The sequence below is a fragment of the Crinia signifera genome, chromosome 7 (genome assembly GCF_055691185.1).
Source record: "Crinia signifera chromosome 7, ASM5569118v1, whole genome shotgun sequence".
In the NCBI taxonomy this organism is placed as follows: domain Eukaryota; kingdom Metazoa; phylum Chordata; class Amphibia; order Anura; family Myobatrachidae; genus Crinia; species Crinia signifera.
The window spans coordinates 65,064,662-65,125,609 of NC_139223.1; the positions used below are offsets into that span (position 1 = coordinate 65,064,662).

Sequence of the window (60,948 nt, forward strand, 5' to 3'; positions counted from 1 at the left end):
GCGGAATATGTATGCGCTATATAAGAAACTGTTAATAATAATATCATCCAGTGTGTATGCACAATATTGTTCGTTCAGGACACTGGAAAGTTCAGTGAACAATATTGCTTAACAATTTAACTTGAACACATCATCTAGTGTGTATGAGCCTTATGACATATTTGTCAATATTGCTATTAGTGTTTCTGAATATATATATTGTTAAACGTTTTGTATGTCATCGCTAAATACCCGAATTTACTTACAAATGTAGTTAACATTTTTATTTAACTCTCAGCTATTGATGAGGAAGTTGACTCTGCCCCACACAAACATTTTGTTATTAATTTATGTACCTTGTCTAAAGTGACTATAGCCAGGCTATGGTTGGCCAGGGAAGCTTAAAGTCTACCATCACGGATATCCTTGGTTAACGACACCATGGGTCATGAGAAATTTGTTTATCTTACTAGGAACAGAGATATTTTTTTTTTATTCTGTCTGGTTGAAGTGGCTAGACTCTATGGGGGGAATTTAATAGAATGAGAGATTAAGAAAGTGAGAGATTTGGTGAGAAATCTCCAGGTTTTTTTTAACCCCTTCATGACAGAGCCAGTTTGTGCCTTCATGACAGAGCCCTTTTTTTCAAATCTGACATGTCTCACTTAAGTGGGGATAACTTTTTTTTGCTTTTACTTATCCCAGTGATTTTGAGATTGTTTTCTCGTGACACATTGTACTTCAAGTTAGTGGTAAATTTTGGTCGATACAGTCTGTGTTTTTTTGTGAAAAATACCAAAATATCGTGAAAAAATGGAAAATTTAGCAATATGCAAAATGTCACATTTTCTGCTTGTGAGACAAATAATCATACCACTCAAAATAGTTAATAACTAACAAAGACCATATGTCTACTTTATGTTGCAATCATTATTTCAACTTCCTTTTAATTTTTTTGGACACTAGGAGGCTTCAGATATGACTAGCAAATTCTCAAATTTTCAAGAAAATTTCAAACACTGATTTTTTTAGGGATCAGTTCAGTTCTGATGTGACTTTGAGGGACTTGTATGTGAGACACCCCCATAAATGATGCCATTTCAAAAACTGCACCCCTCACAGTATTCAAAACAGCATTTTGGAAGTTTGTTAACCCTTTAGGTGTTTCACAGGAATTAAAACAAAGTGTAGGTGAAATTTCAAAATTTCTTTTTTTTTGCAGAGTTTCAATTTTAATACATTTTTCTAATGAATACAGTAGATTTTACTAGAGAAATGTGACTAAAAATTGATTCCCCCAATTCTTTTGTTTTCAAAAATATCCTATATGTGGCCCTAGTGTGCACGTTGACCAAACCACAGGCTTCATAATAGAAGGAGCACCTACTTGATTTTGGAGCCTCCTTTTTATGAGATTTTTTTTTAGGCACCATGTAGGTTTCTAGGCACCATAAGTGCTAAAAGTTAGGAACCTCCCCCACAAGTCACCCCATTTTGCAATCTACACCCCTCAGGGAATTCATCTAGGGGTATAGTGTACATTTCAAACCCCCAGGGGTTTCACCAATTTTGGTACAACTGGGATGTGAAAATGGAAAATTACATTTTTTTACACAAACATGCAGTTCTGGCTCAAAATTTTTCATTTTCACAAGGAATGAAGGAGACAAAGCACCCCAAAATCTGTGCCCCAATTTCTCCCGAGTACGGCAATGCCTCACATGTGACCAAAAAATACCAGTTGGGCGCATGGCAGGACTCAGAAGGGAAGGAGTGATTTCTGGATTTTGCAGCACAGATTTTGGTGGAATAAATGGTGGGTGCTATGTTGCACCAATACAGTGGAACCCCCCCACAAGTCACCCCATTTTGCAAAGTACACCCCTCAGGGAATTCATCTAGGGGTATAGTGTACATTTAAAACCCCCAGGGGTTTCACCAATTTTGGTACAACTGGGCAGTGAAAATGAAAAATTACATTTTTTTACACAAAAATGCAGTTCTGGCTCAAAATTTTTCATTTTCACAAGGAATGAAGGAGACAAAGCACCCCAAAATCTGTGCCCCAATTTCTCCCGAGTACGGCAATGCCTCACATGTGACCAAAAAATACCAGTTGGGCGCATGGCAGGACTCAGAAGGGAAGGAGTGATTTTTGGATTTGGCAGCACAGATTTTGGTGGAATGAATGGTGGGTGCCATGTTGCATTTGCAAGACTCCCAAAGCACCAATACAGTGGAACCCCCCCACAAGTCACCCCATTTTGCAAAGTACACCCCTCAGGGAATTCATCTAGGGGTATAGTGTACATTTCAAACCCCCAGGGGTTTCACCAATTTTGATACAACTGGGCAGTGAAAATGAAAAATTACATTTTTTTACACAAAAATGCAATTCTGGCTCAAAATTTTTCATTTTCACAAGGAATGAAGGAGACAAAGCACCCCAAAATCTGTGCCCCAATTTCTCCCGAGTACGGCAATGCCTCACATGTGACCAAAAAATACCAGTTGGGCGCATGGCAGGACTCAGAAGGGAAGGAGTGATTTTTGGATTTGGCAGCACAGATTTTGGTGGAATGAATGGTGGGTGCCATGTTGCATTAGCAAGACTCCCAAAGCACCAATACAGTGGAACCCCCCCACAAGTCACCCCATTTTGCAAAGTACACCCCTCAGGGAATTCATCTAGGGGTATAGTGTACATTTCAAACCCCCAGGGGTTTCACCAATTTTGGTACAACTGGGCAGTGAAAATGAAAAATTACATTTTTTTACACAAAAATGCAGTTCTGGCTCAAAATTTTTCATTTTCACAAGGAATGAAGGAGACAAAGCACCCCAAAATCTGTGCCCCAATTTCTCCCGAGTACGGCAATGCCTCACATGTGACCAAAAAATACCAGTTGGGCGCATGGCAGGACTCAGAAGGGAAGGAGTGATTTTTGGATTTGGCAGCACAGATTTTGGTGGAATGAATGGTGGGTGCCATGTTGCATTAGCAAGACTCCCAAAGCACCAATACAGTGGAACCCCCCCCACAAGTCACCCCATTTTGCAAAGTACACCCCTCAGGGAATTCATCTAGGGGTATAGTGTACATTTCAAACCCCCAGGGGTTTCACCAATTTTGATACAACTGGGCAGTGAAAATGAAAAATTACATTTTTTTACACAAAAATGCAGTTCTGGCTCAAAATTTTTCATTTTCACAAGGAATGAAGGAGACAAAGCACCCCAAAATCTGTGCCCCAATTTCTCCCGAGTACGGCAATGCCTCACATGTGACCAAAAAATACCAGTTGGGCGCATGGCAGGACTCAGAAGGGAAGGAGTGATTTTTGGATTTGGCAGCACAGATTTTGGTGGAATGAATGGTGGGTGCCATGTTGCATTAGCAAGACTCCCAAAGCACCAATACAGTGGAACCCCCCCACAAGTCACCCCATTTTGCAAAGTACACCCCTCAGGGAATTCATCTAGGGGTATAGTGTACATTTCAAACCCCCAGGGGTTTCACCAATTTTGATACAACTGGGCAGTGAAAATGAAAAATTACATTTTTTTACACAAAAATGCAGTTCTGGCTCAAAATTTTTCATTTTCACAAGGAATGAAGGAGACAAAGCACCCCAAAATCTGTGCCCCAATTTCTCCCGAGTACGGCAATGCCTCACATGTGACCAAAAAATACCAGTTGGGCGCATGGCAGGACTCAGAAGGGAAGGAGTGATTTTTGGATTTGGCAGCACAGATTTTGGTGGAATGAATGGTGGGTGCCATGTTGCATTAGCAAGACTCCCAAAGCACCAATACAGTGGAACCCCCCCACAAGTCACCCCATTTTGCAAAGTACACCCCTCAGGGAATTCATCTAGGGGTATAGTGTACATTTCAAACCCCCAGGGGTTTCACCAATTTTGGTACAACTGGGCAGTGAAAATGAAAAATTACATTTTTTTACACAAAAATGCAGTTCTGGCTCAAAATTTTTCATTTTCACAAGGAATGAAGGAGACAAAGCACCCCAAAATCTGTGCCCCAATTTCTCCCGAGTACGGCAATGCCTCACATGTGACCAAAAAATACCAGTTGGGCGCATGGCAGGACTCAGAAGGGAAGGAGTGATTTTTGGATTTTGCAGCACAGATTTTGGTGGAATAAATGGTGGGTGCTATGTTGCACCAATACAGTGGAACCCCCCCACAAGTCACCCCATTTTGCAAAGTACACCCCTCAGGGAATTCATCTAGGGGTATAGTGTACATTTCAAACCCCCAGGGGTTTCACCAATTTTGGTACAACTGGGCTGTGAAAATGAAAAAATACATTTTTTTACACAAAAATGTACTTCTGGCTCAAAATTTTTCATTTTCACAAGGAATGAAGGAGACAAAGCACCCCAAAATCTGTGCCCCCATTTCTCCAGAGTACGGCAATGCCTCACATGTGACCAAAAAATACCAGTTGGGTGCATGGCAGGACTCAGAAGGGAAGGAGTGATTTTTGGATTTTGGAGCACAGATTTTGGTGGAATGAATGGTGGGTGCTATGTTGCATTACCAATACAGTGGAACCCCCCCACAAGTGACCCCATTTTGCAAACTACACTCCTCAGGGAATTCATCTAGGGGTATAGTGTACATTTCAAACCCCCAGGGGTTTCACCAATTTTGGTACAACTGGGCTGTGAAAATGAAAAAATACATTTTTTTACACAAAAATGTACTTCTGGCTCAAAATTTTTCATTTTCACAAGGAATGAAGGAGACAAAGCACCCCAAAATCTGTGCCCCCATTTCTCCAGAGTACGGCAATGCCTCACATGTGACCAAAAAATACCAGTTGGGTGCATGACAGGACTCAGAAGGGAAGGAGTGATTTTTGGATTTTGCAGCTCAGATTCTGGTGGAATGAATGGTGGGTGCTATGTGGCATTAGCAAGACCCCCGAAGCACGGTGAAATGATGAACCTAATAATCCATAGATGTGTGGTATATTTTGAAACACTCCTTTATACATAGGCCGGGTTTGTCGGGGCAAGTTTCACAGTGGAAAATAGTTTCCTTTCTTATTCCCTTTTTATAGCAAACTTTGCACCTTTTTTGTGTCCTGCCCTTTCTTGCAGTGGAGGGGATTTCGTTGGGAAAATGCTGCCCTGGTACAATACGGGGGCCAGTACTAGAAGTACTGGGGCCCTCTGCCTGCTGGTTCCCAAATATTAGGCCCTTTATGACTTCCTCTTGAAAGTGCATAAATGTCCCCCTCTGGCCGGTAGAACGGAATAGCACGTAAGCGTTATACAGTGCCATCTGGATGATATACACGGCCAGCTTCTTGTACCAGATTTTTGTTTTCCGCAGGGCACTGTACGGCTTCAGTACCTGATCTGAAAGATCCACTCCGCCCATGTACTTATTGTAATCTAGGATACAATTTGGTTTTGAGGTGTGGGTACTGGTACCTCGTACAGGGATGGAGGTGGTACTGTCTCCATGAATTGTTGTCAGTATAAGGACATCCCTCTTGTCCTTATATTTGACCAACAACATATTTTCGGTGCATATTCCCCTGCTTTCACCCCTTCTCATTACTTGGGCAATGTGCGTTTTTGGGAGGCCTCTTTGGTTCTTACGCACAGTACCGCAAGCTGCTGTACCTCTTGAACCAAGGGCCTTAAACAGGGGGATGCTGGTGTAAAAGTTATCCACATAGAGGTGATAACCCTTATCCAGGAAGGGGTGCATTAAATCCCAGACAATTTTTCCACTAACACCTACGAGGGAGGGGGGGCATTCTGGCGGTTCAATTCTTGAATCCTTCCCTTCATATACCCTAAACTTGTGGGTGTACCCTGTGGTGCTTTCACACAGCTTATACATTTTTATGCCATACCTTGCCCTCTTACTGGGAAGGTACTGGCGGAATTTAACCCTTCCTTTAAAATGTATAAGGGACTCGTCGATGCTAATACATTTATCAGGGATGTATAGCTCTGCAAATTTGGCACTGAAATGATCAATGACCGGCCTGACTTTGAATAGCCTGTCAAAGGTGGGATCATCTCTGGGTGGGCACTGTGCATTATCGGTGTAATGTATAAATTTATGGATTGCCTCAAAACGAGTCCGAGTCATGGCCATACGGTAAAATGGGGTGCTGTACAGAACATCTGTACTCCAATATTGCCTAATTTGTGGCTTTTTTACTATGCCCATATGAAACACCAGACCCCAAAACGTCATCATCTCTACTGCATCTACAGGGGTCCACCTAGCAAATGATGACGTGGGGTTTTGAGCAATAAACTGCTGGGCATATAAATTAGTTTGGTCCACCATTAAATTTATAAAATCATCAGAGAAAAATAATTTGAAAAAGTCAATTTCTCTGAGACCTGTGGAATCAAATTGGATTCCTGGCATGGCCAAAATCTCAGGAACCTGGGGCTCAAAATTGTCTGGTGGTGGGGTCCATACGAGATCAATTATTGGGGGGGGGTCTCAGCTGCTCTACGGGGGCGTCTTTGAGGGGGTCCCTCATCACCAGAGGAGGAAGAGGAGCTTAAGACGAATCCTTCAAATTCCCCGCTTGCCTCACTGGCTGTGTCAGAATCAGAAGCAAGCATGGCATATGCCTCCTCCACTGAATACATTCTTCTGGATGACTGGGATGACATTTGGGATGACATTTGGGATGACATTTTTATTTTTGTGTTACTGGTAGTGAAATGTTTCAACACGTGTATAGTGTAGGGGGGGGGGTACAAACTTTATTTCAACCCGGGGGGTATGTAGTGTGTTGTGTGTATGTAGTGCAGAACAAAAAAAATACTTTATACAAAAAAAAAAATTGAAGGGGTTAAAAAAAAAAAAATTGAAGGGGTTAAAAAAAAAAAAATTGAAGGGGTTAAAAAAACAAAAAAAAAGGTCCTGCGCCAAAAATTGAGCACAGATGTTGGTCAGTAACGTCTGTCACTGAACAGTGCTCAAAGGCAACAGGAATTTGATCAAAAAAAAAAAAAAAATAGATCAACCCTGTGCCGAAAAAGCTGATCAGTGATGTACGTCACTGATCAGCGCACAGTGGCCACAGGACACCCACAAAATCACAGTGTGTGTAAAAAAAAAATTAAAAAAAGACCACACAGCACCCACAAAAAAAAAAAAAAAAGGTGATCAGTGATGCGACACTGATTACCAGTGAGGGGCAGCAGGTGCACAACCTTTGGTGCAACTGGCAGCAACTGACAGGTATATATAAAAAAAAAAACCTCTGCGCCCCCAAAAAGTTGCTGATCACCTCAGATATAGTGATCAGCACAAAAGGCGGGGGTAGCAGACACAAAATATACACTCTCTATCACTCTCTGTCACTATCTCTCTCTATCTCTCACTATCTATCACTATCTATCACTATCTATCACACTGCAGCAGCAGCACTGACAGTTATATGTATAAAAAAAAACCTGCACCCCCAAAAAGGGGGGGTAGCAGACACAAAATATACACTCTCTATCACTCTCTGTCACTATCTCTCTCTATCTCTCTATCTCTCACTATCTATCACTATCTATCACTATGACACTGCAGCAGCAGCACTGACAGTTATATATATAAAAAAAAAACCTGCACCCCCAAAAAGGGGGGGTAGCAGACACAAATCTCTCTATCTCTCACTATCTATCACTATCTCTCACTATCTATCACTATCTATCACTATGACACTGCAGCAGCAGCGACAGTTATTTATATATAAAAAACCCCTGCACCCCCAAAAAGGGGGGGTAGCAGACACAAAATATAGCTCTCTCTGTCACTATCTCTCTATCTCTCTCTATCTCTCTCTCTATCTCTCTATCACACTGCAGCAGCAGCAGGAAGTCTCAGGAAGTCAGATCCAGGAAGCGTCCAGCACGCTACAAGCAGTGATCAAGTGATCAGGTAAGGTATTTGCAAGGATCAGGTAAGTATTAGCAAGGATCAGGTCAGTATCACGGCAGATAGGCACGGTGACCGCTCTGCACGCTACTCCAGACCGGAATGGCGTCTGCAGCGCAGTCACCGTTAGTTTAAATGTCGCGCCTTGGCTGTGATTGGTCCGTGGGTCCCACGGACCAATCACAGCCTTGGGGGCAGGTGGGGTGAGGGTGGGGTGAGGTGTCATCGTCACCGATGACCCCCTCATGCCCCCTGACGCCCGGCGGTGATTGACACCTGTGTTACCAAGCGTCTGATTCGCTGGTAACACAGGAAAACGCTGTGAATGGCTGTTCACACTGAACAGCCAATCACAGCGATCGCCGACGGGGGGGCGACATCGCAGCCCCCCCTGGGCATGCAGGGACATGTCTGCTGTCAGGGACAGCAGACATCGTCCCTCTGTCACTGCGTCTCGAGACGCAGTGACAGTTTAAAGTCATGACGTATATATACGTCATGTGTCGGGAAGTACTTCCCGGCCATGACGTATATATACGTCAAATGTCGTGAAGGGGTTAAAAAGCGGCAATCATTTACACTGCAAAACCTGTTTGCTTTTACAGTGTAAATGATTGTCACTTTTTAAAAAAACCTGGAGCTTTCTCATCAAATCTCTCGCTTTCTGAATCTCTCATCCTATTAAATTTCACCCTATATATTCTACAAAAGCTACTTCTAAGATATAACATCATACATTATATTCCCTGTGATATGAGATTTCTCCTGTGGATCCCACCAGCCATTAAGACATATTACCTGCTTTATGTGTACCGTACCCAATCATTATACTGTAATTGTTTCACCATACTTTCATCATTTTCACCAATGATCTCCAATGAGACTTTTCTATAATATAGAACTACCACTCTTCCCCTCTGATTTGAAGTGAGACCACACATGTATTTTATATTGTATATTCTACATTGTCATTTTAATTTTTTTATTGACAGTATTGATCGTTAAATCAGATACGGTATCGCTTATGTTCAGATACTAATCATATACGCTTATGACTGTGATGCCTTTCTGTTGAATACTTTGTCCATTTTGTTCTGTGTTTTTTTTCTTGTAACTGAAAAGTAATAAAAAAAAATCTTGATTTAAAAAAAAAGGATTTCCTAGCAGGGCGTCCACTAAGAAAATAGCTTAGTGTGCTATTCTGCGTAGGAAAATCGCATTGCATCACGTACCATCTATAGTGCTGTGCGATGTGTAGCCACGCCACCCCGAAGCGTGGCGAGTGGCGTCGGAACGCGTCCTCCGACCTTTTCATACCCCCACTATCCACGTCGCGTAACTTTACATGTATTCCACGTCTGCTCGCCACGCTTCGGGCTCGGTGGCTCGCTGCGCTTGCCACACTATCTAAAATCAACTCCACGCCGACATGGATAGTGGGGGTATGAAAAGGTCGGAGGACGCGTTCCGCCGCCGCTTGCCACGATTCGAGGTGGCGTGGATACTGGGGTTGATGCTAAACAATGGCGTAGGTGCAGGTGCTTACAATTGTAAGCACACATCACATACTATGCACACATCACATCACATAGCATCACATCTCATTGTAAGCACCCATCACATCTCATTGTAAGCACTCATCACATCTCATGGCATGGGTGCTTGTACAATCAAATATCGCATCGCATTGTACACATCGCACGGTAAAAATGTACCATGCGATGCGATGAGATGCGATTTCACATTACGTTTGCGTTCGTAAGAAATCTGGGCGCCCTGCTAGGAAACAAGTACCAAAAAAAGTTTTGTTTAAATTCTGATGACGCAGAATGATGTCAAACTATACTTTTAGCAAAATTATTTGTTGCAAAATGTTCTATTCTATACCGGCAATTTTCATTTTTGCAGCAATGATTCTGTAATGCCTCATTTGTCAATGTGTTTCAATGTTGATCCCCACAGTCTTGTTATTCCTTTCCATAAGAATAGCAAAGCCATTTGTCAGTCAGATAATGCTGAGTTATTACCACCATTATCCACATAGATGTTATCAAATGGCACAAACAGAAAAGCAAGCTTCCCGATATATCTGGTGTTCATGACAGCAATTAATGACAATAATAGCTCTGTAATTCTTCCTAAACGCAATATATGGTCTCATTGTTCTCTAAATAGCTCCAAATTATTACTAGTCTATAGCGCACGCAGTTTTCATTAAACCATGGTGATGCATTTAAGTTGTTTAATGGACTGAAAAGGGCTATTATCATTATCATTTCTTAATTTGTTTTTCAACAAATGCTTTGCTGGTGTACACTATTAATGCTGAGAACACACTTGGGGAAAATTTCTTCAAGAGATGTTATTGATGTCTATGGTCAGTGCGAATAATTGATTCACTTTAACTGGTATAATACTAGTGCGTGGACAGCGATCGTTCAGCTCTCCAAGTCATGATGTATTGAGGGCAGAGCTGAATATATTACCAACAATGAATGGCCCTTATTCTGATTGACGCGTACTTTACCGCATACTTTCGGATCGCGTCTTTACGGCGTCTGCGCATGCGTGGCGAACACAACGCGCATGTGCCACGCATTGACTCCGTACCTGTTCGGCCAAATCCCGTACAAAACTGTTCACCGCAATCAGTCGGGAAATATGGGCGTATTATGGGCGTCATGCGGAATGACACATGGGCGTAGTTTCAAAGTGGGCAAAACGGGGCGGAAACATGGGCGGACACGGGGGAGTACACTTATGTTGGGGGGCGTACATTCGGATAGCACTCCGAATGCACGCGAACAAAAAGGGAAGAAATGTGCGGTGTCCAAAAGGCCACTATTGCTTTGCGGACACCACTCGTTCCTGCGGGAGGCGAACGGACCGCCTAATGACTACAAGCATTAACACCTGAACCCAATAGAATCGACTCCTTTACTCATTAATCACTAATAGGACGCTTGTCAGTGCTTTAATTGAAACCATTGCTGCTTCAATTGCTGTAAGGGTTAATGTGTGCAATGCATGTGTTAGGCATGCTTGTAAGGATATATTGGCATCTAATTGATTCCAATTCCAAATAAGCAGTTTTTTATGAGGATAGGTAATTGAATAAGTGGGTCATGTGATGTATTGCAGAAGATACATAATAGTGGGTTGTTTGGCGTAAATACTCCGCTTACGGGCGGTAGCACCGCTTGGCTCCCGTTCGGATGCGGTATTCCCGAGCATACTCTGTAATACTCTGTAATACCGTGCAGAATCTGAGTGTTTCTCCCGCACACGCATGGTTTGTATGTCGTCCGTAAACACGCCCTGTTCTTAAAGAGTGAGTCCGTCCGAATGCGGAGGACACGTGGGCGTTTCTACGGACGATGGCCGCACGCGGCAGAACACCGTGGCGTGCGGACCGCTCCGTAAGAATGCGGGAATATCCGCACCGATCAGAATAAGGGCCAATATTCTGAGGACCACTTTTTTTTTTTTTAAATAGTTTTTATTCAGGTTTTTTTCAAAGAAATTAGACATACATACAATTAACAAACAAACAAATATGATAGACCGTTTTGGGCGTAGTAATTGTGTATATATACCAATAAAGTCACTTAAAGTCAGTTTGAATCAAATATGTGTCACATATGAATCAAATCAAGTATTGCAGATCGTGCACAGTTTGTATCATTTCCATATTATATCTGTCTGCTTATTTTGATAAATTAGGCCCTGTTCCTGTCTTTAAATTAAATCCTTCTTTTCAATGTTGATATCCTGACAGGTATAATGCCTCATTATATATAAAATCTTCTCGGTCTACATACAAATCATATCATATATTACTCCCCGTACACCCACAATCAACATATAGTATAAACGACTCAGACAAACAAACAACAAGACAGGACATGACATTTGGAAAGATGGGGAGGGAAAGTAAGAGAAGTAAAAGAGTTAGAAAGTCAAGGAGTTGAAGATGGGAGTAAGGTAAGGGGTGGGGAATGAAGCGGAGGGATAAAAGGAAGGAAAGAAAGAAAATTGGGAGGGTGCCTAGTTTCAGTATTCACACCATAGCTTCCAACAATCCCAGTCAACAATTGTATCTAGTCTTCATCACGCAATCCCAGGGGTACATACTTTCCTGACATCTAGTGTAAAATTTATCTTATAGATGTTATTACATTTTCGAAAACAGATGATATATGATTTTTAGTGGTTACATCCAACATTTCAATGAATAAAGACCATTTTTTATAAAACTTTTTTGCTCCAGTGGTTATTTCAAGTCTTGCATATTTTCTTTCAAAGTATAATATTTGAAGCATTTTTTGTTGGACCTCTCTTAGCCTAGGGGCTGATTTCTTTGTCCAGTGAATTAGTATGCATTTCCTGGCAACAGTGATTATCGTTATCAACAGGGAAGTTTTGCCTTTGTCGAAGTCCTCAAGTTGCCAGCCTGTATAATTGAGTCCCATCAATGCTGCTGTATTATTTGGGAATTTGGTACTAAAAATCTCATTACAGTAGTTAATAACCTTGTTCCAGAACTGTTTTAACTTATAGCAGTCCCACATACAGTGTGAGAAGCCTGCAGAACTTGTCCCACATTTTAAACACTGACTTGATTCTCCTGGTATCATGTAGCTCCTCCTAAGAGGGGTAATGTAGGCCCTGTGAGTTGTCCTCAGACAGACTTCCTGCAGGTATGTGGAGTTTAAGTATGAAAGTGATTGAGCATACATGTTGGTGATATCCTCTATTGTAGAAAGTGACGGTATGTCCTTATTCCATTTGTCTTTTAACAATGTCCATTGTTGGTCAGCTGAGGCTGTGTATTTTATGAGCATAGTGTAAAGGAGTTTTAATTTAAATGGTCTCAAAATCAAATATTGCAATAAGTCATCTATGTTTAAAACTTTTGCCAACACCTGGGGTTGAGCGAGACCTGGTTTAAGTGTTTCAGAGGTCTGTACATAGTGTCTAACTTGAAGATACATGTACCAATTTGAGCTCGGCAATGCGTATTTCTATTGTAGTTCACTGAAAGTCATAAGTAGAGACAGGATTATATGCAACAAAAAAAGCTTGAAATATGCATGCAAATATGCATGAAAAATACTTAAAATATGCATGAAAAGTGTTAAAATATGCTACATTAAATAGTAAAAAAAGTAATTTTTAACTTATTTATTTAAAAATCAGCATACAATTAGTTGCAAATAAACCTCAAAAATAGGCCCACAGCATCTGCAGATGTCAGTATGCTGGCTACTGCAGCATCCAAATCTCATCTTGCACCAACTACACGGACCCTCATCTCCAGCGCCGATGGATCAAATGTCAGCATAGCGTGTGAGGGCGGCGCAGTGGAAGGCTTCCTCCCTGCGCTGCATACTCACTGTGACACAGCATTTTCTCCGCGCCGCGTGATGTCACAATCCTTCTGCCCGCCTCCTCTGCTGCAGAAGTCTGTCTCTTGTTGTAAGGTCCCAGGCCAGGGGCAAGCAAAGGTTCTGGAGTTTCGTAATGGCTTCTGCCCTGACTGACTTTTATCAACATGGATTGGCAGCCTAGAGCAGTGTCAGACATAGCGTACGTTCAAGGTTCCCCACTCTGCGCACATATTGCCCCAGCCTGCACACTCTACCACTACCTGGCCAGCTGCAGCAGTGCAAAGCAGTGCTGTGACTCGCGGGTGGGAAGAGGGCTGGGCCTAAAATATGCACCATCACTAGATTTTAGGTAAAATATGCAATAACCAGTGAGAATGGGCAAAATATGCAAATGCATATGCAAATATGCAAATGCATATAATCCTGTCTCTAGTCATAAGTATTCCTCCGGGGTCAAAAACCCTAGTTGAGGAATCTAGACCCTTGTCTCTCCAATTCAGATAGGCCAAATTGCCGACCGATGGAGGAAAGTCTGGGTTACCCCATAGCGGCTTAAATTGAGATCTGCATGGATTCCTGCCTAAGATTTTATTTATCTTCACCCAGCTGTTAAACGTATCTTTGAACAAAATATGTTCCCGGATATGTTGCGGAACATTAGACCTTTTTGTTTGTATTAGGGCCCCTGGTGAATACGGATAAAATATCTCCCTTTCTAACTTTTCATCAGTGTATGTTGATTTCCCTAATACCCAGTCTATGACATATCTAAAAAAGATGGTATGTGAGTATGTTCCAATATCTGGATATCCCAGGCCTCCATCTCTCTTAAGGGTTTTTAATTTATTCTTTGCGATTCTGGGTCTTTTGTTTTGCCATATGAATTTTGAGAATACACATTCTAGTTTTGTAATGTCTGCTTTATTTAAGGCTATCGGTAACATTTGCATCGGGTAGAGGATTTTAGGGTAGATTATTGATCTTATCACTGCTATCCTTCCAAGAAGTGAAATGGGGAGATTTTTCCATGAATCCAGTTTTGTAATGATTTGGGTGATTACTGATGAAAAATTTAATGTATAAATACTCTTGAAGTCCGTGCTAATCTGAATGCCCAAATACTTAAAATGTGTGGGGGTAATAACGAATGGTAATTGTAGCGTCTGTATCACTGCAGGATCAGTATTTCCCAGCAAGAGCATCTCTGATTTAGATAGGTTCACTTTATAACCAGATCTAACACCAAATGAGCCAATCAAATGTAACAGAGCAGGGAGGGATTGGGTTGGGTTGGAAATAAATAATAATGCATCGTCCGCGAACAAGGCTATTTTTAACTCTTCATCCTTTATTTTAATACCTTGAATCATTGGGGAATTTCTGATCGCAACTGCCAAGGGCTCAATCGCTATTGCGAAGAGGAGTGGGGACAGAGGGCAACCCTGCCTTGTCCCCCTCCTCAGTTCGAAGGGTAAGGATAACAGGCCATTACATGCTATTGAGGACATAGGGGATCTATACAATGTTTTGATTATCTCAATAAACTGGTGCGGGAATCCAAAATTCTCCAAAGTCTGGAAGAGATGAGGCCAAAGGACCATATCAAAGGCTTTTTCCGTGTCTAGCGTTAACAACAAATTTGTTGCCACGCCAGACGCGGAATCCTTATTTGTCTGTTGGATGACTGCCAAAACTCTGCGGACATTGACCGCCGAGTGGCGTCCAGATTGATCCTGATTGATCTTTGTGAATTATTTGAGGAAGTAGTGGCTTCAGCCTTTCGGCCAATATTTTTGTAAAAATCTTAAAATCTACATTTAGTAGAGATATTGGTCTGTATGACCCAGGTAATTTCAAATCTCTCCCAGACTTCGGCAAGATCTTAATAATCGCATCTGAAAAATGATCTGGCAATTTACCCTCCTTTATTATCATGTTGTAACTTGCTGCCAGGGGTTCTGCTATCTGATTGGCCATTAACTTATAAAATTCATTAGTGAACCCGTCTGGTCCCGGGGCCTTGGCAAGTTTAAGCCTACTTATTGCCAATAGTACTTCCGGCACAGTAATTGGGGTAATTAAAGTTGACGCCATATCTATCGGAACCCTTGGCAATTGGATCGAACTCCAGTAGCTATCAGCCCGAGGAGTTTGTGTATCATCAGCCTGTTTATTTAAAGAGATCGTTGGTGGTGTATATAATTTTTCATAATATTTCTTCAAAATCGCTGCTATCTGAGTATTTGAGGTAGTTAAATTTCCATCCTCTCTCAATAACGGCTGAACCACTACATGTTGTCTTGATCCCTGTAATAAATTTGTAAGTAACTTCCCCACCTTGTTCCCAAAAGTATAAAATTTTGAGTGAACGTTAAATAGATACTTGTCCCCTTGTGATTGAAGAAATTCATTATACTGTGTTTTGGCTGCCTGGTATACTATTTTATTGGCTTGTGTCGAGTTTAATCTATAATTTTGAAATGACTCCGTCAGAGTGGTTTGTAGTTTTTTATATATCTCTGTCTGGTTTTTCTTAAGTCTGGATGTATATGCAATAGTTTCCCCTCTCAATACTGCTTTGCCCGCCTGCCAGAAGATATTGGGGTTTTCTGTCTGGTAAGAAGCATTATTAACACAATAATCCTTCCAGTTATTCATAATAAGTTCCTGTACCCCCTGTGATTGAGTCAAATGCGAAGGAAACCTCCACATTGGTCTAGTGCCAGAGTGATCCTGCAGTAATACAGATATGGTAATTAATCCATGGTCCGATAAGATTGGGGGGGCTATTGTGGCTGATTCAATCATAGGAAGCAGCGGCTCTGCAACTAGTATATAATCTATTCTGGACCATACATTATATGTAAGTGAGAGACACGTATATTCTCTTTCGTCTGGATGCAGTATCCTCCAAGAGTCTATTAAATTCAAAGAATTTGCTAAATAGGGAACTCCCACCTTTGGAAGCGGTTTGAGTTTTTTGGGTGGCGGTGATCTATCCATATATGTGGAAGACAATAAATTAAGGTCGCCACAGATAATCAGTGACGTCGGGTCATATTGATATAGTTTCGTTAACAGCTGGGTGAAGAATGATCTCTTATATTGTGTAGGGGCATACACATTGCAGATGCTCAAATCCTTACCTCTTAACCTACAAGACACAATAACATACCTGCCCTCAGGATCCGCATCCACCGAGGTAACTTGTATATCGACTTGTGATTTAGCCAGGGTGACTACCCCGCATGATTTTGAGGTATGGGATGCAGAGCCCAAAACTTTCCACTGAAGGAAGTTTAATTTTTTGACTTCGGCCGGCATTAGATGCGTTTCCTGGAGGCAGATAAGCTCAACACCCTGTTTATTCAAATACATCATAAGTTTTCTCCTCTTTGCAGGCGTATGGATACCCCTTATGTTCAGAGAACCTATGGTGACAGATATAGCATTACAAAATGTTTATGCATAGAGACTCGGGCACACTCCAGAAGAATAAGAAGAAAGAGGGATAACACATAAGGAAAAATTACAATACAAGGGGTAGACTGACCACATACACACAAATAACATATAAAGTTAGAAATGCAGTTTAACGTTTTGTCAGGCGTGACTCTAGTCACTGCAGCCAAATTTACTTCTATAATGAACTTCCGATATTCTTCAGATGAAGGCATCACCTGTATGCCTACCATCTGCACTTTATATAAACGTGTAACTTGAACTACGGCAATCCTCCGAGTGCCTATGCTTCCCCTGATATAATTACCTTTAGTGTTCACACCTTAAGGTAGACTTTTAACTATGATAATAGATATGTCGGCTTAACTAAATTAGCAAACGATAAAATAATTACAACTAACAATGTCACAAGACCCCTTTTCTTAGTATGTATAAGTAGTATTTTTCGCTATCTATTTGAGTCATAGACAGCTTCAGTCCATCTCCACTGTAGAGTTGGATGTATTGGGGTTCAGAGTCAGGTGTGACAGTTCTGTTCGAGAACGGTATATGATATATGCTTTAATGCATAATACTAATAGTATACTTCATCCCTGGGGGATATCCAGGGGCGGGCTGGGCCGGGGGGCAGGATGCCACATGCCCCCCGGGCCGGTATGTCGTGGCTGGGTCTGGGCCGGCTGTGTGCACTCACACTGCCGTAGTCGTCGTCGGGTCCTGCTGCCGCACACAGGCCTCCATGGTGATGGCCCCTCCAAAAATGGCCGCCGCCTAGGAGGAGACAGACACTAGAGGTACTGCTGTACCTCTAGTGTCTGTCAGAGGATGACAGCGCCAGGGGCGGATTGGCCATTATTTCTACCGGGAAGATTCCCGGGAGGCTGATCATAGTGAGGCCGCCGCCGTCGAAATACAGTCCCCTCCCCTGTTATATACAGTTTCATTCAGCAGCAGCCCCGCTCAGCCTCCTCCCGCCCGCTGCTGTCTTACTCTTCCGGCGCTGCCCCGCCTCCTCCTCCGGGGATGTCAGCAGCGGCTGTTGTCAGCATCTACATGTGCAGAGGTGGTCAGCGGATCCTCCAGGCACCGGGGCTGTGCGTGCGACATCAACCCACAGCGGTAAGAGGCGGACTGGGCTGGGAGGCACCCGGGTCGCAGTCACATAAGTGGCAAACAGTAATAAGAGACAGAGCACCGGCCGCTCTGTCTGTGCTGCAAAACAGTTGGAGCCTCCAGCATGTAGTTCCGCCTCCCTGAGCTTATCCCTCACAGATGAATATGTAAAGGCATGCATGCTGCTGACTGGCCACACCGCTGCGGAAAAGAAGGCTGCTGTGAGGATGAAGCTCGGGGAGGCTGAGCTACAAGCTGCAGCCTCCGATTGTATTGCAGCACTGACAGAGCGGCCGGCGCTGTATCTCTTATTACGGTTTGCAACTTGGCTGCTCTGAGTCCTAAAGCCTGCGGAGGCTTTTTCCCCTTCGCTCCATTGGCTGCCGCGGAGAGAGTAGCTGCTCTCTGCTGACTAGCTCCCCCCCGCTTGCGCTGCATCCCGCTGACTCCAAGCAGCAAGGACGCTATTTGCAAGTCCCGCTACCAGATGGGATTAAATTCAGCGCTCCTGGGCCCCCGTCACTGCCTCACTTCCCCTTCTCATCAGAAGACACAGACCTGACAGCACAGAGGTATTCATCAGAGGAGGGGGAGGGATTGCATACCACTGATCTGTGTATGCTGTATTAAAGTATGTTTACAATGTGCCACTGGACTGGTCCGTATAATATATGTGTGTGTCCTATACAATGTGTGGGGGTGACAGTTTGCCCCTGGTCCCTACATAATGTGCGTGTGTCTCAATGTACCCCTAACCCCGATACAATATGTGTGTCAGTGTGCCCCTGGTACCTATACAATGTGTATGTGTGTGCCCATGGTCCCTATACAATGTGTGTGGGAGTCAGTCTGCCCCTGGTCCCGATAGAATGTGTATGTGTGTGTCAGTGTGCCCATGGTCAATATACAATGTAGTCCCTGGGAAATATATCTGTGTGTGTCGGTGTGTTGTAGTGCGGGAGCAGGTAGCAGCCACCCCACACTGCAGCATAGTATGCCCCAGCCTCTTTCTCTGATGCTGTTTCTCTTCCTTTCCCTCTTTTTCTTCTTAGGGCTATTTCACACTCTCCGGCTCCTGCCGGACGGCAAAATCCCGCACGGCCAAGAAGCCGTGCCGCACTCTAGAGTTTAGAATGGTGGGGATTGCCACAGCCCGGCAGCCGTCCCTTCCAGTGGTGGGATCCGGCTGCAACCGGGCGGCCAGGCCATGGCCGTCCCGTGTGAATGGACACAACTGTGTCCATTATTAACTGGTGTGCGGCACGGCTTTTCGCCATGCGGGATTTCGCCGTCCAGCAGGAGCCGGAGTGTGTGAAATAGCCCTTACACTCTCTACCTCTTTTTCTCTCCCTGACACTCTCTCTATCTGACTGACACTCTCCCAGACACCCTCCCTGTATCTACCTGACACTCTCACTCTTGTTTCTCTCCATTTTTCTCTTGCCCCCTCTCATCCCTTTCTCTCTCATTCCCTCTTTTTCCATGAATTCTCTTTCCTTCCTTCCTGACCACTTTGCCAAATATTTCTCACCCTCTCTCACCCTTCTCTCCCCCTGTTTCTCCCACTCCCCTCATTTTCTTTTTCTCTCTCTTGCTCCCCTAATGGAAATTGTAAAGACAACGTGGCAGGGGCCCTCTTCTCAATTCTGATATGGGGCCCACAGAGTTCTACTTATGCCCCTGCACTTATATGTGACTGCAGTTAAAGCTGTCCATAGTAAAGGTGTGTTTGCTGGTGGTGGGAGGACAGACAAGTTGTTGTGAGAAGGGCTGCCCAGGTCTGTCACCTAGGAGGCGAACAGCGCTATATGCAGCAGCAGAAACTCAGCCTCCTGAGTCACTCCTTACTGCTGCTGCCTTTTGCCCTTGCGCTGGTAGAAAAGCTGGGCCACTTGATTGCATTTGCCCCCCAGGCTAAAAGTTGCCAGCCAGCCCCTGGGGATATCTGTTATATCTTCTGTAGCATAGTTGGTTTTTTCTCTCTGCAGAAAGGCTTCTGCATCAACTGCTGTGAGAAAGTCACGATAATCAGATCCAGTTATTGAAAAAATACGCAGTTTTGCTGGATACAGCATATAGAATTTTCTCTTGTGTTTGACAAGTGTGGAGCATACATTGGTGAATGAACGTCTGGATTTGGATAACTCCATTGAAAAATCCTGATGTATGCGTAATATATGCCCTTCCCACTTAATGGGATTAATCTTCCTGGACGCAGCCCAGATGGCTTGCCTGTGCAGGTAATTCAACACTTTAAAGATCACTATCCTGGGCTTCTCTTTGTTAGTAGGCTGATAATTCCCCAGTCTGTGGACTCTCTCCACAACTAAGTCAGCGCACGCTGGTTCGATGTGTAGCAGAGCTGGTAATGTTATGCGCACAAAGTGTTCCAGCTGCGGCCCCTTTAAATGCTCAGGTAATCCAGCAATTCTAAGATTTTTGCGTCTGGATCTATTTTCAATATTATCTATGCTGTCCATAAGATGCTTGTTCTCACTTTGTAGTGACTTAAGATCTTTCTGTAAGCCATCTATTTGGTCAGAATGGTTCCCAATTCTGCTCTCTGTCTCAGTCACTCTGATATTCAGCGAGTGTATCTGTGTTGTAATATCTGCCACCGCCTTCTGTAAAAGTGGAGCCATCGTCGTATTGATGGCTTCCACTAAACTTTCATATGTCAGAGACATACCTGGGCGCCCTTTTACTGGGTCTGAAGCATATTCTGGCTCCGTTATCGGCTTCTTCGCCGCTGGGGTGCCTTGGGCGTTGTCTTGTCCCGGCGCCATATTGTGTTCACCGCGCCGCTTCTCTTGCCTCTGTTGCTGCGGAGGCTGTGAGGGTGATTTTGCGGCTTGGGCAGGAGTCACCGGCTTCTCCATGTCGGGAACAGTGTGCCGCGGAGATCTGGAGCGGTTCCTGCGTGCGGCCGACAGTTTGCAGGTATCAGGGTTAGCAATGGGACACGGAGCGCTGTGGAGAGGCTGCTCACTCCACGGTGCCGGAAGCGGAAGTCATTCTGAGGACCACTTAGAACGTAGCTTTTAAATTAATCCAGGGTCAATGTTGGGATTGCCAATATAACTTTTAAGTAAAGCACAATAATCTGCAGTATATTCCTGCAGTATAATTGCCACATGAAATATGATATGTTCACATTAATCTCTATTATTTAAGCTTTAAAAATATTGTATTCTGTGTTGTGTGATTGGTTAGATTCCGGGGCATTTTTTCAATCCTGGGATTGGCCTCCCTAATAAAAAAAAAGCCAGGAGCGGCAGAGCATGCGGGAATCACTGGCGCTGAGGCCGAAATTGAAGAGCAGGCAGTACTAAAGAGCAATGGTGCGGGGGTGCGGCCGGTGGACTGTGCAGTGTGACGTGCAGCATGAACTCTGACCTCATCACACTGCGCAGAGCCGCACAGCATTTGAGCGAGTGCGCAGTCTAATCCCAGCAATTTCGGAGTCAAATCCCGGGTTCCCGGCAATCCAGATCCCGGGATTGGCCACCCTACTCATTTCTCTCAAACTTTAAGCCATAGGTGCCCTAAAATCGCAGCAGTCAAGTTCTTCAGGTATATTTCCATGATTTTGGAATAGCTGTATTGTAAAGAACAATTTTTAGTTGAAAATAATCAAACAATTGAGATGTGTGGTTCATTTTTTCTGAAAACAAAACATCCCCAAACTTGGGTATTCTTCTGAGTTTTTCGAAGTCTGGACTTGGATGTTGCTACACTTAGATCCCAGAACGAGTCAAAACTCCATGTTCCTGTAGTTGGATCTGGCTTGTTTGGATTACATATATAATGTAAGCATATGTATGAGCATCCTGATAAACCCTATGGAATAAGCGTGTATGGGAAAAATATACCTTTATATGTATGGTGATGTTTGGTTTAATGTAAGCATATTGTAAGCAGACGTTACATTATAACACAACGGTGATCCCATAAAAACAACTTTTCATTGAAAAAAAAAATAAGAACTGACTATATTCTATGTTCTACAACGATTGGTCCAGGTGGTGAGAGCGCTTTTTGAGAAGAATACCATACCTTGTTTTTATATATATATATATATATATATATATATATATATATATATATATATATATATATATATATGTATATATATATATGTCCTAAAGGGTTTGGCAACACTTTTTTGATATTTGATAGCTGCTCTAGGCGCGGTCTAAATTGTCATTTCATTGTGGTACATATATCATACCTCCCAACTGTCCAGATTGCAGTAGACTGTCCTGCTGTTCCTCCCACAGGTGTCAGGTTCTCACGGACAGGGGGGGCAGTTGGGGGGAGCCAGAGATCACTGAAGGGATGCTGTGTGCAAGCACACGGCATCTCTTCAGTGCAAGTAGGGAGAGAGGGACTGCAGGGAGGTAGCCGGAGGCTGAGCACACCCCTGAAAATAACAGGAAAGAGGGTTGTGGTGCTAGACCATGCCCTATGCTCGAGCCATGCCCACCCATTGGCACCACCCCCTTTTGGGCAGAACCTTTGAATGTTTATGTAATTAGATGTTAGTCTAATGAAAGTGAATGAAAGTGCAACTGGAATCTAAATAGCATTTCACAAATGTTAAGAAAGCATTGCCTCTAAATATGAGTGGAAAATTTAGTGCTAAAAATTTAAAATAGCTTACATCCAGTGGAAAAGTGGAAACGGGTTGATATTCAAGGGAGAATATCAGGAAAGAAACTCCCGGGTGGGGCACTGCCTTCTATAATATAAACGTATCAGTCTAAAATATCAACTTTATTAATACTAAAATTGATCCTGTTATTGGATCAAGAGACGAACATGAGACGAGGACATACAGATAACATGAATAGAAAAAATTGAGAAAAGATCGTGAAAATATGATATCTGGGTCTGAAAATGGGCTAAATGCCTCTGTTCAATATGGCTGTAATATCAGCGTATTCCTGTAAAGGATTATTTCAGACTAAGCTGGAAAAGACCATGGCCTTTCTTTGCAAGTGATGATCCTGTTACTGGTTTATGTTCATTGTTAGCTTGGTTTGTGGGGGCACAAACAAACCAAGCATTTCAGCCACAAAAATGATAGTTCTGGTTAATGAAGTGCTTGCTTTGTTAAACTGTGAATGTCCTTTTTAATACACAATGGATGGGTGGCTGAGAATTCCCACGGACCTGTCCATTGTGTAGCACTTTTTTCTTTGCCAGGGAATTGTTTATGTTCTCGCTGCAGCTTTTGGCCAATATTGGTGAACAATATTGTGAGCTGCAAGATAGTCAAAACTGACTGGAATGGTGGATATGAATGTTATTGTTGTAGTAATACTTTAGGATAATAATAGGCACAGACTAAAACACTGAGTGTCTGAATTAGAGACAGAACTGAGCGATTATCGGCAGACTTAGAATGTACTGCACTCGCAATGTGCATGCATCAAGGTGCTGCTACCTACCCCCACACAATAAGAATGTTTCTGCTAAATAATTGACAGCAAGTGACTATTTGAGGGTGTTAACATGGGGTTAGCGGGAAAGTGATTGTAAACAAACAGGAGGCGTGTCATGGTTATTTTGAGGAGTGTATATAAAGTCAGCTGTGAGCTCTAGCCTATACAAATATGGTATTTGCATTGTTACTGCAGTGGCCAGTCTGCATAGCCATAGACCTACTTGAGCAGTACACTGTGTATGCATATGTAATACCCCACAAGGTGACCTGGGGACATCCTAGTCACCAACCCAGACAGGGTCAAATAAACAGACACCATGAGGTTCATTACAGATCCTGCACCCCTTTAAGGAGCCTGCAGGCTGGAGCAGAGGCCAGAGACCTTGCGAGAGTCAGGCAGACCGGAGGCACCTTGGAGGGTGGGTGTGGCAACGCAAAAGGGCCCATAATAGTGCGATCTGAAGAAAGAACACCAGGGCAAGCAGGCTAACTGTGATGACAAACAAGCGGAGACACCCAGCTTGAGCTGGCAATGGGACAGAAGGTACTCCGTACACCCATCCAACCTCCCTGTCTATACAGACAATAGTACCCGAGGGGGACACAGGTTTCCTTTATCCCAAACCCATTTCAGAGGGCAGTAGGGGTGGGCTGGGGACCATTAACCTTGTGGAACATCCGCAGTGGGACACCTTAACCCTCCGCTTCACATGGACCTATTCAGTGGACTCACTTTATCGCTAATCACATGCAAAGTCAGCATGGGAACCATCTATCAAATTACCCCAATCACCTCCCATGGGATATCAAACACCCCACTGGGTCACGGTCAAGAGATTTGGACAGCTTCAAGCAGCTTCAGGCTACTAACATTAAGTAACAGCGCTATATTGTGGGAAAAGATTTAAAATATACCAACTCCCTTCTACCTATTAGTAAAACCGCAGCCCTCCTCAGTCACTGGTCTCTCTCAAGTGACAATTCTCTACATACCCTCGTGACTATAACTCAAGAGCTCCCCAATTGGACAGTTGTCTTTCTCTACTAAAGACAAGGGGGCCCAGGTAACAGTACACTACCTAAGTAAATGTATAAATCCTGTGCACAGGTCAGGTTCTGTTATTGTCCTGTGGGACAATAACACAATTTGAGTACTTGCAGGTTACATTATTTGAAGTTATTGATCTCAGTGGTGCTGTTGGGTTGCGTCGGCGTTGGTGATGCTGTTGAAGGCTGAAAATCCTGTAAATCCTTCATTAGCACGCCTCTCACTACCTTATGACACCACTGAATTCAGAGGAAGCGTGGACTATTATGCATAGGCCCTAAGGGAGTAAAACATTAGATGAACATCTAGCAAACCGATATTTAATGTGTTAACTATTATGCTTATAGACCGAGCTTGGTGATAATGCTGTGTCGCTTCTGTTACAGAACCCTGGAAATCAATTTGGGGCTGTGAACCCAGGTCGAACCAGTGGCCTCACCAATACTCAAGTTCTTTGTAAAATCCTACTGCCATTCATACTGTATGTTAGTACGATCTTGCATCACAGTGTTATTGAAACCAGATAAGTGAATTGCACTAAAGTAATATTTTTTACTTGAAATTCATATCAAAGTGTTACGTTACTACTGCACCCTACCTCAACTAATAAAATCAAGCAGTTGAATATTGTTGTCAGTCTTCCATGTCGAAGAGAGCTCCTCCTAACTACCCAGAATAAAGGATAGAAATAGTGAATTTGAAAAGTAGCGCTCACAGGTAGCTATGTGGCGAGGTAAATTAAACCTTATATAACGTAATATCAAACCCAAATTGAAAATGGAAAATTGGTGATCAAATCACAATCCTGTGTACTCCAAAGCTTCTTTCTCTCCTCTATTGAATAAGCAGGGGAGACACAATAGAATACAACTTAGTGCAGGTCAATAAAGTTTTAAAAAATGTAATACATATATTTGCACTTACAATAAAGTGACTTTTTAAAAGGCTTTCGACAAAGTGCTCCATATGGCAAACAGTGTAAAGGATATTCTGCAGATGTACTCACTAGAGCTAAAGAAAGGATTGATTTAGTTGAGAGACCTGCACTGTTACGGGTTAAGTTCAAATCTACTGATAATACAGAAAAATTTAAATGGGCCTTCATTAGTAGATACAGTTCAATTCATAAAGATGTTGAAAGGGTTTTCTGTAGTAATTGGCATTTGTTACCGAATGATCCAATTGTTGGATCCCATTTGCCCACCAAACCTCAGTTTATATACAGAAAAGCCCCATTGCTGAAGGACCATTTGGTTCACAGTTCCACTGATGGTGAACTACAGGAGACTATTCGAACCATTGGTTTCCATTGGTGTGGGTCCTGTTTAATCTGCAGAACAGTCAAAGTCAAAGAGAGAAAATTTGACCAATTTATCGTGAATGGGCAGGTTTTTCCAATTAAACAGTTTATAACCTGCCATTCTCGGAATGTAGTCAATGGTCTGCAATGCAGTTGCGGGTTTTCTTATGTCGGAAAAACTTCCAGGCAATTGAAGACTCGCACTGCAGAGCATATTTATAATATCCGGAAACAATTAAGAACTCACACAGTTTCCGAACATTTCCATGTGGCACATGATGCAAATGTTTACCAACTTCTGTGGGATTGAGCAAATTCTCCCAAAAAGTCGTACCAATGACGTAGCGAAACGCCTTTCAAAGGCTGAGATGCGCTGGATATATTGCCTAGGGACACTAGTCCCTAGGGCAGTGGTTCCCAAACTGTGTGCCTAGGCACCCTGGGGTGCCTCAGGACACTTAAAGGGGTGCTTTGGGTTGGTGGACCAGGATCAATTCATATTAGTTATGTGCAATGTAACATATGTGGACAAACAGGAGCAACTCCTTCCCCTCATCACATAAATGTGACATATACACACAATGTTCTTACTTTTATATATTTTCCTGAATTTCTCAATAAGAAACATTTGACCTAGGGGTGCCTTGAAAACATTTTGATGCTCTAGGGTGCCGTGATTCAAAAAAGTTTGGGAATCCCTGCCCTAGGGGATTAAACAGCGAATTCAAACTTTAACCCTTTCTTACATAATACTTTATATCTGGCTTTCTTTGTATTCTTAGTGCACGGTGGTCTTTTATTATATCATCATTTTATATTTTGTTATTAATATTTGTTTCTTATCTTTTTAGAGAACTTATACCAATGGAATCAGTTTATTGTACACGGCTGCCGATTTCCCTGTGAAGTATTTTTTGAATACATTAATCCTATGGTTTGGTATAATTCACCGCTGTTATATACAAACATTAGCGGTATCCATGGTAACCAGTGAGGACGCATAATTGCAGAGTTAACCATCTAAAGATGCATTTCTGGATTAGTTTGTATGTGTGGCGATGCGCCTCAGTCATGTTTTTTCTGCCGGAAACTCCGGAGAGAGATACATTTCCGGAAAATGTAGTATGTGCGGTGACGCGTTTCCGCCATGTTCTTTTCATAGGGAAGTCGGAAGCTGTATGCTGATTAGCAGCGCCCAGTATCAGCTGTACTAAATGAATACTGGTATAAATACACCAGTTTATGGACATTAGATCAAGCTTCTGATGAAGGAAAATAGTTTCCGAAACGCGTTAAGCGTGCTATCTACTTTGGACTCGTGCATCCTGAAAGGCTGACTTGGAGAGTGTGGACCCCCGGCTGTGGCTTCTTATTCCAGATTGAGGAACCCAGAAAGGAGGACTTTGATGACACCATCTGCCTGTTGTTTGCCATATGGAGCACTTTGTCTAAAGCCTTTTAAAAAGTCACTTTATTGTAAGTGCAAATATATGTATTACATTTTTTTAAACCTTATTGACCTGCACTATGTTGTATTCTATTGTGTCGCCCCTGCTTATTCAATAGTGGAGAGAAATAAGCTTTGGAGTACACAGGATTGTGATTTGATCACCAAATTGCCATTTTCAATTTGGGTTTGATATTACCTTATATAAGGTTTAATTTACCTTGCCACATAGCTACCTGTGATCACTACTTTTCAAATTCACTATTTCTATCCATTCATAATTCTCAGTAGTACTTGGTGTTTCTACTATGTGGATTTATGTGTAGCTGCACTTGGGTTAAATTGTGCACCGCTGTAGTCAATACTTTTTGCATCCTGGTACCCAGAATAAAGGACCAGAGCGACTGCGGCTGAAGCACATCCTACGTAGAGGTAACTGGAATATATCCCCTACATAACGCTACATATACGCAATTGGGAATGATGCTGTGTCGATGCTGTAATTTTTCTTTTTTGGGTGGCAGCATCGCTTCCTGATATCAGCAACCGAGTTGTGGAGAAAACAGCAGGTTTGGCAAAACTAAAATGAAAACACAAAGTTATAAATACATAGCTAGTAAAATATGGTAGCCTTTACATCTCTGCCTATGTACATTGAAACATTGTTCTCAGAATGCTGTTTGGGGACCATCTTTAATGGCACGAGGCATTCTCAAGTAATCTACAGAATATGCAGACATAGACAACAGGCCATGTGTTTACAAATTTCCTGTGTACAGTAGGTAATTGCTTTTTCTGCTCACAGGATAGCAGGGATGTGCATTTTAATGAAACGCCAGCTCCCCTCTGCTTTCCTTAATGTGAATATAGTACCGCCAATTTAACAATGTGGAAAGATTTTTTATAGGACATCACAAGGACATAACTTGCACTATCCTGATACATTTATTAAGACATTGGCCCTTATTCTGATCGGTGCGGAAATTCCCGCATGCGGACGGACCGCCGATGTTGATCGTCTGCGCATGTGCAGAGGTCACTCTGCGCATGTGCAGGCGATTTCGCCGCACGGATTCTTTATACGCCGCACAGGGGGCGTAGAGGGGCGTGAGGGGCTACTTAGCCTCATTACCCTATGCATACGCCCCGCGTTTCATGGGCGTTCCCATGCAAACGCGGGGCGTATGCATGGTAATGAGGCCGTGACGCGTGGGTACGGGGCGGGCATCTGACATCGCCGGATGTCAGCTGCCCGCCCCCATACATGATTTCACACGGACAAGTGTCCGTGTGGTCTTGTGTTGCTGGACCTGGTGGAGCGTGCGTCCCTGCATTCGATGTTCGACGACCATCGAATGCAGGGGCTGCTCCCAAGACGGAGGAGGCGTATCCCCGTCCAATTTCATGCGGATCGCCACATATCCGCATACGGACGGCAGGTGGCGATCCGTATGGAAGGCGGGGATTCGCCTGCACGGTTGCGGCCGCATATTCTGATCGGGCCGCACCGATCAGAATAAGGGCCTTTATGTACGGTAGTCTTATTCTGTGTTGTCCTTTGAACACAGCGCTCAAAACTAAAGATGAGGGGATTCGGTTTCCAGGAAATACAGGCTGCCCTAACTCAAGTTTTTCCACAAGACTTGTGTTCCAAAACAAGGCATGACGTCATCCGCCCATCATCAGATCTTGGGTGTTTCATGCGTGTTTCGGATTGCATATAAAAGTCTTACCCAGCACCAGTTCTCACTATAGACCATTCAGAGAGGGGGTCTGGTGACTAGGCTGCAGTATGTGCTATAGGGCAACTTTTCTAGGGACATAATTGGCAATAGAAGCCACAGGGAAGATTACGGATGGGCTGGCAGGACTGTCAATATAGAACTACATTCCCCCATATACTGAACTACATGACTACACTACATTCTCCCCAGGCATTGTGTGTGCACTCAGCCACCATTCCCTGCTGTAAGTAAGTATGCAGGGCAGGGCGCAACAGGCTAGTGTGCGGCCTGGAAGGGGGGGGGGGGGTGAGGTTTAGGCACTAGTTGGGGGACTGAAGGTGCCCACACACTAGTGAGATTTGGGCAATTATCATCCAATTTTGTCTGATCGGGCCGAGACATCGGGTGAAAAGTGTCAAATCTGCTCCGCACTGGAACCGCATCATCCATTCCAGCCTGCTAAATGTAGATAAGGGCTGTGGGTGGGATTATTAATTAGACAGTGTCTAGATAGAAAGACAGTCAATAGGTCGACACATGAACAGGTCAATATGAGTTTTTCACTTTTTGTGTGTCAATATCGACACCTGCAAACATGTAGTTTAGTATATGGGGAATGTAGTGCAGTAATATAGTTCAGTATATGGGGAATGTAGTATAGTGATTTATTTCAGCATGGGGGGATGTAGTGCAGTGATGTAGTTCAGTATATGGGGGAATGCAGTGTAGTCATGTAGTTCAGTATATGGGGGAATGTAGTTCTGTAATATAGTTCAGTGTATGGGGAATGTAGTATAGTGATTTAGTTCAGCATGGGGGGATGTAGTGCAGTGATGTAGTTCAGTATATGGGGGAATGTAGTGTCGTCATGTAGTTCAGTATATGGGGAATGTAGTGCAGTAATATATTTCAGTATATGGGGAATGTAGTAAAGAGATTTAGTTCAGCATATGGGGAGAATGTAGTGTAGTCATGTAGTTCAGTATATGGGGGAATTTAGTGCAGTAATATAGTTCAGTGTATGGGGGCATGTAGTGTAGTCATGTAGTTCAGTATATGGGGGAATGTAGTGCAGAAATTTAGTTCAGTGTATGGGGAATGTAGTATAGTGATTAAGGGCCTTATTCTGGTTGGAGCGGCCGGGCCGTAAGCGTACGTCCCGGGATTTTTTATGATCTGCGCATGCTTACATTCGCTAATGCGCAGGCGCGAACACTCCACAACGCTTACGGCCGGGTCTCTACGTGCGAAAAAACCTATACGCGAGTGTACGGGCATTGGGGGCGGCATAGGGGCGTGATGAGGGGAGCGGCCGAAATAATGAGGGAAAATGGGCGTAAATATGGGTGTACACGGGGGTGTGCACCAAAAATGAGCGGTGCTACTACCGCACGATCGACTAAAGCACCGTTCATTTCGGACACAAAACAGGCGGCCGCCAACCGCCACCTCAGACCACCCCTACAGATACCGCATGCCAGCGTGCGCCTGGGTTTGCTAATTTACGCTGATTACTACTCAAACACATACACCTGAATGTAATAACCAATGCTGCAGTCTATTAAGTCCAAACCATGATTTCACTACCTGCAAGCCACACACAGCACTCTAACACATTGGAAGGTTATCTTTCTATACTTCTCTACATTTAAAGGTTTGTTTAATTTAAGGTAAGAATCTTTGTAAGACCTGCTTATATATGCTAAGGTAGGTATTTGTTAAACAGTTCGACACATTCACTACGTGCTTTCATAGACTTTACACAGTAGCACACTCAATCTACACAAGTCGACATGTGTCAACGTGTTCACTCTAATACAAACATAGGTTTTGTATTTATGATACAATAACATAAACCACATCTAACACCTACAAAGGATGTTTCAGCAATGTTTTAAGCCCATGCCCACTATTTTGCACATTAATTAATTCAATCAATTAATTAATTTTCATAATTATAGTTGAAAGGCAAGATTTGCAGGTCCATATATATGAAGGGTATGTCAGCGTACACGGACGTACGCTCACTCTCACGAGCGGTGACATATGCTGACTTTTCTATTGAAAACAATAGGGACCCGTCCGTGCAAGCTGGCGTACGCTCAGATAGCCGCAAGAAGTCGGTGGGAAGACGGCCGAGAGACGTCCGTAAATGGTGGTGTACACTCAATTGTACGCCAGTTGTCGGAGTGTAAGGGCTGGCCCGTCCGTGTACGTTGGCGTACGCTCAATTGTACGCCACTCCCCTTTGCCGATGTTTCTGGCCGTACGAATGCGGCAGAGTTGTGGGTGGACCTAACCCCAACGGCCGCGTACGGAGAGCGTACGTTAATTGCGAACGTACGCACGTTTGGCCGCTACGATCAGAATAACCTCCTTAGTTCAGCATCAGGGGAGTAGTGCAGTGATTTAGTTCAGCATATGGGGGGAATGTATTGCAGTCATGTAGTTCAGTGTATGGGGGCATGTAGTGTAGTCATGTAGTTTAGTATATGGGGGCATGTAGTATAGTCATGTAGTTCAGTATATGGGGGAATGTAGTGTTGTGATATAGTTCAGTATATGGGGGAATGAATGTAGTGTAGTGATGTAGTTCAGCATATGGGGGATGTAGTGTAGTCATGTAGTTCAGTATGTGGGGGAATGTAGTGTACTCATGTAGTTCAGCATATGGGGGATGTAGTGTAGTGATGTAGGTTAGCATATGGGGAATGTAGTGTAGTCATGTAGTTCAGTATATGGGGGAATGTGGTGTAGCCATGTTGTTCAGCATATGGGGGATGTAATGTAGTCATGTAGTTCAGCATATGGGGGATGTAGTTCAGTAATTTATTGCAGCACATTACAATTTTCAATTTTGGATAGACTTAACTATATCACAACTAGATGGTTTCTTCTATTACATGTTCACACCAAGAAATGGTTTGGCAACTTCAGATAGTAAAATCAATTATTGAAATCTTCAATCTAATGCAAAATGTAAAGACAAACTTCCTGGTAAATGTACAGAACCGTCTATAAGGTAACATGAACATTTGGCATTTGTTTGCTGGTCACAATTGCATTTTTCTAATTGATTTTTTTTGTGCTTTGCATTACTTTGAACATGACTGCCATTCTCCTGGGGCCAATTACCGGCAGGTGTACAAGGGCCCTTCAAATTTGTATCTATCAGTATTGTGACCTTAATCTCAGAACTAATGTCAAACACACAACAAAAATAACGGCGCTCAGAGCATCTATATAGAAACTGGGTGGGGGCACTCTTGTGTCACAGGCTGTGATATTGATGTTATTCCTTCTGTCTAAAACATTACATTTTTATTATAAACATTATTAAAAATTGATTTACAACCATATTGTGTGTTCCTTGTCTCTCTAAGCCAGGGCTGGGCAACACCGGCCCTCCAGATGTTTTTGAACTACACATCCCAGCATGCCTTGCATCAGTTTCAGCATGGCCACATAGCAAAACTAATGCAAAGCATCCTGGGATGTGTAGTTCACTAACATCTGGAGGGCCGGTGTTGCCGAGCCCTGCTCTAAGCGCTATGCAAAAATATGCTAATTGATGTGTATCAGGCTTTTGCTGCCTGAGAGCTGCGGAAAGAAATAAGGTTTTTATATGGACCTAGGGCCTTATTCAGATCTCATCGGTACTGTGTGCATTCGCACGCAGTACCGATGTTGCACGTCTGCGCATGCGCAGGCGGGTATCTGCGCATGTGCAGGTGTATGGTGTGTGCGGGGGGGAGATGGGCGGGGGGCGCCGGGCTGCCCCATTACCATATGAGAACGCCCAGCGTTCCATGGGCGTTCCCATGAGAAAGCTGGGCGTTCTCATGGTTATGAGGCAGTGACGCGGGTGTGGGGGGCGGGTAGCTGACATCACCGGATGTCAGCTGCCCGCCCATATCCACGCCAGCGTGCACGCATATGTAAGTGACTGAAAAGTCACTTTTATAGGCGTGCACGCTAAACATCCTTCGATGGTTGGTGACCATCGAAAGATGTGGGCGGTTAACCGAGCCATGCGAATGGATGTTTATGCAAAACATCCATTCGCAGCTGTTCGGGCGAAGCCGCACTTTGACAGGGCGGCGGTCGTTTGCCGGGCCGGGTTTGGTGGACAACCTGAATAACCCCCCTAGTGTGATCCTCATATATCCCAAAGTTTCTACCAATGTGCAGATACCGGTTTTTGGGAGTTTTAATCATAGGTCACATATAAAACATAACAAGGATGGTGCTTTCCGTGACAGGTAGTATTTTAATTTTAGTTTGGCATTTTACTTCCCTATATAATAAAACCAGGGAGAGTGACACATATACTAGAAATATACCAACATATTCTCATTAGTTATGGGAAAATCCCCAGCGTGCCAAAGTCAGGAAGTACTACAACCCCGGCTTACGTTCTACACCTCTGGGAACCAGAAGAAACCTGTACCAATCCGGAAATCAGACACCCAGCAGGGTATAAAATGTGCTACAGTGTCAGTCACTCTGTAGCCTTGAAAAAGAGAGCAGTAGCTGTCGAAACGCATTGGAACTACAAAGTGGCTAATTCCTTTTATGCTTGTACAGGGACCTCAGGCATATGAGGTCACCCTCCAGGTATTTTATTGTATTTTTAATTATTTTTGCTTAGTTTTATAAAATCATCCTATTGCTATTAAATCGTTTGGTACTGAGACGGTTCCAATTTTTTCTTCATGCACAGCCCTTCTACATATGAGAGTCTATTGGAACCAATCTAAGTGCACCATTTGCAAAAGATACCATTATAGGAGACACCACACATTCCGTACTGTAAGGATAGTACGCATCCAGATTACTTTTCCTGCTGGTGACCCTTTAGAAAAAGAAACCTTTAGAAAAAGAAACCATTAAGTCCATCGGCTTTGCCAGTTTCGTCGTATACTCAGAAATCTTGTTTTGTGGAAAGGTATCGGTTGAGGTGTTACTCTGCAAAATTATGTAGAATGGTTTGTCATCGATCTCCCCCTTTGTTTATATATCCTTTATCTCCAATGTGGCGATCCAACTGTTAAATTTTGCAGGGTATCCGCGCCACTTAACTAATGCGTATTTCCTGCTTCTAACCGTCTTATTTTTAAAAATCTTTTCCACTTTGTAAACCCTATTATAGTTTTTGGTATGCTTTGTAACTCCTCTGGGTAAAAACTACCGGTTATAGTCTCGCCGTAGAGGTCCTTAAACCCTTTAGTGTTTAGGCTGCGTATTACAAATATTTCCTCAGAAAATTTGTGTTTGTATCCTTTCTGAAATATGTCCTTATATTTGGAAATATGGACGTGGTCACGAATGCTAAACAAACGGGTGTTTTCTTACTTTTAAAGTAATCGCCGTAAGTCACCTTGAAAACTCTCAACGCGTTAAAGTCATTCATAGAAATTGGAACACACTTAATCGTTCTATGGTATGTGCTATTATAACTGGTTACGACATCTTGTAAAACATCTATAAATCTGTAGGTATTCTTTGCCGTGAAATAACGCCACATTCGCGTTTTCAAAGTCCTATTGAAGTGCTCTTCAACAGCGGCTGTCACATCATTAATGGTTGTGAAATGTTGTATTCCAAATTTTTATAACAACTTTTTTAGGACTTTGTTTAGAAACTCTTTTTCAAAAGCCTTAGCAACTGTTGTAGCGTTCTTAGTGGACAGACTTTCAGGCCCTCTTACTGAATATATCGATGATAGTTGATATATATTTAATACCATCGTTGTGCTTTGACAGGTCTATGAGCGAAACCAAATTGCATGGCCACTGATGATTTATCCCTGATACGCAAATCATATTCCTTTTATTATTTTTTCTCTCCGGCTTGTGCAATGTATATGCGTCTTGCTCTTGTAACAATTTTCTTACGTCGGGTCTTTTAAATGTATTTTTAACTGATTTTTAATATGTATCAATACCGCTATAACTACCTGCTTTTAATGCGTCGTAATAGGAATCTTTCAGCCTCTTGTTTTGAAGCACGGCATTGAGTGGCACTCGATTCAAAACAACCATCTTTTTTATATGAAACTATATCAAAGCATCTCCAGTTCATATCAATAGGGCGTGGACATGGGAGTGGAAGGGGTGTTGTATGGGGGCATATTTGTGGGGGGAATGGGCGTGGTACCTGTCACTTTTAGTTTGATATTTCCTGGGACTATACCCAGTGGCACATGCAGGGGGGTTTCTGAGTACCCAGACCCCCCGCCAGGAGTCTATGGTCCTAAGCTGAAAGCTGAGGGTCCCCTCTTTCCATTGGTACAAGAATTTTAAAAATCGGCCCTTGGGAACCGGAGATATCTGACTTCAAAGCAGTGGTCCCCATCCAAGCCTGTTAATTGCTCTTCCCAGTCAGATATTTCAGGTTCTGTCAGACTTAGAGTTTTTCTGATGGTATATTCCAAAAGCTGGGACACTCCCCCTTTGATGGATACTAGTAGTTTGTCTCTACTGTTCCCAGAACCAAAGATATTAGCCTTCCAGCAGCCAGTTACTGCTCCAGCTCTACACACCTGGTATGTAGTTTTATATACTCGTTGGCAGATTGCTCTCGCCTCCTGAACTCTGATCCCCTAGAAATCTATTTCCGGGAACTGGAGATATCTGCAGTCAAGCAAGCTGTCCTCCCACCAGAAAATTAGGAATAATAAGCCCACTCCATTATACACCCCTCCTCTGCAAGGTGTGTATCAGGGCCCCTCCATTTAGCCCAATGCCCCCTTCTCCCACCATGTGTGCAGTAAAGGGGTAATTAGTGGAAATTACTGATCCAGGCCCTACATTCTGAGCCGTTGATATAATACCCCCTACCACCCGAGGGACCGGTAGGGGCCCCAATGCATTGCTCTGCCCAGGAGTCTACACTGCTGTTGACTCCCCTGTATGTGTGTGTGTATGTATATATATTATTTATATACATTTGGTCTATCTATAATAGTTTAACAGACCCGGCATATACTGAGTCACCTAAGTGTCCGTCTCCATGCCTTGCTCCGCCCCTCTGGAAACCCCCTTCTGAAAATCCTGTGTTTGCGCCTGCATACCTACTAGCCTGGGCACTCTGAGACACATGGGCAGTAGCTGCTGTGATTCAGGATTAATTGTTAAACCACCCCCACCTAAACGGAAAGTCTAGAATCTAGATCTGGGGTAGCCAACCCTAGTCCTCGAGAGCTACCAACAGTGCATGTTTTGCAGGTCTCCTCACAGAATCACAAGTGAGCTAATTAGCTCCATCTGTGGATCTTTTAAAATGTGTCAGCGATTAATGAGTGCAGCTGTGCAGCAGCTAGGTTGTCTGGAAATGTGAACTGTTGGTAGCTCTCGAGGGCTAGGGTTGGCTACCACTGATCTAGATCCTCTCCTGCTGGTGTACAATGAAGACTTTGGCTTGCTGGTGCTGCACAGACTGGTGCAGATCACCAAGTATCGGCAGTAAGATCCAGGGCAAGTGATGAAATAAAGTTCTTGCGTAAAAATGTGGTAAAAATGTACTTCATTACATCCTTGTTCCCTGCTTATAATATAAGGTGCCATGTTGCCAGCGCAAGCTGGTTGAGCAGCAATCTGCAGATCTAGGTTTATTCTCAAATAAATCAGATGCTAAAATACATTTCTCCTTTTCCAATTTATTCCCCACTGACCATATACTGTATGCATTGTTCAGGATACACCCAAATAGAACACAGATGATGGAAGTGAGTATCAGACAAATGGGGGTCGGTCCTCAACACCAGTGCTCACACAGATCTATCTACCACACCTCCCTTAGGGGTGAATGGCGTCTCCTCTTCTCTAAAATGGAACTCAATGGTCAATGCGAACCCTGGATCTTTTTCATGCATCAAATGATCACGGATTCCATCCCAAGGAAGGTTTCCCTCATAGGAAAGAAGGAGAAAATATAGTGCAAAACCCCTTTTTTATTTTAAGCACATGCAATAAAACAATTCAATAAAACAAAGTCCAGACGATAGGAGAAGGGGTAGATTTTACAGATGGAGAACCGGATAAATGGCTCTCAAATGGGCATGAGTAGTGGTAGATGTTATCCAGGGTAACCGCAGCAAATGTCCAAACGAGGTGTCCCCCTCTCTTTCTCCCCTGGTCCAAAACACAGCAGCTCCAACGCGTTTCGGACACCAATGTGTCCTTTTTCAAGGAGTATAGCTGTGATAACTCATCCACCATATTTATAGGGGAAACTGTTAGGAAAGTGTCAATCACCGGGTCACACTACGTCACCAGCATGGACTTCCGGAATCGGCTGATGACTTCCGGTTGCGACTCCACGTGGAGACACATCACGCCCCACTTCCGGGTTCCGCCGCGATATGCCCCACTTCCTGTCAGAGCAACGGGATCCGTCTGTAACAACAGGTCCTACGTTGTTTCATGATATGCCACACTTCCGGTCCGGACTGAGATATTTGAGAGAACACAGATGATACCTACATTATGCGTCATCATCAGCTTTAATTGTGACTTCTGCTGCTGAAGCCCAGAGGTGATCAAGGTAATGTACTGTGGCTGTCAGTGGCGTAAGTTCGTCCAAGTGACCCGGAGGCAAGATGGCTGTAGAGCGGACATTCAGGTTGGGCGGTGTTGCTGAATCAGGCCCACAGTGCAGTGCAGACAGCTAAAGTGTCTCTGATATTGGATCAATCACTTGAAGACTAATGTTAGGACAAGCAAACACAACAGACTAGCAAACCGGGATTGGCAGCAGATAACGGTTTATATTCCATCAACTGTGTGCCCTGCTGCACTGCGAAGTGCTGACCCAAGAACAAACAGCCTTCACAGATCACCTGTACTCACACTCCATCTCACATAGGGCCAGATTCTCTAAGCTTCAAAAGTGATAAAATGGAGAGTAATAAACAGCCAGTCAATCAACTCCTACCTGCCATGTCACAGACTGTGTTTGAAAAATGTCAGACAGGAGCTGATTGGCTGGCTGGTTATCACTTTTGAAGCTTAGAGAATCTGGCCCATAGGGTGAGAAGAGACCCTTACTGACACAATTACTAGCAGAGAGACGCCAAGGCTGGGAGCCATTTCAGCAAGTGATGAGGGTGCCTTGAATAACAAGAACCATTATGAATGGTTTCCTGGCTGTGCAGCCCTGACTGCAGTGCCAGGAGCCTGGGATGTCATTTCAGTTTATGAGGGTCAAGGGATGGTGGTAGACAACGTAATGTCTTATACTCATCCAAACCTCAGCAGTTTTCACACATCTGAATTATGCAGGAGCAAAACTTTACTTTTCTTTCAGTTTACTAGTGGGGTGGCGTGCCCTGTTTGTCCACCCTTGAATTCTCCACTGGCCCCCCTCTGTAAGGACCCAGTACTCCAGTCCCAGTGGGGATCCTTGGGAATACCAACAGGCACAGCCAGATCTCAGCAACAAAGGAACCTCCTGTGGGATGCATGTGATGTTTTATTGACTTGGGCACATGCAACTCAAAAGCAATGACCATTTGCATAAATATTGGATATGAACCTGATAAAGTATTAGCCCCAGGGTTTCATATGTAAAAAATAAATTGTAGAGATTGAGAAAGATCACATATCTAGCAACAATACTATTAAAGAACATTTAAGATTTGCATTAGAGACAATCATTTAAAAAACACACATTCATAAAACATATTCCTTCATTTCAAACTTGGAAATAGCTGTGTGCAATTATATCTAATCCCTTTATATTGTCATTTAGATTTTTTGTTGTTTCATCAGTTCTGTGCAGAGAAAGAAAGAATACTGTAATGGCTTCATTGTTTATTTGTTTGAAGATCAGGAATATATTTTATCAGAGCTGTATTCATTATGTGTAACTCAAAACAGTTACAGATATTTTTTTTTTACAAAAGCAAAAATTTAGTTTTCTCTGGAAAACATTTCTATGCATTATAAAGGCATATAATGACCAAGCCCATTTCAAACATGTATTTAGCATTCAGAAATGTACCAACAAGCACCAATATTTCCAGTTTCCTAAATCAAGAACAAAATGTACAGTATTCTTATTTCCCTAGAGAGTGCAGGTTCAATATTTATGAGGCTCTGTGAATATTGATTTGTATATGATGATTTTAAAATATATACTTATATTATTTAGCATAAAACATTTTCATCTGTCAAATTGTTCATCTGTTGTCTGGATAGCATAAATAAAGGTTTGCTGTCGCTGAAATTATAGAGATTTGTCACTCACGTAGTATTTAATGAGTTAGGAAATCAATTCAAATATGATCTGTAAATGTTTTAAAAATCACATTACTAGATAATAAAATGGCAGCTATTTTACATTTAAATAAGAAGGCACAATTTAAATGTTTTGTCTCACCAGTTGCATCTAAATTCCTCTTGGACGGAATATTGAAAAGACCACCCATTTCATTAGTGTTATTTTTATAAGTTGGTTCAGAGGTTAGTAAGCAAACATGGGGCATGATGCAGAATCAGACAACACACTCTGCATCTTTATGAGAGGATCGTGTACGATGATGTGGTTTATATAGTTCCTATTGCTGTGTAAGAATCTGGTGGAAGGATATAACAGATCTTATTTTCTTTTGTGTAAGTTGGCGTATGAATATCTAATGTAGGTAGTTCTTTCCCTGCAGTTTATGAGCAAAGAAGCATGCTGAACTTCCTGTGTCCTCCTTCATGGAGGTTTGATGTAATATAAAAAAAACAGATTTAACAGATGATTTCCCTAATGGGGCACCCACTGGCTTCTGTGTTAATTCTTCTTGGTGCTTACATCAGTCTCACCACTGAATCATGCAGCAGACTTATGGCAGGCACAGTTTAGGTGTTTGGACATTACAGTACCTCCATTGAATGCACTTGACAATTACTGCAAGGAGAAGCAGAGCAGTTTTGTAAGCATTGGGACACATGTGCATTGTGATGCAGACACATCTTGCATCAGCACTACATCCATCTCTGAATAAAGCCAATAACCTCTATGCACTTGCCTATTCTTATAGAATGGCCAAAAGATTGATAAAGCCCTCACATCCTCTCCACGAGGACGGGGGTCATTTTGATGTGATTTGCTGGAGATATATATACTGCATACCCTCCAACATGACCCATTCCATTAGGTACAAAATGCTCTGTTCCGTGACTTCCCCACCAGTGGCAGTTACAGAGGTTGGACTCCAGCACAGACCAAAATTCAAAGAGGGGGTCACATCAACTGTCAGTGAGTCCAGGACAGTGATGTTTGGAGTGGCATTAGGTGTGGCTCCCCTTTTTGAATTTTGGACTGTGCTGCAGCCCCACCTCTGCAACTGCCACTGGCAGGGAAGTCCAGAAACAGCATTTTGTACCTAATGGAATGGGCCATGATGGAGGGTATGATACTGTATATCTCAGTGCAACAGCAATGTTGTTACCCCAGGAACTAAGCATTCACTCAAGTAGAAAGTTAAGACCCCATCCCAAGTAGATAGTTAACCTTTACCTATATGATACCATATAATGTATACCCCATATAATTTACGTCAGTTTTACCACATACAAAACGGTTCCGTACCATTTTTTTTTATACTGGTACATACAGTACTATAAGATTTTCCTGAATGATCTGCAAGATCTGTGCTAAAACATAGCCTTGCTCCAGGCACCTAGCTACAACTAGGTGTAGGTCAGCTGTATGTTAAAATGTATTCCTTGCCTATAGCTAGGATTGGCTCATAGAATGCTGGTGTCCAGAATTCCAACACCAGCATCCTGGTCACATGGTCTCCAAAAGTCTTGTTTAACATGAAGATCTATATAAAGATATTCTGTACATTTAAAATGTTCATGCTTTTCCCTCACCAAGTATATATAGCTCTATATAAAAGACCTCCATTAAAGAGTGTGCAGTATGATGAACATGAGAAGTATTAGGATGTCCTCAGCTACATTTGCTCAGGCTGATACTTTAGCACCAATGCTTTCAGCCTTCTATCTTGGCTAAAGAAATAGCTTTATACAATTGTGTAGAAAGCCAAGATTCCAACCCTAAACTTCTGTAAAGTATTAGAAAACCACTAGTAATGTGAATCAAGAAAGCCTGAAAGGACAGATCAATAGAGTAGAGTTTAACCCCTTCCCGACATTTGACGTACATTTACGTCATGGTCGGGATGTACTTCGACACATGACGTAAATGTACGTCATGACTTTAAAGTGTCTCCGCGTCTAGAGACGCGGTGACAGAGGGACGATGTCTGCTGTCCCTGACAGCAGACATCTTCCCTCATTGCCCAGGGGGGGCAGCGATGCCCCCCCCGATCGGCGATCGTTGCAATTGGCTGTTCAAATGTGAACAGCCAATTGCAGCGTTTACTGTGTTATAGGTACTTATGTAGTAACTGGGCTGCTGATTTTGAAATCGGGTCCATCGCATCGCACCCGACCATATCGCATACGATGCGATGCCCCGATTTTTCCATAGGATTCAATGTTAAAATGGACTGAGTCCATTTTAACATGGAATTCAATGGGAAAAAGGGGTCCTTTTCATACCCCTACTATCCAAGTGGGCATGGAGTTGGATATAAACCTGTGGCGAGCGTAGCGAGCCACCGAGCCCGAAGCGTGGCGAGCGTAGCGAGCCCCGCGAGGGGACACAGAATACCGTCCGCTCGCCACGCTTCGGGCTCGGTGGCTCGCTACGTTCGCCACAGGTTTATATCCAACTCCATGCCCACTTGGATAGTAGGGGTATGAAAAGGACCCCTTTTTCCCATTGAATTCCATGTTAAAATGGACTCAGTCCATTTTAACATTGAATCCTATGGAAAAATCGGGTCATCGCATCGTATGCGATGCGATATTGCATCTGATTGTATGCCTTAACTTAAGGCATACAATCAAAAAATCGGCAGCCCAGATACTACATAAGTACCGTGTTATATAATTTTGACTCTGCTGCCCCCTAGTGTCCAAAAAAAATAAGAAAGTTGAAATAATGAATGAAACAAAGTTTACATATGGTCTATGTTAGTTATGAACTATTTTGAGTGGTATGATTATTTGTCTCACAAGCAGAAAATTTTACATTTTGCAAAATGTTAAATTTTTTTACTACATTTGGTATTTTTCACAAAAAAAATAAATAAAAAAAAAACCGACTATATCAACCAAAATTTACCACTAACGTGAAGTACAATGTGTCACGAGAAAACAATCTCAAAATCACTGGGATAAGTAAAAGCAAAAAAGTTATCCCCACTTAAGTGATACCTGTCAGATTTGAAAAAAAGGGCTCTGTCAGGAAGGCAAAAACAGGCTGCGTCGGTAAGGGGTTAAGAGCCCATGAGCTCCATTTTGCTAAAAAAAGGGACACACACAATATTGGCTCTCGGAAGCATGTTAAAATGTGGTAATAGCTTAAGCTAGGTCTGTCAATGCCATATATATTATTAGTAAGCCACTAATAAGGATCCCTTATGTACTAGCAATAAAGGGCACATGTATTGCTGATGAAGCAGAGGTACTACACCCTGTTCTGAAAACAGAGTTCAGGTTCTAAACCATTTTTAGCATAAGGTTGCTGCAGTTAGAGATCATGGCACTGCATACTGTATCTCCCAACTGTCCCAAATGGGCAGTAAAGTCCTTTTATCTGGGACTGTCCCACCCAGTGGGTCTTGCTTAGGGTGCAAAGAAACCTTATACCAGTCCTGCTGCCTAACAGAGGCTGAGTAACCAATCAGCTGCAGACTAGGGTGCCGAGGGGGGGGGGGGGGGGGGGGGCCTTCACGCTTGCTGAAGGGCCCTGGTCTGACCCCTCCCTTCCCCCTCCATCCCGGGTTGCAAAAGTAGCACACACTTCTACAGCATGTGCTGTGCTGACAGCAGGCTCAGCATGAGCATCTCACTGACCGTGTGAGAGGTAATGCTGAGCCTGCTTTTAGCACAGCACATGCTGTAGGTGTGTGCCGCTTCTGAGATTACAGAATTTACAGAATTTTAGAGTTTTCTTTCACCCTATTCTAAACATTTTGGGGGTGTGGCCTAAGTGTGGGAGGTTCCCACAACACACACACACACACACAAAATTTTACCGGGGCCCGGCTTTCCTCTCGGCTGCCCTGGTGGCACCCATGGATTAAAAGGAAGGCCTATTTTATCCCATGCTTTTTAGCCATCACCTGTGCCAATGTACTGTGAGGGGTAAAGTTAATGAGTAGGCTGCCAGGTGGCTGTGCCAACGAAACCATTAGTTCATGTACTTTGTGCTCCAGCACCAGCCTAAAGCCTTTCACACAAGTATAAGAACCTACATGCCAGTTGTATTACCTTTTGTTACATGCACATGGGCAGAATGAATGGAGAGTCAGAGAGCTCATACACGTGTTAGCAGCATCACAAAGGAGAGCTATATATGTGTATTAGCCTAGGGAACCTTTAAGCATGCCCTGTGAAGAGAGGCTGTGCACAGTAATTTATTCTATATATAAGCCTACACACACACGGAGAGGGACAGGGAGCATGCCAACAGCTCAGTGACGGGTATACCTGTACAGTGGCAAAAATGGGGGTATGGATTTGCAGGAAGTGACTGTCCAATCACATCTCATGTAAATAGCTGGTGACACTATATGCTGTAGTGCTTATTTACAGCATGGGTCTTCAACCTGTGAAACTACATGTTCCAACATGCATTACCACATTTTTTCCTATAAGAGCATGCCAAAACAACCTCAGGGCATGCTGGGACATGTAGTTCCACAACATCTGGAGGGCCACAGGTTGAATACCTGAGCTTTACAGGAACCATAACTGACCCTACATGGGAGTCTATTTAGATACCTTTAACAAGTTAAGACTTCAGTGCTTAAATGAATCACATTAAAGCGGCTTAAACAGTAGTACGTCAAATTTTATTATAAAAAATGCTCAGAGATCAAGACTTTGATTTCTGCAAAAAAGCAGACAGCACCACAGCAGCCAGGACAACCACAGCAACAAGACCAAAGGCAGGCAGGAGTCCAATCGCAACTTCCTCTACAAGATCTTGTTCATCTGGAAGAGATTAAGAGTGTTACACCGATCCCACAACTATGGCTTTCTAATTAGTCATATGTGCAAGCTTACCATGAAGAGCCATAACGGGAACGGAATACAACAAGACTGATCCATGTAGACTGACTAATGTAGAATGACTGGGTGGGTCGAGGGTGTCTGAAAAGATAAAATAGTTATTTGGCTGGGATTGTAAAGGGGTGGGGTAATGCAATCAAACTTTGCCAGCAACTTGCCTCTCTTCTTCCTGGACCCTGGGCACTTTTTACTGCACAGTGGAGAGTCTGGCGTTTGGGTGTTGCATATCAAAGCACTACAGTGAAAGTAGATCTACAAATAGAAAGACCATGTAGTGCGAGTTAAGAAAGCTATTACTTTAAACGGTACATTGTCCACGTGATATGTTGAGGCATGCCAATGGCTTTGTATAAAATGAACTAGCTATGGAGGATATGAAGATCTGATCTTGCCAACATCAGAAAGGACAGACTATTTAGCGCACTAGACATCAGCCATGAAGTGTTCTAAATGAATGCTTACCAGGTTTGTTGATGGTTCATCACCCAGCACAAAAGCAAAAGCCTTGACTTCAAAACGCTTACGATACAAAGGTAGTGCCACATTTGAGACTGCGTGGAAGACAGTCAGATAGTTATCCTGGTTTGCTTGGCAGCTAGGATTTAAGCACAGACATTAGCACTATGAGAGCAGAGCAACAACCTTCTGGAACTGTAGGCTCAGACTTTAGATACCACCATCTCAGTATTTCGTTTGAACTGAGGCAATTAAGCAATGAGGAAGGCCAGTCAGATGCTTGTTTGCATAGGGAGAGTAATCAGTCGCAGAAAAGTAGTAATGACCTTTTATAATTCACTGGTACAGGAATACTGTTCTAAAGAACATTTCCAGAAGATAATACACAAGACTGTACAAAGAGGCAACTAATCAATACATGTCCAAAAGCACAAAGCAACATGTATCATTTAGAGCAGACAGTCTGAATTATGTTCTGTAGGATGCCACTGTTGGACTTAGGACTGCCAGCATCCTGTATAGTCATATGTACTGTATGCATTCCATTACAACAAAAAGAATCACCACATGAGCGGTTCAGTGTAGAGTACAGACAAGAACTAATCACTGCACATTCGGTTTAATGCGTCCATAGAAGTGATGGCACTAGGGAAGACCACATGCTTCAGGATTTACATTTAATGGATACCTACCCATCTACTATAACATTCCATTGTGGAGAAGACGTTGGGTCCTGGAACATTGTTGCCCAGCAGTCATCCAGAACCAGTTTAATATTTGTATCACTGCGATTCACCACCTGTACTTCCAAGAAGATTGCATCACGCAAGGTTTTGACAACTGGATATTGATTGTCAGCGTAGGGCGTTCCATAGGTTACATCTAGAAGAGATCAAGATTCAAGTCCTTGTTCTGCAATTCAGATCTAATGGACAGCTGTAAGTAATTTCATACCTGGATACAGGTTCATTACAAGTGAGAGCGGACCATCTTTTTTAACAGAAACTGGAGGAGATTGTGTCACCACTCTTGGAATAAGTGATGCAGCTATGGCGGCATCATAGATGCACTGGACAGTCTCCCTGTAAATAGACCAGGCTTGTTAGAGACATCATGCTAGGCGCTCATAAGAGACTACAGTTTAGGTTTAAGTGCATACTGTACATTTATACTAAGCCATAATACATTTTACCTTAATTCACTGTCTCTTGAGATTTTCCGTGGAGGAAGATCCTTCCAGAGGGCACGCACCTCATTCTCATAAATGACATTCCCACCAACAAACTAAAGCAGAAGTTTGGCAAATTAGCTTGGCGCTCAAAGGGTTAAACATTTTTTATTTGTCATAACGACCTGTAATGTTTACCTTGTATTGGGATGTTGGTTATAAAAATAGTGTTAAAGATGCTGGCATTTAGTGGATTTGGCACTCAGTGTTAAGGTGCCCATAAATGGTACAATTGCTGGGTGCGATGTGCGCTTCCACATACATCTCATTGCACAGCTCAAAGTATGTGCTGCACACACACCTCATTGCAAAACCTATGCTATGTAGTCCAAATTGTATACAATCATTGCAACTTGTACGGGCACCTTTAAGCATTACAAGTTACAGTGAAGACCACTTCGTAGAACAGACTTGCCTTTGTTGTTGTTCCACAGCCGTTTAGAGGAATTCTGAAGAATAATAGGTTGTTGGTCTTATTGCTTGGCTGGCATGTGCCATCTCCTAAAGTCACAGTGCTCAAATCAAGGTTAGGTTTGGTTTGAGTTGAAGCCACTTGAATAATCATGAACCCATCATTAGTGCACATTGTAGAAGCTAGACACAAGGAAGTCAAGATTAGTCATATAGCTTGTAGGACTGGACTATCTGGGGAAGGGGAGGGGGGGCAGGGGACACTTACTAGGATTGCTAGGCTGTTTTACAGTGCAGTTAGTACTAAGCATCATTGCCACACTTATGTCCTCCATATCAAACGCCAATGTGAGAGAAGGCAAGTAATACATAGGCTGACCAGCAGCTGTATATTCCTAGAGTAAAATATAAAATATATATTAAAATCCACATTTAAAAGCTTATCCTGTGATATAACACTAATCAAAGACTTACCAGTAGTTGATTTTTGCTGATTGTTAAATTAACACCATTTTTAGTGTCCAGTGTCAGGCCATATGTCTGGAGTTCAGAGGCACTCAATGAAATCATAGTATCACCAAGTTCAATGTACTGCAGGATACCAGCAACAGGGGGAATCAAGATGGTCATCCGATTTGTGTCACATAGAGGAGGTCCTAGAAGTCAGGACAGATAAGCGGTCATAAAACAGGTCAATTAAGCTCCCTTTGACAGCCTAGCAAGTTTGAATGCCAAAGCTTCCTTGGCAAGCTCTTCAGTACATTCTGTAGACATAGTTCCCACATTGTCCCCAGAGATGGATCGTATTCAAATGCTGTCATTTGTTAGTTTTACTTCCTTCACCATATAAACACCGTATCAGAGATTTGAAACTATGAGGTGGTTCTGTGGTCTATAATTTGATTAAGATCACCTTGAGTGAAGAACTATAGAATTTGTAGAAGTATTTAGAAAAGTTTTGTTTTCCTTGTGGCGCTTATAAAGTGTACCATATGTGTTCTAGGGCCCTTTTTGATGAACATCTCTAGCAATTTTGTTTTTATAAAAATATTTTAAACTTAAAGTAAAAAGGATTTTATATTCCAAAGACAATGCTCAACAGTTATGTATACTTTTAGCTACTATGCAGTAGTTTCATTCACTAGGAGAACCTACTGTATAAAATTAGTGTTATTTCACTGAACATTTGTCACATTAGGGCAGTGGTTCCCAACCCTGGTCCTCAAGTACCCCCAACAATGCATGTTTTGCAGGTCTCCACACAGAATCACAAGTGCTATAATTAGCTCCACCTGTGGATCTTTTCAAATGTGCCTGAATAATGTGTACCTGCTGGGTGACCTGGAAAACGTGCACTGTTGGGTACTTGAGGACCAGGGTTGGGAACCACTGCATTAGTGGTATGTAGCATACAGAAATGTTACCTCTGGTACAGATAATGGCCACATCAATGGTGATCTTTGGATTGACTTTTGTCTGAGTTAACTCAATGTATCCATAATAAAAGTCTTGATTTTGAAACTGAAAGAGAAGAAGTTTATCTTACAGTAATGCAGGTAGACATCCTTGAAAAGATTATTAACTAGTATAGACTTGGCTGAACTTACTAAAACTTCTTGTATTCCATAAGCATTAAAGTCAATAAGGATCATCAAGTAGCTTGAGTCACTAGTTAGTGTGTAACCAAGCTTTCTGGCTGTGGACATGTTAAATTTTTGGAGAGTTCCGTTTATTCCAATCATCCAGGTTGACGCAGGTGGTGGAGCAATAGGCACCTACAAGGACCAGTAAGTAAAAGTTAAGCATGGGCACAGTAGGCCCCTAATAAATGCCAGCCATTGCACATTTGATACTTCTCTATGGTCAGATTACTAAGGTGTACAGTATGTACTTTGCGTACACACACACACACACACTTCTAATCAGTAGCTGAAAAGGCGCATTACTGAATAAAAGTGGAATGCACTGCATGACACCCAACCATTTTCCATACTTGGATATGCAGATACTGCCGGCTAGGTTTTAGAGATGCAGGAGGCAAAATATCATTTAAGCCCAGTAATTCTGTTTAATAAGATATGTGGAGTCTTAATTTGCAATAAAAGCTTCTGGGCCTGGCAGAGTGTTTGGGGGGGGGGGGGGGGGGTTCGAGTTGCACGAGACCCTCCATATGGAAGTTGCTGGAGACCCTCCATAACCAGATATCCTTCATGGAAAAAAATTAAAGCTAGAGCATATTTTAATTACAGTTGACAGTCTACACAATAGACAGCTGGTTTACTGCAGTCATTGCTACATTCAAGTATTCAATGAACTCATAACTATTGTATCCCATAAGAGATGCACATTACCTCATCGTCAAAGCCAGAGAGTGTCCGCATAATCCATACCTAATATCAAAATAAATTAAATCATTACTTGACATGATTGGTTGGTAAGTGTAGATGCTAATATTTATCATCAAGGAAGCCTACTAGTATCTTCTTGTTACAGGGATGGCTATCAGATGCCAATCCAAATTTAAAGCCACTGGTGACATCTGGAATTTGTAGTGTACACCGCACCAATAAGGCTTTCATACAGGAACAGACTTTGCATCTCATTACACACCACATATAGGAACCCAAGCAACTCTGCATTAACTTCAAGATAAGGGAAGCATGTTGTTGACCATTAACACTGTTCCAGCTTGGCATATACTGTAAGTGAATACTTAGACACATGACCTCAATCCAGTGCAAGCCATTGCTATGATCTTGCAGTAGAGTAGTAGAGTTCTTGAAGAACAGCTTACCTTCATGTACTGGTTGTTACATTCTATGACTGGACCAGTGTATGCCGAATCAGACTGTTCATCACAAGCAACCCTGTAGATTGGGCTCACATGTCCCATGGACGCTTTGAAGGATATGTAGGAGGTCAATCTTCCTCTCTATTAAAAATAAATAAATAGATATGCTCTAGAGGTAGTATTTTTTGCTAGTAGATATTAACCCATGATGTACAGCATTCCCACCCTAGGAAGCTGGAACTGAAGTGAAATGGTTGTAGCCGCATTATCAGGCTTCTCCACAAATTTTGATATAAGTCTGCAAATGCACTTACACCTTTCATTTCAAATGGTCATTATGCCAACAATTATATACCTATCATAAGCACTATACAAAACATTCTTCAAACTGTACAAATTAATAGAAAAAGCATGTCAAATTCAAGAATTTTTGACAGCAGCTGTGAGTCCAGCTCTGAGCATCTACATAGAACAGGCATGTCCAAACTATGGCCCTCCAGCTGTTGTGAAACTACAAGACCCATCATGCCTTGTCAGTTTTGCTATTAGGGAATGCTAAAACTATGGCAAGGCATGCTGGGATGTGTAGTTTCACAACAGCTGGAGGGCCACAGTTTGGACATAGAACATAAGGTCAGTTTAAGTGAAAAAGCATCCAACTGCCCTTATGTGCTGTGTATCTGCTCTCAGGGCTGGCCTTCTAACAGAACCAGAGTGGTCTTTTGACTTCTATACATTCTGTACTATATTTTCAGTTTATGCCAATAGCCTAAACTCAATGTGATGATGAGCCTGGTTCATTTGTTTTTTCCACCCCCATAGGAAATAGTTACTATTAATTATGTTGCAGTCAAGTGAGGTAGTAGATTTATGAGAACAGCCACTACAACATTACCTGCATTATGGAAACAGATTCTCCTGTAACAAGCTATTATTGATGTACACAGTTACCAGTTCTCTAGTCAGATGGCTCTGGAAGCTTCCTACAGTAGTTACAGCATTTGCTATTGTGGGTCTGCCTCAGAAATGTTGGCAGTACCTCATATGTGGCACATCTCTCTGGAATAGTCAGCAGGTTGTCATCTGGATGGATATCACAAGCTTCCATATCTTGTCCAGTAGAATCTGTTTAGGAATGGAGGAGATTACTTTCCACTAGCTTAAGAAAATGTATTATACTGGTCACTATGCATTATTTAGGTGACTTGTACACGTGGACTACAGTATGTGTGAACTTTCAGTTGTGCATTGCTATGCAGGAGTGACAGGAGCTCCTTATTGCTACTCCATAGTAGGAGAGATCCACAGGTAGAGCAAATTATGCCACTTTTGAAACTGAGGAGACCTGGAAACATGCACTGCTGGGGGTCCTTGAGGACCAACTTTGGCAAACACTGTACAGGTTGAGTATCCCATATCCGAATTATTCCGAAAACCATACATTCCAGAAAGTGAAAAAAAAAAAATTTTTTTGCTAAAAACTCACTGGGGACATTTGTAACAACATTACTGAGGGAATGATATGTAACTGCCATTATATATGTGCAAGACAATGATTGCTTGGCATTCAAATTCAATATCTGAGATATTACACACATTTTTGTTTCATGTTTTGAAACCTTGTTTTTTGAACAAATAAAATATATTTGTGTGTATTTCATGTGTTTATACAGCATACATGCAAGATACTTCAAAATACATCATTGAAATTTTAAAATATTCCGAAATACGGAATAATCCATTATCCAAAATTCTCTTGGTCCCGAGCATTTTGGATATGGGATACTCGACCTGTACTAGATTGTTGTTTTCAGCATCACTTAACTATGACTGGACATAAGATATGTATACTCCGGTTCCAAAATACTCCTTCCCAGAAAAAGTAACTCTAGGACAAGCATGATAAGTGCCACACTGCTCACTCCAGTCATACGGTCATCTGCAGTGGATGCAGACTTTTTAAAGTACAAAGCTGGGTACACCTGCAGATTTCTGTCCAATCCATCTGGTGGTAATAAACACCTGGTAACATGACAAACCATTATTACCCCTGTCACACTTGCAAGCCAGGTCACAAGACGGGTTCTAAGTTCAGGATCCGACCCGGCTTGCAAGTGCTTTCACCCTGGCCACCCGACCTGGAATAAAGTCGGCCAGGCAGCGTCATCTGGAGGCGTCAGCACCTCCCAGCGGCGCATTTTCATTGCAGTGAACGGGATCTGGGTCACGCTGACACGGAATACCCGTTCACACTCACCGCATCCCGTGTAGACTCCGGAATCTACCCAGGTAAGGACCTGGGTAGAAATCCCAGAATGCGCTGACAAGACCCTTTCACACTGAGCTAAATCCCAGGTTGATGCGCGTTCATGTGCAAAAACCCGGGATATATTTGCAAGTGTGAAAAGGGTATAACTCCCAAATGCCGGAAAATGCACTAACAATGCTGATAAATTTGTTCAATCAAATGGATTAGGCCAATTTTTCTGAATGACCATTGTCTTTTTGGGAGCAAGTGATTGTCAAATGCTCCCATACATTACCCGATTTTTGTTCCCACCAGACCCATTTTTAGGTGTGTACCCAACTTTAGACACAAGTCACAATCAATACCCATCATTTTATAAATCAAGCCATCTGTGCTCAAGGATGTGTTTCTTTAAAGCGTGGACCAACAAGCCGTTTTTGGGGATAGATTTTGGAAAACGTTGGATTAGTGTACAAGACCAAATGTTGAATGTAATGCTGCCCCAGTTAGACAGTGCGAGATGCTGACTGAACTTACTTTCTTTAAAGGGGCATTCACTTACAAGGCAAACCCATGCATTGTAATTACCCCTTTAAAAAATGTCCGCATTCAGCCGGCATCCCGCACTGCTGCTTAACTCTGGCATTACTTACCGCTTAGAAAGTGCTTAAACAGAACACTGTAGCGCTGAACAGCTGACACTCATGCAAGCGGGTAGAAGACACAATCATACAGAGGAATGAGTTAGTGTTTCTCCTACCTACAACGTGCAGGCTCCTCCAAGAACCCTGGGGTATCCATTCTGGTTTTGTTGTTTGAATCTGATCATTCAGGCAAGTAGTGTCACCTAGAATAAGATTTCAGTTATTACACTATGACTGCATGAGTCCAACGTGACCTCTTGCAGATATTGCAGGTGATTGATAAACTTTAATCCCACACTGCTCTGGTGTACATGAAGATGATAAACTTTAATCCCACACTGCTCTGGTGTACATGAAGATGGCTATAAGAACAGCCAAGTGCTTTTCACATCTGCTGGATCTATGATAGGGTGGAAGTTTAGTCCAGATAGGACATACCTTGCCATCACATCAGTGGCGGATTAAGCACAGGGCGACAGGGGCGATTGCCCCGGGGCCCCCACACCAGCACTGCCAGTGTGGGGCTCCTGTCACCCCATGCTTGAGCAGTGGGATCAGGGAATGCAGGAGGGCTGGCGCAGCGCAGATGGGAAGTCAGCGGCGGGGTCCCTGCCACAGATGGGAACTAGTAGCCAATACTGCTACTAGTTACCATCTGCTGCCAGGACCAGCTGCTAACTTCACATATACTGCAGGGACCACAGCGATGGCTGCTCAGACCACCAGTGCTGCCCAGGTACCAAGAAGGGGGGGGGGGAGGTGTCTGTGGGGGGCCCCACAATTTTGTGGTCCAGGGCCCCCACATCACATACAAGTGTATGCAGTGGTTGAAGAGGTGTGTGTGTGTGTGTGTGTGTGTGTGTGTGTGTGTGTGTGTGTGTGTGTGTGTGTGTGTTAAATATAAGTGGTGCTTTACTTCTATCCACATGCATGACATTATTAGCGATATTGTGTTCCCATGGGTTGTCTTGTGACTAGGTAGCAATAGATACATTATTCATAAGATAGTCCACGGTAAACAAAACTCATTGGCGTTAAAGGGAAATGGTTAATGAGATAGCTGCCTTTGGGCCAGATGTACTAATCTTGAAAAGCGATAAACTAGAGTGTCAAACCACTGGCCAATCAGCTTCTAACTGCCATGTCACAGCCAGTGCTTGAAAAATGACAGGAAGGGTTATGCTGTGTACACACGGTCAGATTCCTTCCGATGTTGACGATCTTGTCAACATCGGATGCAGATCACAAGGGTTTTAACCCTTACGATCCCAATCCACGTTCACGTATCGGAAGCCAGAAAGTCTTGGCTGCCTTGTCTATATAGTGCAGATCTGCACTATATAGTCAAGATAGGATGCAAATCGGATGTGCCTTAAGATCCTATCCACATTCCGATCAGATAGGATCTTAAGGCACATCCAATTTGCATCCTAAGGCACATCTTACCGTGTGTACACACCATTACACTTAGGAGCAGGACTCCATACCATGGTCCCACTTGAGTTTGGTACAGCTAAAGAACAAAGCCAATCAAACACCAGTGTAATGATAAAGGGCAAGATGCTCTAAACATACACTGTCCCTTAGGACCCCCTTCTGCCAGCTACCGCATTGATACTAATCGCATGTGCGATTAGTAAAAGGACAGCTCTTGCGTTAATAGCTGTCCTTGCGAAGCGGCGCCATCCCTGGACTTCTTGGTACGAGAGCCAGGAGTCCCTCTGTGCATGTGCAGGTGTGGGGCATGCTGGGAGGGATCAGTGATTGATCCCTCAGATGTTGAGAGCAGCACATAGCTTTTTCTGGCGATTCCCTTAACAGCGCTGACCCAGTAGTGTACTGTGCTCACCATGCTTCTGGCATTTTGCCTCACTGCCACTATTGTTTTCCCACTTAGATAGTGAAGTATGAAAAACCATACAACATTCAATTGCGCAAAAAGCATCACGTGATTGAGAACCGTTCCGATACAATGCACTGGAGCCTGCTGTGAGTTGCACCGGATACAGAAGCAATCTGTTGGATCACTTAGCTGGCATCACATGCAATATATCATATGTGGAAGGACTACATGCAACCATGCCGCCCAAGAAGGTCCCAGGCAGCTCAAGGTGAGGGGGCTTTTAGTCTCCAGTTCATATAATGGGGATCACAGGAAACAGCATTACATTAATGATAGGGTTGGAAGGTCGACCACAAGCATTAGGTCAACAGTGAAATGTTGACACGGACACAGTCAAAATGTACCGCAGCACTCCATGCTTCGGGCACAGTGCCTCGCTATTCTATTTTCCCTCCACATCCTAGTGGATGGTAGGGCATAAAATACAGCCCGTCGGCTCTAAATATAAAATGGTCACTAGTGTCAACTTTGCTATTGTCGGCATTCCAACCCTGTCAGTCTTCAGTGGTTGACTCAATGCATACACCCTAGTTTGTACTTCTAAACACCTACTGCAACATACTCAGGACTTAACCATGAGTGCCAACATCTGAGATGTTCTAAAGAGCCACTAAAAATACCAGCGTTACTCACATTTGTTATACAAATATGCATATTTTTAGCAGTTTTGAGGTTTACAGCACCTATGGTTATTCCAGATAACAATGATCAATACAAACAGCATAAGAAATATGGAGGCTGTAGAGAGCCTGGTTAGTTTAGAAGTGGGGCCCTAAAGACACTCACCTGGGAAGTCCAGCAAGCGTGCAGCTCCAGACAGTGCTAGACAGCCACTTTGGAATAAAAAGCTGCAAAATAAAGGAGTTAACATAAATAGCAAAATATATATATATATATAGAAAAATAATGCACCACACTTAATTACTACCTGATGTCTGTCAATAACATAAGCCAAAACATAGTGCCTTTAGCATAGGGCCCCATTGGTAAATTGCTGCAGAAAGTGGATGGGAGGATGTACCCAACACCCCAGACCAGCCAATAGTCCCCTCTTCCCCACAGTAAAAACACTTTCCACAATGGGATGGAAAACAACCTCCCTTGGAGAGCGCTTTATATATCCTATATCAGACAAGATCAGCTGCTTGCTAATTGCTCCTGTGTGGACACTCCCACCAGTTCACACATCTCTCTTTAGCAATGCATGCATCATCAAATTGCTGCATGCATGCACCTGTATCCACTAAGCATGTTCTATTAGTAATACGTGGGGGGCCAGTTTAAAATGAATGCTAAATAATACTGAACAAGGACTTGGAAGTAGCATTTATACAGTCTACAATCACTAGCCCTTAAGCTGGCCATACACCTACAGATTTATTGTCAGATCTGGCTGGCTGGCTGGAAGAAAAACCTGTAACTTTATACCTAATGAGGACTTTCATACTCTCATACTTCAGCTAGGAATGGTATGGTATACTCTATCTCATGTGAATCTGAACACATAGCCACTAGGACCTAAGCAATGTAGGTCAGACAGTATTACAAATAAAACCCAGGTATACTTGGAGTGTTTTTAAGGGCTAAAAGCCTAATTAAATGATTAATGGATACACCTGTCTCTGCACATTCTTTTTGAAGTGCACAGTCAGATGTTTATATGATCTATTATATGATAGTGATGCCATGGTTCTTTTGTTTTTTTTAACATCAATAATTTTTATTTGATTTTTGTTCCGTTTTAATGCCATGGTTCCTTTATATTTATTTATTTTTAGATTTTCTTTATTCATGCACTTTTATATATTGTGTAATGTATTGTTTATATATTAAGTCAATCAACAAACCACACTGATGAATGTATCTCAATCACATCTGTGATTAATTGAGACCAATTACTAGTGATGTGCACCAGCCATTTTTTTTTTTTTTGCTCCTAATTTCCACTCATTTCAAGTGTATTCTGAACATAAACACCTTACAATGTTGTATTTAGGCCAAAAGGTTGCACCGAGGTAGCTGGATGACTATGCTAAGCGACACAAGTGGGTATCACAAACACTGGAACCCATACATCACACTTATTAGCACCCCTGGACTGATACAGCACACTTGGCAGCACCTCAGGAATTATACGGCACAGATGGTGGCACCCCAGGACTAATACAGCACACATGGAATTATATGGCACACATGGTGATACCCCTGCAGTAAAGTATTCTTTTAATAAAAAAATGGCAGCACCCCTGGATTGATACGGCAGACTTAGCAGCACCCCATTAGTTATATGGCACACTTGGCTCACCCCTGGACTTATACGGCGCACTTAACAGCCCTTGCACTGAAAAAAAAATGTTAAAAAATAAAAAAACTTTATTTTCTTTTAATTAATAAAAGGGCAGCACCCCTAGATTGATACTGCAGACTTAGCAGCACCCCATGAATTATATGGCACATTTGGCTGATACGGCACCCCTGGACTGATACGGCACACTTAACCGCCCTTGCTGTAAAAAAAAAAGAAAACACTTTTTTCGGTACTTGTGTACTAGCACGGCGCCCCGATAATTAGTCGCCCGATTTTTTTAACGCATCGCATGCCATACACCCGATGGCATGCGATGCGATGCGATTTTAACTAATATTCGATATTAAATTGTATAAGCACCCTTATGGGTGCTTTTAAGCACCCTAATGGGTGCTTACAATGCTTAAATGCACCCCCATGCCACCCCCCATATAAACGGCGGTACGCGTCCTACGACCTTTTCATACCCCCACTATCCACGTTGGCGTGGAGTTGATTTTATAAAGTGTGGCGAGCGCAGCGAGCCCGAAGCGTGGCAAGCGGACGCGGATACCTGTGAAGCCCGTGAGGGGACGCGGATACCACGCCGACGTGGATAGTGGGGGTGTGAAAAGGTCGTAGGACGCGTACCACCGTCCTACGACCTGGGGGGGTGGCGTGGGGGTGCATTTAAGCATTGTAAGCACCCATTAGGGCAGGGCTGGGCAACACAGGCCCTCCAGATGTTAATGAACTACACATCCCAGGATGCTTTGCATTAGTTTTGCTGTGTGGCCATGCTGAAACTGATGGAAGGCATGCTGGGATGTGTAGTTCATCAACATCTGGAGGGCCGGTGTTGCCCAGCCCTGCATTAGGGTGCTTATACAATTTATAATCGCATCCCATCAAATTGTATGCCATTGTACCACATTGGCCGATATCACGTCGCATCGCATCGCATGTGATATGGTCTGCGATGCGATGGGCGCCGTGATAGTACACAAGTACCAAAACTTTTTTTCTCAGTTGTGCCCCACAGCAGTCCCATATAACAGCCCCCCTTAGTAGTGCCCCCAAAATAGTACTCTTAGTAATGCCCCCTTAGTAGTTGTACCTTAAGTAGTTTCCTGCTCAGTATTTCCCCCTAAGTAGATGTACCCTTTCATTTTCCCCATCAGTAGTTGTCCCCCTGAAGCAGCCCCCATTAAGTTAGGCAGCCTGTTAGTTCTCCCATTAATTTCTTCCCATTAGTTTGTGCCCCCCCCCCCCCCCCCCCCCCCCCCCCCCGCAGCCCTCATAGCTATCCCCACGGACACATCCGTGTTGTCTGAATTTCACATGCGAACTGTAGATGGCGCCAGAAGCCGGGACTTATATAGAATCGAGGACTCGCCAGAATTTGACAGCAGGAAGATGACGTTGGCCTCATTTTCGGCTCAGAAAAATGGTGGGACGGAAGCAAACAGCTTGGATGCCCCTCAGATCAGGTAAGTTTGGGTGCGTTTGGATCTCTAGGACATCTCTACCAATTACCAACAAATCCAGATTGGCTACTTGGCCTTTTTAAACCTCACAAGTTTCACCACAGATTAAACTGCCTGTCCGCTAATCCACTTACTGCATGCCTCAGACCCTGCCCATCGCTCTTCTTCATAATTTCACCTGGCAAGCAGGACTCCTGAGCTGCCAGCTCGCGACAGATTCCCTACCAGTGCAGAAGCTCATGCTTCTGGAACCAGGCTGCGGGTCACTGATCAGGGACTGGTGAGCAGCATCGCTACTCATGCTGGAAATATTATAGCACATTCACAAGTTCATGCTAACTGTGCCCAATTCATTCCAATTAACTGTGCCAGCTGAAAGCACATTTGTCTGGAGAGACTCCCTTTTACAGTGAATTTGGGACACAATACAAGGTTTTCCTGAGGACTATACATGCCATGCTATTTTGAATTGTGATTCAATTTGGATACCAATTACAGCGCTTGGGCAAGTATACAGTATCTGTGTGAAACCCTGCAGGCTATGTAATCTAAAATACTAACTCAATGCGTACTCCTTTTTTGAGCTGTATATTCACCAGATTCGCATTTACAACTAGATCGTGGTTTTAAATATTCTGCTTTATTTCTAATATGTGTTGTTGTTTTATTTATATATTATATTATTACATATTATATATATTTTTTCCTGATTAAATTTGAATATATATTTTTATCTTAAAGCGCTCTCTTTTTAACTATCCATGTGTGCTATATAATTGGTTGCCGGAAAACCAGTTGGGAGCTGCTGCGTGTCTTCATAATTTATTGATTAAAGTGTTGATACGGAACATTATTTATTCATTTGTGTATTTTTTGCTCCCATTTTTATAATTGTATATCATTTTTTATTAGTGTGGAACAAAAACCTGGTTACGGATTGACCATTTGCTTGGAAATTCTGGAAAACTGACAAATCAGGGGAGAAGGGCCCTAGTCCGGAAGGTGACCAAGAACCTGATGGGAGCTACAACATTCCACTGTGGAAAGAGGAGAACATTCCAGAAGAACACTCATCTCTGCAGCAATCCACCAATCAGGCCTGTATGGTATAGTGTCCTTGACACATGGCAGACAGCCTGGAGTTTGCCAAAATGCACCTGAAGGACTCTCAGACCATTAGAAACAAAATTATCTGGTCTGATGAGACAAAAATTGAACTCTTTGGGTGTGAATGTTAGGCATCATGTTTGGTGGAAACCAAGAACCACTCATCACCAGGCCAATACCATCCCTACAATGAAGCAGGGTGGTGGCAGCATCATGTTGTGGAGATGTTTTTCATCGGCAGTAACTGGGAGACTAGTCAGGATAGAGGGAAAGATGAATGCAGCAATGTACAGAGACATTCTGCATGAAAACCTGCTCCAGAGTGGCCAGTCTGGGTCAACGGTTCATCTTTCAGCAATACAACCCTAAGCACACACACACAAGATATCTAAGGAGTGGCTCCGTGAATGTCCTTGAGTGGCCCAGACATGAGACACCTGAAAATGGCTGTGCACCGACACTTTCTATCGAACCCGATGGAGCTAGACAGGTGCTGCAAAGAGGAATGGGAAAACTGCCCAAAGAAACAGCAGGGGCGAAATGTAATAGGGTGCGTTTTTTTAGACATGTGCGATTTTTGGTCAAAAACGGCCGAAATCGCACATTTTCCGAAAATCGCACATTTAATAGGTTAAAAATCGCGGTAAAAAGCGCACTTTTTACCGCGAAATCGCACATTTTAAAGATGCGATTTTCAGTCACACTGAAAATCGCATCCAGATGTTTTCCCATAGGAAACTATAGAACTCGCATATGTAATAGGATGCGAGTTCTAAAGTCGCATATGGGACCTTACCAAAAAACGCAAAAAAAATAGACCAGCTTCTTGCTGGCGATTTTTACAGAACCATGCACAAATCTGTGTGATCTGTGCATGGTTCTGTCCAAAAAAAGGCTAAAAGTTAAAGTAAAAAAAAAAAACGGCGTGGGGTCCCCCCTCCAGAGCATAACCAGCCCCGGGCTGAAAGAGCCGGTCCTGGTTTCATAAAATCACAGGAACAAACAAGTTGGGGTTCCGTGCATTTTATAAAACCAGCACCAGGCTCAAGGGCCGGTCCTGGTTCCCAAAATACGGGGGACAAAATGACTAGGGGTCCCCCGTATTTCAAGAACCAGCACCGGGCCCAACCAGCCAGCAGGGTAATGCCACAGCCGGGGGGAGACTTTTTATACAAGTCCCCCCGGCCAAAGCATTTAGCCCTTTGACCGGTCAGCATGGGCAGGGGTCCTGGGGGAGTGGGGACCCCCCCAAAGAAGGGGTCCCCCCCCTCCAGAACTTACCAGCCCATGCTGAAGCCCGGGGCTGTCCTCGATGCCCCTGGGCGGTGGGCATCGAGCTGATATTTGGTGTAAAAAAATAGATAAACTATTGTTTTTTACTGTGGCACTACAAGTGCCAGCAAGCTGGGACTTGGAGAACCACAAGTCCCAGCCTGCTGGGCATTAAAGGGCCCGCTGGCACTTGTAGTTCCACAGTTAAAAAAATAGTGCACAAAACACACTGACACACATTTTAAATAAAACTTTAATACACACATTACACACATACTAATACTTACCTATCTTCTTCCCGTAGGTAGCCCTGGTCCTGATGTCCTCCGGTCCTGTGTCGGCGTTCCTCTTCATGTCGACGTCCTTCTTGAAGTCGACGTCCCTGTCGGCGATGGCGTCCGGTGTCCGGGTCCGACGAAATCCATGGAGGAAGCTGTGGAAGGAAACCATACTCACCTGTCCCAGCGCGACGTAGTCCAGGTAAGGGTCTTGGCAAAAAAACAAACCGACACCCGAACCAGACCGGACTGACGGAGACGCACGTGTGTTTGTTTACATCGTGCGGCTCCGCCTCCCGAATGCCGCTATTGGCCGCCTTGCGGCCTAGCGGCTCCTGATTGGCCGCTAGGCCGCAAGGCGGCCAATAGCGGCATTCGGGAGGCGGAGCCGCACGATGTAAACACCGTGCGTCTCCGTCGTGTCCGCTTGGATTCGGGTGTCGGTTTTTTTTTTTTCCAAGACCCTTACCTGGACTACGTCGCGCTGGGACAGGTGAGTATGGTTTCCTTCCACAGCTTCCTCCATGGATTTCGTCGGACCCGGACACCGGACGCCATCGCCGACAGGGACGTCGACTTCAAGAAGGACGTCGACATGAAGAGGAACGCCGACACAGGACCGGAGGACATCAGGACCAGGGCTACCTACGGGAAGAAGATAGGTAAGTATTAGTATGTGTGTAATGTGTGTATTAAAGTTTTATTTAAAATGTGTGTCAGTGTGTTTTGTGCACTATTTTTTTAACTGTGGAACTACAAGTGCCAGCGGGCCCTTTAATGCCCAGCAGGCTGGGACTTGTGGTTCTCCAAGTCCCAGCTTGCTGGGGAGGCTTGCTGG

The 60,948-nt window shown here is 43.2% G+C and overlaps 1 protein-coding gene across 1 annotated transcript; it reads right to left on the reverse strand.

The window, feature by feature from the left end:
• Positions 1-43,756: 43,756 nt before the first annotated feature.
• Positions 43,757-54,777, reverse strand: ZP2 (zona pellucida glycoprotein 2). The gene is made up of 18 exons (XM_083153256.1): positions 54,608-54,777; positions 54,466-54,527; positions 51,893-51,979; positions 49,924-50,009; positions 48,888-49,025; positions 48,445-48,483; positions 47,701-47,868; positions 47,518-47,614; positions 46,568-46,749; positions 46,362-46,488; positions 46,098-46,276; positions 45,647-45,738; positions 45,409-45,536; positions 45,147-45,336; positions 44,461-44,593; positions 44,157-44,250; positions 43,993-44,079; positions 43,757-43,920 (listed from the first exon to the last, which is right to left on the reverse strand). Exons 1-18 carry the CDS (start codon positions 54,661-54,663, stop codon positions 43,802-43,804), a joined length of 2,064 nt encoding a protein of 687 aa, XP_083009382.1. The 5' UTR covers positions 54,664-54,777; the 3' UTR covers positions 43,757-43,801.
• Positions 54,778-60,948: the final 6,171 nt, after the last annotated feature.

What these genes read in the sequence shown, in the direction of transcription:
- ZP2 (XM_083153256.1), bottom strand. Translation starts at nt 54,663, where the DNA reads ATGGGGCCCTATGCTAAAGGCACTATGTTTTGGCTTATGTTATTGACA. An exon ending in ATGTTATTGACAGACATCAG is followed by an intron (nt 54,528 to 54,607) that starts GTAGTAATTAAG and finishes TTTATTTTGCAG; the next exon opens with CTTTTTATTCCAAAGTGGCT. An exon ending in TCAGCAAAAATCAACTACTG is followed by an intron (nt 46,489 to 46,567) that starts GTAAGTCTTTGA and finishes ATTTTACTCTAG; the next exon opens with GAATATACAGCTGCTGGTCA.